The sequence below is a fragment of the Sorghum bicolor genome, chromosome 7 (assembly GCF_000003195.3).
Source record: "Sorghum bicolor cultivar BTx623 chromosome 7, Sorghum_bicolor_NCBIv3, whole genome shotgun sequence".
Classification (NCBI taxonomy): Eukaryota; Viridiplantae; Streptophyta; class Magnoliopsida; order Poales; family Poaceae; genus Sorghum; species Sorghum bicolor.
The window spans coordinates 54,060,447-54,132,015 of record NC_012876.2 but is presented as its reverse complement, the minus strand read 5'-3'; the positions used below and the strand labels follow the sequence as shown (position 1 = coordinate 54,132,015).

The window sequence follows — 71,569 nt, the reverse complement described above, 5'->3', positions numbered from 1 at the left end:
CATGGTTTTTATACAAATTTACCTGTTAGTAAGTAAGCATATCCAAGCAGTCCGCAATCATTCATGAATTTTATCTAATTAATTAACTTTATCTTCCACAGCTCGGGTTTTGTCCAATCATGCAGGACCTTCGTATCCAGACGCTCCAAGAGAACTCGGCCACCATGGTTAAACAAATCAATTACCTTGAAAACAAGGTTCTCACCATGGAAGCGAAGATCGAGAAGCTTGAAAAGGGGGATGCCAAGCCAAAGAAACATCACAAAAAGTGATGTTTTATGGAACAACTCTTTCAAAAATAAAGTTTTAGAGAGCAACATTACTTTGTGTTTCTCTGAATTTTTAGATTTCTTGTGGCACTTAAACATACTATGAATAACGAGACTGCAAGACATGCTTATTGTTCCAAAGTATCAAATAACTTATGAATACCACGTTCTGCTACGACAGCTAATATGCTTCGTGTTCATTTGTCAAAATATGATTGTTTCGATGACATACTCTACAAACGTCGTTTTGAACAAAAACGATGATGTATGGTTGTCACATTCATCTATTATGCTGTTGATAATTGTGCAACTCAATTGTGAAATTCCATTGCAGCAAAAAAAGAGATCAAGTCAAAGTTAAATGTGAACCATATTTGGCAAAATCTGAATGGTGATATTCATTGATGCCACATAAATGTATCTCATAGGTTCACATGGTCATATTCTAGTGCCATACACAATCTCCAAAACATGAGTGGAAGTAAAAGTTATACAACACTGCTCAGCGCTCACTGCTTTGAACCAACAAATATACAACCCACAGGGTGTGGCCTCTCTAAATCCAGTTCTAGCGCACTTGTGCAGTGCGATATCCTGCCAATGGGGATGCTGCTGTTGCTCCAAGTGAGCGTCGTGGTAAAGGTTGAACTCATTGGCGTATTTGGGGCGACATCTGAATGGTGAACCATATTTGGCATCTTCTAGCTGTTTCAGCTCTTTCAACACCTGCGACATAGACACCACGACGTAGAAAATAAAATAATTAGTCTTTAGCTAACACAGAGCTAGGACCAATTATTGACATATCCCATTAAAAGGTGCCATCCATCAGGCAATCAAGCCCTTTCACCATCTAAACAGAAGCTGGTTTTACACTAATGCAATTACGGTCCTACACTTAGTTTAAGCTACTAAATGCATTTTTGAGTTAAACATCTCAGCATTTCAGGAACCCAAAGGTAGCATCCATCAGGCAATCAACTAATGGAGACACAACAAAAGGACCTAATTAGCTGCTATCCTATGACTACCGTGCTGCCCAAGCTGGTTTGATGGTTTGGCCAATAATGATCTCTTCCCCAACAACAGTACTAGATAGCAGCTAAAACTCAGATCATGTCACTATAGCAAAGTGATGCAAACTAAAACTCAGATCAAACTACTTGAGCATCAATTCATGATGACAAGGGAGGGAGGGCGGTGCAGAGTAACCATAGCTCAAGCACAATGTCAGACCAATTGAAAACAAATACTTTGTTACCAAATTGAGCATTCAGCTCAGACTTTAACAAAACTAAATGGCCATTTTGTAGATTCAATCCAATGTGAGATTCAGTGTTGTCTTAGTTTTCAGACACAGTTACCAGTCAGATAATCCAATGTGAGATTCAATATGAGATTCAATGTGACATTCAATCCAATGTGAGATTCAATCCAATGTGTTACCAGTCAGATAATAGTACAGTTCTAGCATTTTGTCTTAAGGAAAAAGAAGCTAGTAACATGTTTAGCATCAGCTAACCGGAGGAGGGAAGGAAGGAATCGGTGAATGGAGTGGAGCTCACCTCCACCATGTTCCTCCGGAAGAAGGCGAGGAGGAGGTCGTCCACGAAGGAGGGCCGGTACTCGCCGCGGCCTCCATGTGCCCGGTTGGGGAGCTGATGGTTGGTCAGGAGGGGTCAGGCCTAGATCTCGCCGGAGACGATGCAGGACCGACGCAGTGCGTCGAGGTCCTCCCGACGACAGACAACGGTGCCGGAGACGATCCATGAACGGTGGTGGGGCGACGGCTTGGGTGCGGGCGAGACCTCCGCCGCCGTCGGCTTCTTCACGTACATCGCGTCTTCGGATCCAACTCTCCCTCCTTGCCCGCAGCTCGCCGGCCTTGACAACGACGTCCTGGATGTCCTCGCGCGAGGTCGGGAGCGCCGGCGGGACCTAGGCAGCGGCAGAGGAGGATGCAGCGGTCTGGATGTCATCGGGAGAAGAGGATTAGGTGGCCTCATGGACCCTAGAAATAAAATGTTATTCTATTTAGAATCTCATCAAACTATATTACTTCAATTATACATATACAACTATACTACACATTTTACAATTATGCATTTACCTTTTTACCCTTTGTTAAAATACAAAACTACAAAAAAAGGAATTACCACTCCTCTAATTAGAGCCCTAATCCTCTCAATTTCGGAGGCGATGGGAGGCGACGGGACGCTTATGGCCCACGGACCATAGACACACCAATCGCCTCTCATCGCCTAACTCTCATCGCCTCACATCGCTTTTCATGCTCTGGGTCCACCGGTCATAGACACACCAATTGCTTCTCATCGCCTCTCCAACCATTGTAAAAATATTCTTTGTTTAACAGGTTTCTTATTTTTGTCGAATCTAAAAATTGCATATTATGTCTACACAAATTGCAACGAACTAAATATGTAATTTAACATAAAATATATGCAATAAGTGTGGCCTAAATAAATTTTAGCAAGTCCCGGCTACCGCTGGATATTTTGAGTTGAGACCACCAAAATCACTTTGCAGTTTACACAGTACAGTTGTCTATTTACGATGGAAAGCTAGCTAGCTTCCCAGTTCGTGGCAGGAGCACGAACAGAGTTTTCAAGGTTGCCCTGAAATGCTCGCCACCCCTGGCCCTGGCTGGTACTTAGCAACATAGTACTCGAGTAGCTAGGAGTATACTACTCCTTCCATATCAAATTATAAGTCATTCTAAAAATCTTATAGAGTCAATGTATTTCAAATTTGACCAAATTTATATGATAAAATAATAACAATTATGATGCAATTAAGTATTATTAGTTTCTTTATTAATTATATTTTCATAGTATACATATTTGAAATCATTAATCTTTCTAATTGTAGCTATAACTTTGGTCAAATTTGATATGTTTTGACTTTTTAAGATTTTTGAAGTGACTTATAATTTAAGATGGAGGGAGTATCTCATTCATTGCCACAAGAATACTAGCTAGTAGCGGGATATCCAACAATGGCAAACTGAACCACTGTATCAGTGTATTGGAGCCGCAGCAAAAGACCCTGACAAGAGAGGAGGTGACGGAACGGCCGCCTTCCTCAGAGCGTCCGACCGGAGACGCTCCGCCACTGCATCCATTGACGAAAGCATAGCCTTGTGAGGAAATGATGGACGAGCGACGGAGACCGCACCCTCGACGGTCGCGCTCCTCGTCGGTCTCTCTTTGTAGATCAACCGATCGACTAGCGTGACAAATGTAAGTATTGTTAAAATTCGTAACACATCGCTTCATAGATCGGAAACATTTCTTTACATTTAATCAATAATAATATGTACATCAACATGCCCTAAATAAGATCTACCGTAAAAACAAAACGGAAACGGTAAATAGACTAGACCGTCGCTTGGAGCCGGAGCCGCCGTAGATCCGCTGGCGTTAGCAGTGGCGCCGTTCGCTGGTGAAGCCATCGGATCTGCGTTGGGGACGTTTCTCGGTGACGGCGCGGACGTCGAGGTGGTGTTGCCGGCGTCGGTGGTGCTTCCCGTCGCTGGCAGCGCCCCTCTCGGATCGGATTAGGGTTTAGGATATCGGTGGGGAGTTTGGCTACACGGTGAACCTCGTACCTCGAGCTCCAGCCCCCCACCTTCCTTTATAGCGCTGTGCGACGGGGCCCACTAACCATGTAGGGTTGGGCGCCCCCGATCAGGGCGCGAGAACAAGGCCCAGAAGACCTTTGGGCCCATCTGGAAAGAAGATCAACTAACATTCTCCCCCTTGATCTCTCATTATTTCTTCGTTTTTCATTTTCGTATTCAAACCTTTAATTCATATTTTTCTTGTTTCTTTCCTATTCCATTATAGATTAGCGCATAGAACTGTTTCATCGTCACATCAATTAATGTCGTTAGACTAGCAGCTACAATACACCTTTCTGTATGGAACGAATTCTCCTTGGGCCCTTCGTATGTTCGGGACTCATAGGCTTTCCCTTAAACCCATGTCGGCTACGTGTTCTCTGAACACATTGGGTGGTAAGCCCTTTGTGAGCGGATCCGCGAGCATTCTTTCTGTACTTACGTGCTCAAGATTTATGATATGATCCCGAACTTTATCTTTCACAACATAGTACTTTATGTCAATGTGTTTGGCAGCACCACTTGACCTATTGTTGTGAGCATACTGTATCGCTGGGTTGTTATCACAATACAACCTCATAGGTTCATTTATGCTATCAATTACTTTCAATCCGGGTATAAATTTCTTTAGCCAGTTCACCTGCCCTGTTGCCTCATAACATGCTACAAACTCGGCATACACAGTTTGTTTGGAGCTTTTCCACGATATCGCTCCTCCAGCGAGAGTAAATATATATCCTAACGTGGATTTTCTTTCATCTCCCGCATAATCGGAATCTGAATACCCCTCTATCTGCAGGCAATCAGATCTTCTATATGTCAACATGAGGCCTTTCGTACCCTGCAAATAACGCAGGACTTTCTTTACCAATTTCCAATGTTCAAATCCTGGATTCTTTTGATATCTGCCAAGTAACCCGGTAACATAAGCTAAGTCAGGGCGTTTACACACTTGAGCATATTGTAAACTTCCAACTGCTGAAGCATACAGTACCACTTTCATTTGGTTAATTTCATATTCATTCTTGGGACACTGATGTTCCCCAAATCTATCGTCCTTGACTATAGGAGCAGGTGAGGGACTGCACGCATGCATACTAAATTTCTTTAGAACCTTTTCTATGTATGCCTTTTGCGATAATCCTAGAACCCCTTTTCTTCTATCTCGGTGAATCTCTATTCCCAAAACGAACGAGGCCTCACCGAGATCTTTCATATCAAAATTTGAGGACAAAAATTTCTTTGTTTCCATCAATAGGTTCATATCACTACTAGCAAGTAGAATATCGTCCACATACAAAATCAAGAATATATACTTTCCATTCTTAAATTTTGCAAAAACGCAGTTGTCCTCAACATTTTCTTTAAACCCAAATCGTCTTATCATTTCATCAAACTTCAAGTACCACTGTCTTGAAGCTTGTTTCAATCCATAGATTGATTTCTTTAGGTGGCATCCCATATTTTCTTTTCCTTCTATGACAAAACCTTTCGGTTGTGCCATATAAACATTTTCCTCCAAATCCCCATTAAGGAATGCCGTCTTTACATCCATTTGATGTAATTCTAAATCATAGTAAGCTACAAGTGCCATTATAATTCTGAAGGAATCTTTACATGAGACTGGAGAAAAGGTCTCATTGTAATCAATCCCTTCTCTTTGCGTAAAGCCTTTCGCCACGAGTCGCGCTTTAAATCTTTCAACTTTCCCTTGGGAGTCATATTTCGTCTTGTAGACCCATTTGCAGCCTACTGTTTTGGCTCCTTTAGGAATTTCTTCTAAGTCCCAAACTTTATTGGCACTCATTGATTTCATTTCATCTTCCATGGCCTTAAGCCACTTTGATGAGTGATCGCTTCTCATGGCTTCTTCAAATGAGGTGGGATCATTCCCCATGTGAAATTCTTTTGTTTCATAAATTTCATAGTCATCAGAAATAGGTGACCTTCTTATTCTTTGTGGCCTTCTAGGGGCCTCTGGCACTTGTTCCACAATGGGCTGTGGTTGTTCTTCCTCATGAACGACAATTGGTTCTATAGGTTCCTGAATTACAGGTTCCTCAGGTTCATTTATTGTCGCCACAGGAGAACTAACGACAGGTGTTGGCACAACAGTGGTTTGCACTGTCGATGCAACAACAGCAGCAACAGGTAGTGTAAAAAATGGTTCTTCATCTATTGGGGTGGGCATGAATACCCGCTTCTCCTCTAGACTGATTTCTCTTGCTACCTTGCTCCCCCTGATCATGTCATCCTCCAAGAAGACAGCATGTCTAGTTTCTACAATCTTCGTATGTCTGTTAGGGGAATAGAAGCGATATCCTTTCGACCTTTCTGGATAGCCAATAAAATGGCAGCTGACTGTCTTGGGATCTAGTTTTCCTATGTTTGGGTTAAACACTTTTGCCTCAGCTGGACAGCCCCACACACGCAATTGGTTAAGTGAGGGTTCTCTTCCTGTCCACAATTCATATGGTGTTTTAGGCACCGATTTACTTGGTTCGATTAAGTATATAAATGGCAGTTTTCAATGCCTCCATCCATAAACTAATCGGTAGTGTGGAGTAACTTATCATGCTTCTCACCATATCCATTAAGGTACGGTTACGTCTTTCAGCCACTCCATTCTGCTGAGGCTCCCCCGGTGTGGAGTACTGAGCGACTATGCCATTTTCCTGTAGAAACCTTGCAAAAGGTCCAGGAACTTGGCCATAAGAGCAACTCCAACCATTATGCAAATGGACTTGGCATTTATCAAAATGCATAAAACTCAAAAAAAAACCCCTCCAATCGTTATGCATTTGGACTTTGCATTTTACATAGCTATGCATTTGGAGGGGGAAACTTGGCATATATGCCAAAGGAGTCCGGCTATGCAAATAGAGATGACGGGATTCTCGGGTCGCCTGCAGATCAGCTGACTCCGTCTCCACCTCGCGGGCTTTTTTCTTCCGTTCGCGCGGTTTCCCTTCGCGTCGCCACCACTTCGCGCGATAGGAGAAGCATCGCGCGTCCTCCTTCGCCAGCTTCGCGCGCGCGTTTGGACGAAGCAGCGCAGAATAGGACGACGCAGCGCGCGATAGGACGAATCTACGATGCCTTCCTCATCAACGCCGACCAGGTACGCCTTATTCATCAACGACGACGGGCTGTTTGGTGCGGGATCGATTGGCCGCGCGGGAAGGAGTGCCGTGAAACAAAATTTTCGGGAAAAAAAGATGGTGGACTTGGCATTTTGCATAACGGTTGGAGATCACCCGATTTTAGCCTTGCCATTTTCATTTGGGGGTTTGCGATTTGCCTAAAATGCATAACTTCAAATGCATAATGGTTGGAGATGCTCTAAGGGGTATGTCGCCCATAGTACTCTCCACCTCGGTCGGATCGTACTTTCTTAATTTTCTTGACATACTTTCCTTTAATGCAATCAACACATTGTTCTAAATCGGAAAATTCTAAATGCGGAAGAATTGATTCTTTTACTAATCGTTCTATTCTCTCCCTCGAAATATGGCCTAAGCGACAATGCCATAATTTCGAAGAGGTATTTTCAGCTCTCTTCCGCTTCTTGTTTACATTTGTAGACAGGGAATCATTCATATTCTCATCACATACATCATTCACATTATCAACAAGAGATAATAAATAAAGTTTGTCTTGTCGGAAGGCAAGACCAACACATTCATCATTAACAAGTATCTTACATTTGCCATCACCAAAATGGCAATCAATTCGATCATCGTCAAGTTTCGAGACACTTATTAAATTTCGACGCAAAGAGGGAACATAAAGTACTTCTTTAAGTTTAAGTACAAAACCATTATGCAATTCTAAAAATAAATCTCCAATGGCTTCAACATTGGCTTGAACTCCATTTGCAACTTTAATTGTTCTTTCTCCTCTTTGCAAGGTTCTCGTCCCACTTAATCCCTGTAAAGAATTTGCAACATGAGTAGTTGCTCCTGAATCAACCCACCAAGTGGATTTTGCATAACATAAATACAGGGATTCATCTACAAAAGTAATAATTTCCTCACCTCTTTTCATCATAGACTTCAGGAAGTCTGGACAATCCCTCTTGTAGTGGCCTCGCTTGAAACAGTACTTGCACTGATCCATTTCAGCTGAGCCATAGGGGTTGTGTGGTTGGTTCTGCTGGTTCTGTTGGTTCTCTGGGTTCTGGGGTTTCTTTCCCTGTTGTTTGGAGGGGGAAGACTGATTCCACTGAGGTTTCCCTTGTGGTTTCTTGCCATTGAAGTTCTTTCTTTTGTTGTCTCTCACAAAATGAGCAGAGTCACCTTGTGAGGACTTCAATCTTTCCTCCTCCTGAGCGCACATAGCCATGAGCGTTTCTAAATTCCACTTTTCAGGCTGAATGTTGTAGTTCACAATAAATGCCTCATATTCTTTTGGCACAGAAGCAAAAATCAAATGAATTAGGAATTCATCCTCCTTCAAGTTCATTTCCTTAAGCTTAGATGCCGTGGCATTCATTTTCAGGATGTGCTCTCTTATGCCACTGCCAGTGTATTTTTCAGTGACTAGTTGCTTGATCAGCGAACTAGCTTTGGTCTTGGTAGACCCAGTAAACTGATTCTTCACATGTTCAAGGTATTCTTTGGCGGTCACACATTCAGGGATCGAGCCCCTTATTGATTCTTCTATAGTGGCTCTTGCCACCAGCAGACACTTGCGGTTGGACTGAACCCAACGCCTATGATCAATATCATATTTCATTCGTATATCTGCATGATCACGCTTTCGAGCAGCGAAATCAGCATCAGATTCATTTTCATGCCTCACCGGTTCCTCTGGAACAATGGGACACGGTGAGGTAATGGCATAGTCAATCTCATTCAACGCAAGCTCCAATTCATATTTCTCCCGCCACACACGATGGTTGGTGCCATTGAGGAGCGGGATGTTCGCAATGTTCACATTGCTTTTGACTCCTGAAATTACATCACAGTGGGTGAGAAAATATTATTTGAATTAAAATGTACATATATTCATTAATGCAATAATTTTACATCACCGTTGGGCAGAAATAAAATTAAAGCATAATTCTGTAATGTTGCTATTATCAACTTTGGTCAGAAAATAACAATATTACAATATCATCAAAATTTATCAAAATTAAATTCTCCCGTTGGTTCGAATTTAATAATGAAAAATAACATGAAGTACGCAGCGGAAAAATTCATAAAATAAATTCTATTTCCTTTTCCAGAAACTCTTTTCTTTATTCTCTAAATAAATTATCTCGTTGGTTCAAATTTGCGTAGAGATAAATTCAAAATTTACTAAAATTCATCAAGCTTCTGAAAAAGGAAAATAAAAAATTGAATTCTGGTTCTTTAATATCAACTGGACGGACGCAGCCTAGCTCGCGTGCGTTGCCCAGTGGGTTTCGGCCTCCCTTTTCATTGTTGTTTCTTGTTGTTTTCTTTGGGCAGGTCAGCTCTCGGCGGCCTATCTGCATGCTTCGCATGCACGAGCAGGCCACACCCATGTCCAGGCCAGCGGCAGCGTGGTGGGTGGGGCGGCCTTCACCGTCCCTTTTTTTTGTTTATTTCATTTCGGCCGGTTCTGGCCCATTCGCGGATAACGGCCCAAAGCCGAGCCGACTAAAGCTCTTCCCGCGAACCAGGCCGCAACCTGGGCCTGGGCCAGGATTTGCCCGCGCGCCTGCCTCCCACCTGGGCCAAAAGACAGCCCGGTTGATCCTGGCCATCCATTTCAATCCAACGGACAGTCGGCTCCATGCAGGGAGTGGTGCCGCCGCTGGTCTCCTCGCCGGCGCGCGAGCTCGCTTCCAGGTCGAGCTCGCCGCCGTCGAGTGGACTGTGCGCTGGTGCCCGTGATGTTTTTTTTTATCTTTCTGTTCTCTTTCTTTCCACCGCACACAGAAAACCTTCCATGGCTGCGGACAGAGGAACTAGGAAGCGGCGCCGCTGCCGGGCCCTTGGCCGGTGCGCGCGTTCACCCGAGGGTTGGGCGTGCCGCCGTCTAGCGGTCCCGTGACGGTGCCCGGCCGGTACGCGAGTTGGATTCTTTGTTTCTTCTTCTTTGGGTTAGGGTTTTGTTCTTGATTCGTTTTCCTCGATTAAGATCGAGTTTTCTTTCGTTTCTTTTCTTTCCGATCTAGATCTATTTCGCAACCAGGCTCTGGCACCATTGTTAAAATTCGTAACGCATCGCAGTTCATAGATCGGGAACATTTCTTTACATTTAATCAATAATAATATGTACATCAACATGCCCTAAATAAGATCTACTGTAAAAACAAAACGGAAACGGTAAATAGACTAGACCGTCGCTTGGAGCCGGAGCCGCCGTAGATCCGCTGGCGTTAGCAGTGGCGTCGTTGGCTGGTGAAGCCATCGGATCCGCGTTGGGGACGTTTCTCGTTGACGACGCGGACGTCGAGGTGGTGTTGCTGCCATCGGTGGTGCTTCCCGTTGCTGGCAGCGCTCCTCTCGGATCAGATTAGGGTTTAGGATGTCGGTGGGGAGTTTGGCTACGCGGTGAACCTCGTACCTCGAGCTCCAGCCCCCACATTCCTTTATAGCGCTGTGCGACGGGGGCCCACCAACCATGTAGGGTTGGGCGCCCCCGATCAGGGCGCGAGAACAAGGCCATCTGGGCGCGAGAACAAGGCCCAGATGGCCTTTGGGCCCATCTGGAAAGGAGATCAACTAACAAGTATTGTTCGCAATGGAAGAAGAAACTGAGGCGGAGGATGAGAACGACGAATGGAAGTTCGTCAGTGGTTGTAGTCGTTGGATATATCCGATCCTGCAATGAACCTCGGTCCCTTGGGAACAAGATCAAAGTTCTCAGACGATGATGACTCCGATGAGGAGGTCACGTCCCATTCACCATTAAAGCCGGACCTAGTTTGCCATGTTGCGGTCCATGGCTTTTGCTATAGGAAACCGAAACTTTGTCGAGTGTCATATGCTTTGCCGAGGTAAAGAGCCTCTTTGCCAAGTGCCGCACTCGACAAAGCACGACACTCGGCAAAGAGCCTCTTTGTCGAGTGTTTGGCACTCGGCACAGGTTGACACTCGGCAATGGGTAACGGTGGTACACCGTCAGCCTTGCGAGTGCCACGGGTCGACACTCGGCAAAGAGGCTCTTTGCCGAGTGCGAAATTTGACACTCGGCAAAGATTTTTTTACCCTCCAAACTTTTCTTTGTCAAGGGCTCCCGGAGACACTCGGCAAAGTCATTTACAAAATCGCCGTCACGGTAACTTTTCTTTGCCGAAGGCTCCGGAGACACTCGGCAAAAAGCCTGATAAAAGGCACGTGACAAAGAACCCTTTACCGATGAAAAATTTACCGAGGGTCCTTTGCCGAGTACAGCACTCGGTAAAGGCTTTGTGTAGGGGTATAAACCCCTATTTCTCGTAGTGTTTTCTAGGGCATATTTGTATGAAGCCAAGATGGACTTGTCGGTTTGTCGCCGATTAGGAGGAACATCCCACACCGGGTTCCATGGACACAAAGGCTGTAATGGTTCAGAAAATCTTGAAAGCGTTGACGGATAGGTGGCGCACGACGGTGAAGCCATGGACTAGGAAGCAATCGCGACCAAGGGTATCGCCGACGATGACACTTGGGGATTGTGCGGTTATGGCTGGCCGTAGCCGTCATCCGAGGCGCTCTCTTGCAGACCCTGCAGCAGCTTCCCTCGCTGGGTTAATTGGAGAGTTCGTTTCTCGCTGGGTCACCGACGTAGGCGTTGGGCACTGTCAGATCTCAGGTTCAAATTCAAACTGTGTGCAATCCGATTCCACAGCACGGCAACAAGAGACGACGTCCCAGTCCGGCGACCTCGCAGAGTCGGATGGGCCTCGTGCTTGGCCACCGTGGCTCCATCTCTTTTTCTGATAGCTTTGCGTTGATGTATTTTTCTTTGCAGGTTTTGTTTAGGTCCGAGGACCTCTCCCTTTCACCTTTCTTTCTGTAATTTGTGGTCTAAGTTCCTAACCACTCCCTTTGTGGTTTTTTAACCAGTGCTATAGGGCTTTCCCATAGTCACTACCAAAATGGTGGGGTTCTCTTAGTGTTTTTAGTTTGTAATAAAACCCTACCACTAGTCAAACACTAGAGAATCCTCACTAGAAGACATTTACTAAGGAAAGTTTATACTAAATTTTAAATACTAAAACACTAGAAGAACCCCACATTATTAGGAGAAATTGAAAATTCTGGTTGTGAGTTGCGTTGTGTCTGCCGTTCGGTACCTCTCCCTTCTTAATAAAATATGCATGAAGTCGTATTCTAGAAAAAAAAGAAGGCAAGAATTGTGCAGGGGCATCACACCACACGAAAATGATGCCGTTGCAGGTGCAACACTAAAAAAGGACTTCTAGAGGTGGTCAAAATCCATTTTCATAGATGAGTAGTACAACCACTTCTAGCGAGCTTCTCAAAATTTATTTCCAGAGGCGGGCAATGCGGCCGTTCCCACCAAATGGTCACTGTCAAATCGTTTAACAAACACTAGTAGAAAAGAGTACAACACCGACGTCCTCTTTTTATACTACAGGCGGTTGTAGTTATCACGCGCCTGTGGTGTAAAAAGGGCGATGTCAGAACTATGAACCGTCTATGAAGATGCATTTAACTGAACCGCCTGTAGAAATCATGCATTTCTACAGGCGGTTGTCCTAAGGAACCGCCACTAAAAATCATATTTCTACAGCCGGTTTCTTAAAAAAGCCGCCTGTAGAAATAATTTGAAATTAAATTTTTTGAGTTTTTCAAATGACCTTGTTTGAAAAAACTGTCAAAATGAAAGTTGTAGATCTCGAAAAGTTATGAAACTTTGTAGTTGATAATTTTTTCATTTGACATCATCTTGTCGTCGAAAACTACGTTTGAATTTCTTAAATTTAAAATTCAAATTTTGTAAATGATCTCGGATGGAAAAACTTCCAATATAAAAGTTGTAGATGTTAAAAAGTTATGAAACTTTGTAGTTGACAACTTTTCCATTGGAATAGGTTTAGGGCCTCAAATAATTAATATATACTCAGTTTGAGATAATATGTGGGGAACTAAACTCTAATATAGACACAAGTGAGTGATAGGTGGAGTGGTAGAGGAGGCTATGTGCAAGGGTAAGGTCTCAGGTTCGAATCCCACCGGCCATGAAGCACGTGATTTTACGCGAAAAAAAGCGCGACTTGCCAATTGGCCTTTCTTATAATTAAAATCTTTTTTTTTCTATTTTTAAAAGTCGATTTTGTATTTTCTGTAAAAACATTTCTACAGGCGGTCCACATAACTGAACCGCCTATCATTTCTACAGGCGGTTCTTAGTTACCGCCTGTAGAATTGGCCCATTTCTATTGGCCTCCACAGGCGGTGCTGAAAACGCCAGTAGAAATAGGTTTGCAGCCTCTGTACCAGTGAAAGGGGGACACGTTTAGATGCCCGCCATGCTCATCTCTGTTCAAGCCAAGACCTTCGAAACATACAGCAATGGATTAAAAACACATTATTCATTATATAGAATATGCATCTTTTGTATCAATATTTTATAATCTTAAAATGAATATTATCCCTAAAGATTTGAAATGAAAAAGTTTTACGCACACATGAAAGAGATAGTGTTTGGAGGTAAAAGGTAAAGATAAATTGATAAAAGGTCGATCATATATTGGACACCTCAATCAGCCATGATCTTTTAATATATATATATAGAGAGTAGGTTGTCTTATCCTAATAGAAAATCTTTCCAAGATGCAAATTTAAGTTTTCCATAAGATCTTATTAGAGCAACTCCAGCGTAAGTCCCTAAAGTAAGCCCTTAAACTTTTATTTACGGGCTATAATAAAAAATGTAGGAGCTCAAATTAAGACCCAACTCTAATGAAAAAAGAGACTAAGTCCTTATCTCACATGAGACCCACCTGTCATTGACAAATCCTACATCAACTCCACCATTTGTAATTTTTGTCTTAATTTATAGGTGGGGACAGGGCCGTCCCTGGACATATGCGGGATGATCGACCGTACAGGGCCTCCAATTCTCAGGGGCCTCCAAATATAGAGTATATATACTATATATGTATTCTAGACAAGCATGTACTGCTTCGGCCTTTGGCCCTTTAGCAAAGCGGTGTGCACAACAATAGCCCAATAAAAAATATCTTGTTGGCCGACCGCTAGACTAGACGTAATTCATTTTCAGTTGGCAATCGTCGACAACACAAATACTCAGATATATAATAACAGTGAGGACTTAATCCTTCTTCGAATGCTGGTATTTTTTTTCAGTCTAATATATTTGATCCAAGATATTATAGGCCTCATTTTTTTAGTTTCGTACAAGGCCTCCAGTTTCGCTGGGACGGCCCTGGTGGGGAGAGGAAGATGGGTGGGACCCACTAGATAGGGGGGTTTTGGATGTGAGGAGCTGAAACTATAATTTGGGAGGGCATGGAAAATAGGAGCCCAAGTAGGAGGTGGGTTGAAGTTGATCTTTTTAGATCAAATCTTTAGATTTAGAATAGAGACTTCTTTAAAAGGTGGGCTGAAGTTGCTCTTAGAAGTTCAGATCAGATCTGAAAACAACTAAGGCCTAGTTTAGATTCAAAAAGTTTTTGGATTTTGCTACTGTAGCATTGTCAAAATGACTTACAATTTGGAATGAGAGTAAGAGGTAACATGAGAAATATATTTTTATATTTTCACTAGATAGTGTGCCCGTGCGTTGCTACGGGATGATTAATATTTTTTATTTAAAACACACGTATCGCACAATAAAATAATAATATTATAATAAAACTTAAATACCAATTATAAAGTGACATTTATCTTAAAGAAGCAAAGTTTATGAAATCAAATACTGTTACGGAGAGCACGGCGTTATAGACTCACAAATTCTACTTTGTAGACCTTTCCGTGATACGACCAAGATAATGTTTAGTATCGGCAGGGAAGAAATCTTCGATATTCATTTCTTTTGTGCGCTAGTAAATCCACAAATAAGTTCCGCCGCATCTCCGTATCATCCTGTCATACATTTGAGTATATATATTTAAATTTTATTGTGTGTTGCATGGGTAATACTACGTTTTTGTGAAAAAAACTTTCAAAAAAACTTAGACAAAGTGTTATACTCACAGTATAAATATGTGTGGCTTGTATCCTATTCCATGTAGACATATATTGTAGGATGAAAAATCCACTTAAGTATCCGTATCAAGATTCACGATCAGCAATATATAGAAATATTTAAAACATATGTATACTGTAGCGTGCCCGTGCTTGCTACGGGACAACTAAATTTTTATATTAAAAAACACACGGATCGTATAATAAAATAACAATGCAGTGAAATTAAATATCATGTGTAAAGTGATATTTAATCAAAAAATAAAGTTCATAAAATTAACACGGCCACAAAGAGTATGGCGTCGCAAGCTCACCAACTCTAGTGTATAGACCTTTCTGTGCATTGTAATGGGAACAAATAATACTTGACCCTTAATTTGTGCTAGTGGCTTTGTATGTGGTGTGCCACTTGGGGCGTTGTTTCGGGTTTAGACCACCCAATGCATTTCTCGATTTGCATCCCTATTTCATTTGTATTGTTTGGTTTCCTGAATGCAACGTTCATCTCATTTTTGCACTGCAAATTTTTGTGCATGTTACAAGAAGAACTAAAATTTTGATGTTTTTATTATTGGTCAACAGTCCATAACAATAATGATGATTGTCACCTCATAGTCTTTTCTAACATCACAAAGCAACCTTCTGTACCTACCAAAACACCTGCTCTCGATGATAGTTAAGTTCTAGTCTCAACGCCATGACAAGGCTGAACGCATACTATTTACAGTGCCGCTCAACCTGTGGCACCTCCTATCCCTTCATCAAAGCGCCACTGCTTCTACATGCTTTCCACCCAATCAACCATCCGGCGTCCTCTACATTTGTTGCCAGACTATACAACAACTCAAGTTTACATTGAGTTCTGTACCACAACTCAAGTTTTTGTTGAGTTCTGAAATAGTTTGATGCAACAAAAGCTTCATCCAGGAGCGTTGTTTGCAACCCAATGCTACATTGCAAATAGGAGGTGATCTTCAATATCCTTTGTTTTCAGCTGATGCATAAAAGCTAATTTAAATTATTTATGGATTTAATATGTAGGAAAAACATTTGATGTATCTCTAAAAATCAAAGTTGATGCTGGGGACCAAATGAATCCGCAACTTGTAAAGGCAAACTTAGCAGTTAATGTGATGAAGAAATGCTTATAGATAAATTGAAGACATGTCTTGTGCATCTTATTAATTGCTCAAAAGTAAAATGCATCATATTATTAGCACAAAATCCTTAAGCTATATGAACTCCCAGTCGCATGATCCCAGGACCTCACTACATGTGCCTTCCATTTGCAGTCTGAAAGGCAATAGTTTCAGAGATCAAATACTTGTGACCCGTGCTAACGCTACGACAACATCTACAATGCAAATCAAACAACCAACAAATATCTTTTAGTAATTAAACATAGATTGAGATAATATTTATAATTCATGCAAAAAGCAATTTAAATAATTTTCAACATCAAACATCAGCAAGCCTTGCTTGCACCCGGTCACACAGACCAGCTCTGCAATCCAACACTGAGAAGGCTCAAAGAAGATATTGCAAGTCCTAGCAACAATTTTACTACTAAACACAATTAACTACTTTAGTAAAAACCACTCTAGTGTTGCGCCCAGCAATAGAAAAGTGACCCCAAAACAAAACTACTCCAGTACTACACCTTCAACAATAATCCAGTAGCCAGAAAGATATGCATAGAGAAATACATCTCCAGAGAGGAGCACATGCCTAGGCAGCAAGAAGGCTTCAGGTTTTCAAGCTTGACTATCTCTCAGATGGTGGCCTTAGAGCTTCTAATTAGTTGGTGCTTTATCTGGATGTCTAGTGGACTTCAGGTTTTCAAGCTCTACCATCTTCAGATGGTGGCCTTAGAGCTTCCAATTAGCTCATGCTTTTTCTAGATGTCTAGTGGACTTGAGATGCACCAGTTAGCAAGATCCTCTCTACCATTGGTATTAGAGATTCAAACATCAAGTACAATATTCTCTACTGTTGCAGATATCTGATATGGAATAGTTGCTCCCAGTTCTTGATTTTGGACAGCATGGGCCGCTGAGGCTAAAGAAAACCTTGCAACATGTCAATGGCTTTTAAAGTTACCGAATATGTTTTTTTCCCATAAATCCAAAACTTTTCTATGGACTAAAAAATATCTTTGTTTATGCCACCCAAACAAATAATTTAATAGTCTCCTAAAATACAGAAATGCTGGAGAGAAATAAAAAACTACTTCTTGAAATCTAACAATTTAACAATACTAAAACAAGTTCGATGCAAAACAGGATATGCCACACTTACTTCTTGTATATCTCTATTGTGTGACAGGCTTCTTTTAATTATTCTGCAGTGTGATATTTATCCTCACACCAGAAGTCCATGTCCTTTTGAAAATCAATAGTTCCAACCATCTCAACCATGCCATAGAAGTGCCCACTATCATTGACCTGATAAACATAAAAAAAGTTAATTTTGAACTTTGAAGACAATATATTTTATGATGTTCAAATAAAGCAGTACATCATTGTTGAACTTTGAAGGTAATGCCCCTTATAAGTTACTGAAAATTAACTTCTAAATTTTTAGATCGCATTTTAAGAATCAGATGTATTACAGTGGGCTATAACCGGATATGCAATAGCGCCTGGTAAGACTAAATCGAGAACACAAAATGGAAGAGTTTGCCAATATTGCCTGAAACAAGTGAAAAATCCACTATAGAAGTATAATTTAGCAACCCTAACGATATAGCACAACCCAATATGATATGGGTTTTACTAAATCTATAATTTTCTTCAATACTGACTATTGAGCAAACCATGGGGATGCAAACAAGATTCAACCTTTGCAAGCAAGCAACCAGATAAAACAAATCTATAATTCAAGTCAGGGATGGTAGTAAAATTAGTTGGCTAAAAAATCACCTCCTCGATGTTTTGTGAAGTTTTAGCAGATGCCTCAATAAAGACAAGACCATGCTCCCTGTTCTCATTCCTCATAGCTGACAACACCTCTATGAGAAAGATCACATTTAATTTGTTTCCAATCAGCATCACTATCAAGTTACAATTTGCATGCTGGCTGGAATCTTCTAGCCTAGAACCAAAATCCCAAATGTATAGGTAACATTTATGTAAATACAATAGCTGTTAGATTTATTATGGGTTAGACCCATTTAGATTTAATAAATCAATAAACTCTATGGTGTGTAATTATGGACAATATATACATTGTACCAAATAGGAGCAAGTCCAAGGGTTGGAGTGGCTGATGGTACGGGAGTTTCAACTCAATTATGTGGGAGTTTCAACTCATTATCTGCGGGTGTTTCGATAATTAATTGAGGGAGTTTCAACTCCGCGTGAAAACCCTTCAAATGCCCGTCTCCTCAGCCGCCAGGAGGGGAGTCCCTTCCCCTCCTCTCCTCTCCAGCCACAAGGATAAATAGGAGACTCATCTCCTTGGTACAAAAAGAGAGAACACACAGATCACAGTTCCGTTGCAAAGTAGGAATCTCCATCTCGTAACTTCGCGCGCACGGAGGAGCGAGAGGGCAGGTGCCTCCGGATCCCTTGCCGTTCGAGACCTTGCACGGGGGATCGGCAATTAGGTTTTTGGGAAGCGTCTATGCGACTGCGCAACTCCATTGCTGCTGTTCATCTTCTTCCCGGAGGTCTCTTGGTGTTGTCGGTCGCCGTCTTCTCCTTCCCGGTGATTGGTTCGTCGTCTTCACCTTCGTCTCTACTCCATGACGATCGAGGAAGGACAAAGCTCTGGAAATCTGAATGCGCGAGTCTTAGGGTATGATCTGTTCGTCCTCCCTCAGTTTTACGTCGCTCTGTCTCTGTTTGTTTCAGTAGCTCTGTCGTGCAGGTTCAGTAGTTGTGTCATATCTGTTTCAGTAGGTTTGTTTCATCATTTCACAAAATATCTGTTGTCTGTTCCTGCTATGTTTAAGTTCTGCGTGTATGCCTCTGTTCTACAGTTCCATTGTTTCGCTAGTATCTGCTTGTCTGTTTCAGTACATCTGTTTATCTGTTTCGATAGCTATATTATGTTTGGTACTGTTACAGAAAGTTATATACCATGCCATGTTTTGATGTTTGATATGCTTTATGGATCATATTTACATGTCGTAATTATGATTCATGCCATGTTTATATTTATCAATAATATCATATATGTCATCATCATACTGTTAATTTATGGAATTAAAATGACATGGAAATTGCCTAATATCCTAACAAGCCAAAAACCTAATTATAGGCATTTTTCTGTCAGAGGTTTTGCTGCCGTGTTGAAACCTGATACTTTTGATGGTAAAACTTCTTGATCTGGAAAGCTAAGATGGAATTGTGGCTAACTGCTATGTCATGTTATCATGCCGCTGAGGGCAAGCCTGCTAACTTGTCTCCTGAGGATGAGGCTAAGTTTAAGGCTGATGACAACCTCTTTCGAGGTGTAGTGATTAGCGCACTTGATCCAAAATTCCAGAAAAGCTACATAATTCTTCCTAGCGGGAAAGAGTTATGGGATGCTCTTGTGGCTAAGTTTGGAGTTACTGACGCTGGTACTGAGCTATATCTTATGGAGCAGTTGTATGACTACAAGATGGTTGAGAACCGTTCTGTAGTGGAACAAGCTCATGAGATTCAAGCACTGGCTAAAGAACTTGAACTTTTCCCTTGTCCCCTCCCTGACAAGTTTGTGGCTGGCGGTATTATCGCCAAAGTACCATCTTCTTGGAAGAAATTTGCTACTTCTCTCAAACACAAGAGGCAAGAGTTCAATGTTGAGGAACTCATTGGTACTCTTGATGTTGAGGAGAGGGCGAGAGCAAAGGATAATGGGAAAGGTGTTGAGCCTTCTACTGCCAATGTGGTGCAGAAAAACTTCCACAAGTTTAACAAAAAGAAAAACCAGGAAAAGAAAGAGAACAACCATAAGCCCAATCAGTCCACTCAATTCAAGAAAACTACCAACAATAACAAGAAGAAGGGAGGCTGCTTTGTTTGTGGTAGTGAGGAACACTGGGCAAGTGAGTGCCCAGATCGCAAGTTCTTCCAAGGGAAGAAATCAGCTAATGTTGTAACCACTGAGACTGTAGGAATATCTGGGTATGGTAATTCTTTGTCATATGTTCTTTCAGTTTGTAATTCACCTGAGTGGTGGATGGATAGTGTTGCAAATATACATGTGTGTGCTGATGTTTCCTTGTTTGCCACTTACCAGGTCGGGAGGTCTGGCGCCTTGTTGATGGGAAATGGGTCGCGTGCTCATGTTCTTGGTGTTGGTACGGTCATTCTGAAGTTTACTTCGGGGATGACGGTGCCATTGAAGAGCGTGCAGCATGTGCCCTCTATCAAGAAAAATCTTGTTAGTGCTTCTATGCTATGTCGAGATGGTTATAGAGTTGTCCTTGAATCGAACAAATGTGTTGTGTCGAAACATGGATCCTTTGTTGGTAAAGGATATGATTGCGGAGGTTTGTTCCGCTTATCTCTACATGATGTGTGTAATAAACTAGTGAATTCTGTTGATATTTCTGATGAGTCGGATTTATGGCATTCACGGTTTTGTCATGCAAGTTATGGTTGTCTTATGCGGTTAGCAAATCTGAATTTAATTCCTAAATTTAACTTGGTCAATAAATCTAAGTGTCATGTATGCGTTGAATCAAAACAACCCCGCAAGCCTCATAAGGCTGCTGAGGCGAGGAACTTGGCACCTCTAGAACTTATTCATTTCAATTTGTGCGAAATGAATGGTATTTTGACTAAAGACGGTAAAAGATATTTTATCACATTTATAGATGACTCCACTAGATTTTGCTATGTGTATCTCTTAAAAACAAAGGATGAAGCGCTCCATTATTTTAAGACCTATAAAGCTGAAGTTGAAAACCAACTAGAGAGGAAAATAAAACATTTAAGGTCTGATAGAGGTGGAGAATATTTCTCAAATGATTTTGATGAATTTTGTGTGGAAGACGGTATTATTCATGAGAGGACATTGCCATTTTCACCACAATCCAATGGGATTGCTGAAAGGAAAAACCGCACTTTAACAGAGTTGGTGAATGCCATGTTAAATACAGCGGGATTATCCAAGGAATGGTGGGGTGAGGCAATTTTGACCGCGTGTCATGTCCTAAACAGGGTTCCTACTAAAAACAAAGAGATCACTCCATTCGAGGAATGGGAAAAGAAGAGAATAAATCTTTCATATTTACGCACTTGGGGTTGTTTGGCAAAGGTGAATGTGCCAATCAACAAGAAGCGTAAATTAGGACCTAAAACTGTTGATTGCATTTTCCTTGGTTATGCTTTCCACAGCGTTGGATATAGGTTCTTAATTATAAAATCTGATGTGCCTGATATGTATGTTGATACTATCATGGAATCGAGAGACACTACATTTTTTGAGAATGAGTTTCCCATGAAAAATACACCTAGTAAAATAAGTCATGAGACTATAATACCCCATGAGCAAGAATTGTCTATTCCTATAGATCATGCTGAGGAGACTCACATGCACATCCCTGAGGAGGATGACACTATAGTCACTCGAAAGAGCAAGAGACAGAGGATTGCAAAATCCTTTGGTGATGACTTTATAGTGTACCTTGTGGAAGACACGCCAACTACTATTGTTGAGGCATATTCCTCTCCTGATACCGACTTATGGAAGGAGGTAGTAAGGAGTGAGATGGAATCTATTATGTCCAACGGAACATGGGAGGTCGTTGACCGTCCCTATGGCTGTCAACCTATAGGCTGCAAATGGATCTTTAAGAAAAAGCTTAGGCCTGATGGTACAATTGAGAGGTACAAGGCAAGGCTAGTGGCCAAAGGATATACCCAGAAAGAGGGGGAAGATTTCTTTGACACCTATTCACCAGTCGCTCGATTGACTACAATTCGCACTTTGATTGCCGTGGCAACTTCATACGGTCTTATCATTCATCAGATGGATGTTAAGACGGCTTTCCTTAATGGAGAGTTAGATGAGGAGATCTATATGGATCAGCCAGAAGGGTTCATTGCGGATGGTCAAGAAAGCAAGGTGTGTAGGCTGTTAAAGTCATTATATGGCCTAAAGCAAGCACCTAAGCAATGGCATGAAAAGTTTGATAGTACACTTATAGCTGCTGGCTTTGTTGTGAATGAAGCTGACACTTGTGTGTATTATCGATATGGTGGGGGTGAGGCTGTTATGCTATGCCTTTATGTTGATGACATTTTGATCTTTGGATCTAATCTCAATGTGATTGAGGAAGTAAAGAAACTTCTATCGAGTAATTTTGATATGAAAGATTTGGGAGAAGCTGATGTCATTCTTAACATCAAGCTTATCAGAGAAGGTGATGGTGGGGTAACTTTGTTACAATCCCATTATGTGGAAAAGGTATTAAGTCGCTTTGGGTTTAGTGACTATGATCCTGCTCCCACGCCTTATGACCCTAGTGTGCTATTGAGGAAAAATCGAAGAATAGCAAGGGATCAATTAACATACTCCCAGATCATTGGCTCACTTATGTACCTTGCAAGTGCAACGAGACCTGATATTTCATATGCAGTGAGCAAGCTGAGTCGGTTTGTGTCAAAACCGGGCGATGATCACTGGCGTGCTCTTGAGAGAGTGTTGCGCTACCTGAAAGGGACTATGTCCTACGGTATTCACTATACCGGAAACCCTAGAGTGTTGGAAGGCTATTGTGATGCCAACTGGATCTCTGATGCTGATGAGCTTTATGCCACGAGCGGATATGTGTTCCTGCTTGGAGGTGGTGCTGTTTCCTAGAAGTCTTGCAAGCAGACTATCTTAACGAAGTCTACAATGGAAGCAGAACTCATAGCGTTAGACACTGCTGGGGCTGAGGCCGAGTGGCTTCATGAACTCCTGATGGATTTACCGGTAGTTGGAAAACCGATACCGGCTATATCCATAAACTGTGACAACCAAACAGTGATTACTAAAGTCAACAGTTCCAGGAATAACATGAAGTCTACAAGGCATGTTAAGAGATGATTAAAATCTGTCAGAAAGTTGAAAACCTCCGGAGTTATAACGGTGGGCTATGTCCATACGTCGAATAATCTGGCAGATCAATTCACTAAGGGACTGTCACGTAATGTGATAGAAAGTGCATCGAGAGAGATGGGTATGAGACCCACAAGTTAATCTACTGTAGTGGTAACCTGCTCTATGTGATCGGAGATCCCGTGAAGTAGAGTGGTGAAACAAGCTATGAGTAGATTGAGAGGAAAGTTCCCTTTTGAACCTATCTCTGATGTACAACTTTTCTTCTGTAAGGCAGGTTGGTATTTACCTTAATGTATTCCAAGAGTCTTATACAGATGAGATGTTGGCCTACAGAACATCTTTTGAGGAAAACACCTATATGAGTCAGACTGTTGGTCACTGTCTATGGGACTTGGGTAATCCCTAAATAATCATGAAAGGCACTGAAGTGTGACTTATATGCTTCAAACAGCGGGGATGCCTTGTGCAGCCAAGTATCAGCAAAGGGCTTGAGTGGACCTCATCTCGCACAAAACTGTCAATTCAAGGCATAGTCCATTGTTCAGTTGTGAGTGGGTAAAACTCTTGTTCTAGATGGATGTTCAACTTAACAGTCTCCATCGAAACACTGATATATCAAAGAACCGTGGTTCTGATGCTTCATCATTACAAACCTTAGAGTTTGGTGGGGATTGTTAGATTTATTATGGGTTAGACCCATTTAGATTTAATAAATCAATAAACTCTATGGTGTGTAATTATGGACAATATATACATTGTACCAAATAGGAGCAAGTCCAAGGGTTGGAGTGGCTGGCTGATGGTACGGGAGTTTCAACTCAATTATGTGGGAGTTTCAACTCATTATCTGCGGGTGTTTCGATAATTAATTGAGGGAGTTTCAACTCCGCATGAAAACCCTTCATCTAGGCGGTGCGGTGGCAGATCCAGGCCACCACACCATCCCTCGCCCGCTACTTCGCTTCCGATGGCACTTGCATTGGCATCGGTGGCAGGGACGTATGAAGGGGCACGCGCGGACGGTAACTAACGAGGACGACTCTGTCGCGGAGGGCGCTCAAGGACGGAGCTGTCGCGGTCGGAGATCGAGGACGGCGCTCTCGAGGATGGTCTTGCGGCGGACGACGCTCTCGCTGAGGCATGGATCGACTGTGCTTGGGGCTCACGGCGGATGACGACCAGCGCTCTCGCCTCACGGCGGACGGCGCTAGGCGGCCGGTCTCGAGGCGGACGGCGGACAGTCGGCCACCGAGGCGTGTGGAGGGACAGCGGACGGCGCGTGCGCTCAACGGGCGAGGCGAGGCAAGGCGCGTGCGCTCGTAGGCAAGTGGCGATGCGCGTGCATTTGCAGGACGCCCGTGCGGACAAGATAGGAAAGGTGGAGGGGATCGAGGAGGGGATGTGTTTGTTTCCAAGTATGCACGGTGGAGGAATGTGGACGCACTGCGGAGACCGGAGAGGCAAACGGAGGAAAACAGATGTCGCACGAAAATAATGTACCTCTTCTAGTCTTTTTAGTTGTAGGAGATAAATAAGAAAATTTTCACTTACAAACTAATGTGAGATTATAATAAATGTGACAAAATATCTTGTTATTTATTTCTTTATTAACTAAATTAAGGGCTACGCCTTTTTGTTTTCATGCTTGTTATGCCCTTTAGTTTGATGGTTTTCCAAACAACAATCGTAGCCTTTTTGTTTTGATGAAGGCTTTGTTTTAATAGACCGATTTGAGTCTAACAACGGTCAGGTGATCTAACAACGGCTCATTTGCTGATTTAGAATTACTATTTTCAATGGCCGAATATTGGATGTATTAGGAACTAGATCTATACTATCCTTTTTACCAATTATCTTTATCTGATGATTTAAACATAGTATATCGACGAGATTGGATAAAGGACCGCATAGAGTATCTGAAGATTGCATCTCCCTTTACATGTCAATTCAGCTAGGTTTCTACCACTCCTTTACATCAACGACGCCTTGCTCAATTTCATGAAAACAGGACAGATATAATCTCTAGGTTGCTTGCAGAAATTCTTGCATGTACTCTAGTTTTTTCAGGTGATTTTTTCATGGGACAGTATATTGTTTGAGATGATTTTGGCCATCGAAACTAAAACACTTTTGTCCCCCGCAGAGTCACCAATAGGTATTTTAGCGCAAAAAAAAATGACCACCCACCGCAATGCTAGAACGCGTGTGTAACACCTCATGTTCAAACCTGCTTATATGGTATAACTCCTCACATAGAACGGGCCTCACCTCCTAAACTTCGAAAGTAACTATTATAGGCATCTAATGGACAGGGGTGTTACACATTCACACCACCCCCTCCCCCCATTAATAGCTGATGCCCTCGGTAGCTCACCACATATGTAACAAATGCCCAGTACATGTAGCAAGGGTTGATTAATGGGAACAGGGATACCGTTCTTCTATCAGGGAATGATACTTATCGTTTTGGTGGAGCACGACACTGCTCTAGCTTCAGATCCAAAGACTCAACCCCGCAATCTTAGCATCATGACTCCTCTAGTTATCAACTATGGTTGACCTCGTCAAGAAGACTAATCCCTCTACATACAAAATAGAGAACACAAGCAAGAACTCGAAACTATGCAGCTCAACAATTTGGGACAAAATGTAGATGTATGATCAAGCACACAAGTTGGGGTTTCACAAACCAAAAGACGGCAAATGTCAAGGACAAAATCTTCTAAGAAAAACCCAAAACCTAATAATAGCGGCGACGATTGGTTATAAAGGTCTTAAGGTCGTCACTACCCTTGGACGTGCCCCCTAATGGGCTCAACAACAATACACGGCCCAACGCACAAAAAGTGGTGGCGTGGCACTTGATAGGTTCTAGATGCTGACTTACTTCGACGATTCCCAGCAACTCTGGAGGAATTTGGCCCTCAAACCAAAGTCATTGGTTAGCTAATGAAATTATCTATCATCTATATGTGGATCATCGAAAATAGAGTCTAGGTGCATCTTGTGCATCTATTTTAATGCAGACTGCTCCTGAAGGCTGAGGCGAACACAAAGTCGAGCCTTCCGCTTGTGTTGGACGTCCTTGCTAGTCTCCTACACGTCCACAACTGAAAGGTCGTCCTAATATGGCTAGATGGGGGTGAATAGCCTATTTAAAAGTTCTACAAACTCACTAGAGCAAGGAGTTAGTAAATAACAAAGCAAAGCTTTTTTTTCTCTAACTCTAATTGAGGGTTTGCAAGCCACCTATCCCAATAATTCTAGTTAGTAAAGTCACTAAGCACACAAGAGCTATGTCACTACAAGCTACACTAGTGAACTAAGTTATACAAGGCAAAGCTAGCTACTAAAGATAATTACACTACTTTGTGAGAATGTAAATAGAGAAAATGTGATCTCTTTATACCGCCCGTAGGGGATGAACCAATCACCAAAATATGAACAATCAATCACCGGAAGAATGACAATCAATTACAATTGAGACACCATTTTTTCTCTCGAGATCATCACGTGTTTTTTGGCACGCTAGTCCCCATTGTGTCGACCAACACTTTGTGGTTCAGCGGCTAAGAGGTGTAGCATGAACCTTGTCCTCATTAGGACACTGCAAGAACCTACCCACAAGTAAGGTAGCTCAATGACATGCACAATCCTCTAGAGTTGCCTTTGGCTCTCCACCAAGAAAGACACAACACCTCTCACAATCACCGAGAGATGGCCATAAGGAATCACGAACTCATGCCAATGATCCTCCACCGAACCGTTTAGGTGGAAGCAACCACCAAGAGTAACAAGAAATCTGTAGCCACAATGATCCCCAAGTGCCACTAGATGCAATCACTTATGCAAATGCACTTGGAATCACTCCTAATCTCACTATAATGATGACTCAATGATGAAGATGAGTAGGAGGTGTTTGCTTAGGCTTATAAGGATGTCAAGTATATCAAAGTGCCAAGAGAGTGAGACCTAAGCCAGCCAAACACTATTTATAGAGGTCCCAACAAATAGAGTCATTACCCTGTGGAAATAGCCACTGTCAGGAGCATCAGACGCTACCCCAGCGTCCAAAAGTGCCCTAACAGCGCTGTTGGATCGCTGCCATGTGTCCTTAGTTAAATGTGATCCATTGATCGCCAACGGCCACCTAAATGTTTAAAGTACTCAGTCAATGAGCGTCGGACGCATCAGGTGCTATGCACCGGACGCGCCACCCTGCCACCAGATGCTACTCCGTAAGGTTCAGAAACCATCGGGGACGCATCGGACGCGTTCAATGGTGCAGCATTGGACGCACCTTAGCGTCTGACGCACACATCCTGAAACAATGCTTGCGACAGTGCTGACGTCACCTACATCGGACGCTCAAACAGTGTTCTGACCGCATCCAGTGCCTGAGCTCGGACATGCCAGTGCACCACTGTTCTTTAAGGCAAAACACTAGCACCCGTCAGACACTGGCCCAACATCCAATGCTCCCGGGGCCAGCGTTCGTCACCAACTTCTTTGACCTTCCAGCACTAAGCAGGCATCAGCCTCCATACATGGTCTTACGACTTTGCGAAGACCTGTGTTTTTGGTAAACAGTCACTTGGGCCTGGTCACTATGACCTTCTTTTGCGAGGAGGCATCCTTTCTCCCAAACTTACGAGGCTATTTTGCTGAGTTCCATAGAGAGAGTTGTCTTGTGCCACAAGGTATTCTCTACCTACCCACCTATATTGGTTCCAAATACAAGTACTCTTTTGTTAAAGGTTGTTCGAGCTTTTCCTAGGAGTATGGCATCCAAATATTCCACCAGCGCAATAAAAAATATGCATTTCATTTTCCTGGGAGAGAGGAACCCAAACCCCTCTCCACCTCTTTGACCCTTTGTCAAAAGTGCTAACCACCAAGTGTACCACCTTATGCACATGTGTTAGCATATTTTCACAGAAATTTTTAAGGGTTAAACCAGCACACTAGGTTCTAAATGCAAGCACATGATTAACAACAACTAGTGACACCCAATAGACCACTTAGTCAAAGAATTTCCCTCTTTATAGTACGGCTTTCTATCCTAAACGTGGCCCTCTATGATGTCTTGATCACCAAAACCAAAACCCTAAGCAATACCTTTGCCTTGATCTTCATAGGGTTTTGTTTTTCCTCTTTCTTCTTTTCTAAGTTGAGCACTTGATCATCTTGTTATCATCACCACCATCATCATGATCCTCTCTTGCTCCATCACTTGGCATATACCAACCTTATCTAATTCACACACTTAACAGGAAGGTTAGTACTTGGGTTTCATCAATAATCCAAAACCAAACTTGGGCTTTCAATCTCCCCCTTTTTGGTAATTGATGACAACCCATTTACAAAAAATTTCAATAAAATTTTCTTGGATTCATATTGCTTGCCCAAGCATTTTTACCATGTGTAAAGGATATGGACAAGTTTCATAAACTCAAACTGGTAGCAACTGCTCCTCCTACATATGTGCTAAGAGTTTGGATTTTGAAAGCTTGCACATATGCTTGAATAGAGAAGATAGGAGTCAATTTCTATCAAATGATGCTAAGGTGTAAAGAATGGACCTTTGAAGCGTGATACCAATTGGAGTTGCCAATATACACCATCCTTAGTACCATCAGTAACTAGACATTTACAAAACCAAAACACCCCGCGAGATCAACATTATAAACAAGGCACTAGTACCGCTTGTGAAAATACAAAAGTCTAGTTACCCTTCCAATGCATGCTAGTTCTTCATTTTATCAATCAAACCTACAACTAACATACACCACACAAGCAAGGTATCCAAGAAATAACTTTAAAACTAATTCAAATGCAAGCAAACATATGTAATGCACATTCAAATGCAACATACAAGTTTATGAGCTTGCTCCCCCTACTTGTGTGCTTCAAAATTTAAATTGATACCTTTCCTTTATCATGTCACTCCTCTATCTTTGTAGTTCTCTCCCTTTAGCAAATCTTTGGGAAATTTCTCTCCCCCTTTGTCATTAATGACCAAAAAGGTGAGCTCAAATATTTAGATAGGTTAGTGTGAAACCATGTGAAGTGAGATCATTTTCCTAAATTGGTTCAATCTAGATTACTTTCCTAAGATATTTAACTCGGTTTGATCCAAGGACAAGCTTTTTCATACCTCAAATAAGGGTTATCTTGTACCATGTTGAGTTAAACACTTTTAGCTCATTTTATAGATCAAACACTAGGATTGTAAACCCACAAACATATCATATGCTACCACTAGATTAATTCAAGCATTGAAACAATAGTGGTACCATACAAGCATTAAATTCATTTGATTTTCATGAATGAGCCTAATACATGTTTTAGTGAGATGTTCCATGATGTTTTTCATTATATGTGATTAACAAATATGTGATTCATTAGTGAAACTCCATGATTTAAATTGAAAACATACTAAATGAGACCCCCAACTTCTATCTGTCACATGAGACTGTGACATAGAGATAAGTTGGTACATGTGTTGGCTGGATGATCACGTTTCATGGGTCATAGTGATATTGGGTATTGCACCAACAATGTAGATATGTGTTGGGAACACAATGTCGGATCGATCCACTATGAGACAACCGCAATATGTGCTATCGATTTATCTCACAAATGACACACATACTTACATCCTCTAACCTAAGATCGATGTAGAGTCCCAGATTGTGTAAGTCATACTTGGGGCTTCCAAACACTACTCCATAATTGGGTAGTCATAAAAGTAGCTTTTGGGTATGCTCTAAAGCAAGTCACAGGGTGCATGGAGTCAAGATGGGATCTGCCCCTCCTGTGTCAAGGAGAGACTCCTTTGGACCCTCTTGATGTCTAGGAACTGAAAGTGCATGGCCATGCCTCGACTAATGGTTGGTCGATAAATTATGTTCTGCATGGAGCGAGAAATGGTCAAGAATCAAGGGTAGCAATTCACTCGTCTTGTACTTGGCTAGGTGTCATGTGATCGAAGGACATAGTAATAGAGAGTATTAAAAGGTTGTGCAAGATATGATCTTCGTGAATCTTCAGGAGTCAATATGCCTTGCAAGAGGCCAATGTTGTCTATTGATCAGAAAGTGTTCCTCCTCATATATAGTTGTTGATTGCATGGACCTACGGGGTCACACACTTAAGGAGGGAGGACTAAAAGGATAAGTGGATCAATTGGATTGAGTTCATGACGCAGCAGTATTTGGCCACACTAATTGTCTTGTACAAGTGGGAGATTGTTAAATAAATGGCCAAGCCAGTGTGGGCCTAACCAGCCCATATATGGCCCGGTTAACAATTCCTATATATGCTGATCATGGGCCAAGGGGTTGATTAACTGAATCATACAAGCCACATACGTTGCCGGCCTTGCTCAAAAAAAAAAAAACATACGTTGCCGGCTCCCTTGTGCAGCACGGACGTCCATGCCGTCCTAAGGTCTTGTTTCTAAAAAATTTCAAGAATCTTGCGGCAAATGAATGAAACATTAAATATAGATAAAAATAAAAATTAATTATATATTTTGTCTATAAATCGCGATATGAATCTTTTAAATTTAGTTAGTCTATGATTGAATAATATTTGTCAAATAAAAATAAAAGTGCTACCGTTTTCAAAAACCCAAAATTTTAGAAACTGAACAAGGCCTTAATTATGTGCGTGCAGGACGAGTGCGTCGCTGGTACCGCTGTTGTTCCTTGAGCGCGGCGTTGAGTGCTAGCACACTCTGTCACGCAGTTCTCCTCTCTGTACACGTGAACGTTTATAGAGGTGCCGCTGCGTTGCTTACTGCGTCACTGATTCCTCTACATTGACTACGCATGATACGACTGATTCCTCAATGTTGACTACACTGACTACGCACGTTCCGCCAAATCTTCCACTGCGCCGCGCGTCGAAAAGGTATAATCTATGATCACCTATATGCCAGTGATCCTATTTTTTACGCGCGGTTATTATTTTGTGCTAGTATGTAGCCATCCGCGTAACCCTACAGTGGAATGTAGAGTCGTGCTTGCGTTACTTTTTTATCTAGATTATTTTAACATGGTTGGCTGTAGAATAAATCATTTTAACGGATAGCATTATGCGTATATTGGATTGCTTTACTCTATTTTTGCTTTCTCGTTACGTGACTGGCTAATCGGTTGTCTTTATGACGGCGCGCGGGCATCGCACGGCTAACCATGAGGTTGTGAATTCGTGTAGTGAAGCGGTTGTATGGCTATTCCAGCTAGAACGTCATGCTTGTTAATTTGTTACAGCATATGAACGATCTGTTCTATCCATCATCAGCTAGCTGGTGGAGCCAATTGCGTGTTTTTATTAAAAAAATATCAATAACTTCATTCGTAGAAACGTCTAACTTGTTTTTGCACAGAATGATACGATGATATAGCCTCAAAAATCATATTCGCGATGATTTGTGTGTAATATTTGGTGTGGCATGTGTGTCGCTATTTATTTCAGCTGGCTTGAGGTTATTCATTTATTGTATTATTGGGCATGTGTCGTTCTGTGGAGTGCTCATGTGATGTAATTTGTATTTCATTTTGCTATTAGCTTGTAATAGGTAAATTAAATTATGTAATTTATCTACATGAGGCAAGGTGACTTGGCGACCACATCGTCCAAAAGGTGTTGAAATTGCCTCGGAGTAGACGTCCTCACTCGTTGCAAACACCATTTGATTTGGTAGTCTCCAAGACAAGAAATCTCAGCTCAGGTGGCCATGGAGTCTTGTACCAATTCTAAACATGGACTTCATTTCAGGTACATCAGGCGGCGTCAACACATATGCAGTCCCACCTTAATGCCATCTTTGCACAGACGACATCTGATGTCCAAAGCGAAACACTCCTACAAGTTCAAGATATATCTGTCAACAACCAAACTACAGGAATCCCCAACCAAGGTGCAGCGTTTTCGGTTGCAGGTGTCCCAAACACACGGCTTCACCAAGCTGATCAACTAAACCCCCACAACCATCTGAATACAAGCAGTGACAATCTGCCCAATGTACCACATCATCAAGGTACAAACAATTTCCATGTAGGAACCAATACAGACACCATACCGGTGTCCAACAATGCCATTTCTATGGTGGATAGGTGCCTAGTCCTACTCCCTTCTCAGATTCTAGGAAATAGATGCTATGTGGATGCTTCCATTCAACCGGACCAATCAGTCTCTGCCCCTAGAGAGGCTGGGATTGGCATCTTCTTGGTCAACACCTAGGTGCACCCCCCCCCCCTCATAGTATTTTTATCAAAGCAGCCATGAGGGATGCCTCTTCCGTCCTTATGGCAGAAGCGGCTGCTCTTGCTCTTGCAGCTGCAGTGATCAAGGCTTTGCAGTTGGATCATACCACTATGCTTTCTGACAATCAGCAGCTTGTCCACTTCCTAAATGGACAAGACCAGGAACACCCACCTGACTGGAGAGTTAAACCTTTTACTCAGTTAATTAAGATCAGCTTGCAGGGCAAAAAGGATCAGGTGTACACAAAACCAAATGGCAGATCGGCTCGCGAGACAAACTCTTAAATGTATTAGGGCCAATCAGATTTTCTTCAATGGTGACTCTTCTTTTCCACCTCATCCTTTATTGACGACATTTCACAATGTGTAATGGTTCTAACAGCAAGTTGCTGTTAAATAATTTATTTGGTTCCTCGTAAAAAAACGTGCTGAACTTGTTTCCTTGCGCTGTTACGGCAGGTTGCGTCTTCTGAAGAAAAAAAAAAGGAAGAGTTGACGGAAAGATATTTTTTCTTTTTTTTAAGAAAAAAAAAAGAAAAAGTCCTCAGTCCTGCCTCAAGGTAAACGACGAGCACGATTTGCTCGTCCGAATATAAAAATGGCGCCAGCTAGCGGCGTCACATCACGAACTAGCCGCACCTACTCCGCACGACTTCTGCAGCCACCACACCTCCCGCGAAGCACAGCGAAGATTCCACTAGCAGAAGCCAGATCGAGACAGGACGGAATCCCACGGAGGCGCAGGGGCGCGAGCCATGGAGATGGAGATCGCCAAGGTCGACCTCCGCGGGGTGGTGCCCGGGGGCGCAGCGTGGGATGCCGCCCGCGCCGCGGTGACCGCGTCCATGGTGGCGCACGGCTGCGTCGTGGTGGCGCACGACGCGCTCGGCGCGGACCTCCGGCGGGCGCTCTTCTCCCGTGCCCTGCCGGAGCTCTTCGCGCTCCCTCTCGAGGTCAAGCAGCGGACGGTGTCGGACAAGGGGCAGTTCAGAGGCTACATCGGCCAGCAGCCCGGCATGAACTGGGAGAGCCTCCGCGTCGGGGAGCCCACCGACGCCGCCAGCGTCCGCGGCTTCGCCGAGATCCTCTGGCCGGAGGGGAACCCGGAGTTCTGGTGAGACATCCTTCTTCCTCGGCCAATGGCCATCTTTAACTTTGATGCTCGATTGCTCTAAGCGACCGACGACGATGTCCGCCCCGCCGGCGGCCACGCGCAGCGAGACGATCCTGTCGTTCGCCAAGAACATGAAGAAGCTGGAGGAGATGGTGGAGACGTTGGTCCTAGAGGGCCTCGGCACCAGGGGGGAGAGCATCGACGCACACTTTGGCTTGCTGGGCCACGGCTTCCGGCTGTCGCACTACGGCGTGCCACCGGACACGGAGAGCAGCATGTCCATGTCGCCGCACTGCGACGACAGCATGGTGACCGCGATCGTGCAGCACGAGGTGGAAGGCCTCGAGGTGCACGTCGGCGACGGGCGCTGGGTCGCCGTCCCTGCCGAGACCGGCACCATCACCTTCGTCGCCGGCGAGCAGCTCAGGGTACGATTCGATTTCTCTGGTGACCATCGTACGTGGAAGGCCGGCGTCGCTTGCCTCAGGCGATTGATTTCTCTCTGGTGATCACGGCACGGCGTCGCGTGTGCAGGTCGTGACCAACGGGCGCGTGCCGGCGTGCCTCCACCGGGTGAGGACGCCGAGCAACCGCGAGCGGTTCTCGGTGCTGTTCGGCCGCCGGCAGAAGGACGGCGTCTTGGTGCGCGCGCTGGAGGACCTCGTCGACGCGGAGCACCCGCTGGTGTACAACCCGCTGCGGCACGAGGAGTACTCCAAGTGGCGTTACTCGGAGGAAGGGCTCAAATTCGACGATCCGCTCAAGGTCTACTGTGGAGTGGACAAGGAGGAGAAGGTCGTCGGAGCCATGGCGTGATGATCCTATTCTATTCCTATCACTATCCCAGGCAGCTACTACCTCAAATAATGTCCAGCGCCAGCGGACCAACCTTTATTTACCAATATAAGTCGCTATCGATCGTTATCTTACCCATACTAGTATCTGGCTACCGATAGATATTTTGAGTTGAGATTACCAAAATCAGTTTGCAGTTTACACAATTACACACAGTTGTCCTTTGCGATGGAAAAGCTAGCTACCCATCCAACCCGTACAGTTGGGTGCAACAAAGAGAAACAATTGTTGTTGCAGCAGATGCTGATTTGGGTCAAGAACAGGAGGAAATATTACAAGAGGGTGGCACCGCGCCACAACACATGACGAGCATGGTGTTAGAGAGCATCTCCAACGTTTGGCAATCAGTTTGCCATTTCTGTTATTTGCCAAAAAGGTAAACATCACTCCTCCAATGGTTTTGCAAACGGGTTTGACATTTTAGTAAACTTGACATTTGAGAGGCTCTCCTTGGCATATTTGCGAGTTGGGTTGTGGCTTGGCAAACGCGTCCGCCCGATATTCCTGCGTCCATCCCGCGCGCGAGCAGGTCTCTTAGTCGTTGTTTCCTTCGTCGCTGGGAGTCCTCGCGCCAAATAGTATCCACGCCGGCAAATCTCCTAGTGTGTTGCTGTTGTCTGCCTATTGCTTGCCGTACTGCTGCAGAGAAACGTGATGGGAGAAGATGGGACAGAGAACAGAGAAATATGGTGCATCAACGATATGCATCACGAAGAAGAGGGCACAACCGGCGGCGACGTACACATACCTGCGAGCGGTGGCGCCTCCATACGCGCGAATGAGAATAGGCGCGAACCAACTCGCGCCTGCGACAGAAAGAAGCGCGAAAGGAGTTGGTCGGGTTCACTTTAGCTAATTGCCAAGTAAAAAATGCCTAACCCTTGGAGATGACTATATTTTTTCTTTTGCATTTATATTTTGGAGTTGGCAAACAACAACAAATGCCAAACCAAAATTACCAAACCATTGGAGATGCTCTTAGATTCAGCGGCGGAGCTTCACAGGAGTGTTAAGCAACTCCAACAGTTTGCTAAAAGTACTTGTCATCCTAGGATTTTTTGCCAAAACCACAAAAAACAGTCTCCAACAAGTTGGCAAAACTACTTGGCAATTTCGTGAGCTTGGCAAAATTCCCTCTTCACTTGGCAAATATGCCAAGTCCTCCATCGCTTGGCATCACGTGTATCCCAATTTGTCAACTAGTTTTGCCAACTTGTTGGAGGCTCAATTTTGTAATTTTGGCAAAAATCCTAGGATGCCAAATTCTTTTGCCAAATCCAAATAGCAAATTGTTGGAGAAGGCTTCTTTTTTCACTTGGCATTTGGTTTTGAGACTTGGCAAAACTATAGATTTGCAAGTGAGTTTTAACAAACTGTTGGAGTTGAAGGGGAGCCATCAGTGGTAAAATAGAGAGGTTAACAATATTTTAAGCAAGATTAAATTATGGGTGGGGTTCACGGAAGAACATCATCCTCCATGTGCCCACTCCTATCATATACCAGGTCCTAAAGGCAACCACCGCTCTGAAATATCAATCATCATTTTGTGGTTTCATTCGGTAGACAATATGACTGGACAAGCCCAAATTACAACATACTTTCCATTTTCCAAGCCCCAAAAAGAATGTCGATCTTAATTGTTGAGAAGTATATATATATATATATATATATATATATATATATATATATACATACATACTATTATTTATATTGTATAATAAAGTGTCAATATATAAATAATAAAACATATTTCCACAATAAACCTATTTAAAGATACAATATCATTTTCTAAAAACTTTGTTAAACACAAGAAAGTTTGACTTACTCCAAACCTAAGACGATATTCTTTTTCGGCCAAAGATAGTTCTGCAATTTTCCTAGAGGCACTTAATGTACAATGTACTTCAAATAAGTACAAGGTAATATTGAGAGAACAAGGTTTATCACTCCATATATTAGATAGACCTTGTTACGGACTGATTTATGAAGTGGTTTTCAAGAAGTAAATGAAGATCCTCTCCCTATGGGCCAGGACGCGATATTCTCACACTTTTGATTTATGGATTCAAAATCTGTTGTACCGCTATGCTCTTTCTTCTGTTTTTTTGTTTCTTAACTACTCTTTCTTAAGTGTGGACCTTGTTTTTTAATTCAATAAATCTCCTGTAGGGGCTTTTTGCGCCTCCAGTTCCATCAAAAAGTTTTAAAAAATATGGATAGCTGATACACCTTTGTTTGCCATGTGCTCCCTTCTGAACTTTGCGATGATAAGGAAATGTAAAAGATTATTAGGAAAATGTAAAAGAATATTGAGAAAATGAAGGAAAGCTTAGTTGGAAGGTTGGTTCTAGATATGTTGAGGAAGCAATGGAATAGGTACAAACTTTGGTGGGTACCTTGAACTTACTTGATGTGGAAGATTATGTTTCATGGAGATGGACCAAATACAAATTTTCTCTATTAAATCTATTTATGATTATTTGACCAACTCTGATTCATGCATGTCATTTGATCGTCACTGGAAAGCTAAGATTCCACATAGAATTAATGTTTTCATGTGGTTGATAAAGAACTCTGACAAAAGATAACATGTCAAAACGAATTGGTACTACTCCCTCGGTTCCATTGAAAGTGTTGTTATTTACTTTCAAACTTCTTGTTTGATCATTCATCTTATTCAAATTTTTTGTATAAATATTATTTATTTTGTTATTTTATCAGTAAAATACTTTAACAATGATTAATTTATATTACCATTTGTAAAATAAATAAATAAATAAATAAAATGAACGGTTAAACAAGAAAGTCAAAAATGACACTTTCAATGGGTAGGAGGAAGTAGATCACAACCCCCCCCCCCCCCCCCCCGGCACACGGCAATGTCTTCTAGTATGGTCGTATGGATGAAAAATAGCCATTTCTGTACTTGGTAGTAGGACTATGAATGTAGATTAATACTGGTTGTGGGTCAAACAGTTGAACACTTACACGGTTCAAATGAATATACTATCAAGATATATTCTATGAAACTTAATAAAACTAATTTGATATTATAGATATTGGTATATTTTTTCTATAAACTTGATTAAAGATAAAGATAGTTGACTTAGGACAAAGCTACACTAAAGTTGAAAAGGATGTCACCAGATTTTCCCTTTTATCCTAATTTTTTTTCTTTTCTTGTCGCTATAACAAAATTAAGGGCTACGATTCACTTAACATCTCTTCGTTTTTTCTTCTTATTATTATCTATAACTAAATTAAGGGCTATGATTCATTTGACATCTTATCTTTTATGAAGTAACAGTGCTATCTTTACACATAATTATCTAAGATGAGATCTGTTATACTCCCTCCATTACAAATTATGAGACATTCTAACTTTCTTGGAGAGTAAAAGCATAAGTTTGACTAAAGTTATGAAAAAATTACAAAAAATTATGACCAAAAAATTATGAGTCTTCAAAAAACTTGGAATAATTTATAATTTGGGAAGGTGGGCATAGTTAGTTTGGATCCCAAACTTTTTTCAGGTAGGCAATCCATGCACATACTACTTTTAGTTAGCAATTTAGTTTTCTAGAGGGCCTGTCTTTAGGTTTGCCTTTTCCTTCCTTTTAAATTAAGCTTCGGATGACTAATGACAGTTACAGCCATTCTAATAACTACTATTAACAGTGATAAACATTTATTCTCTCCGTTCTGAAATACAGTGCATTGTGGCTAATCTCATAAAAATAAGAGAGAGGACAATAGATGCATGTACTCCTCACTTAACTTTTAAATTTTATTGAAATCTAATACTATTTTGCATGATTAATGAGTGGAATCTGCGTTTCTTTATAGAAAATATGGTAAGCATTGAATTACTTTTATTATTTAAATAGAAAAGAGAATAAATAAAAAAAAGAAGCAACAGATCATATATTTTTATTTAAGTAAATATTTTTTGTTCTTCTAATACATTATATTTGGGAACATCTCTCAAGTACTAGAATGCACTCTATTTCAAGATGGAGGGATTATGATTTATCAAAAGCAAAACAGTGACAAGTTATGTCTAAAGCGTCACGTGCTCATACTTGTCTGACTTCTGATAACTCATAGCGCGAAGCCAGATGCAACATAAAACCAAAGCGGATTCAGCAAAGCTGCGGAAGTCCATGGAGATCCCTAAGATCGACCTCCGCGGGCTGGAGCCCGGCGGGCCAGGGTGGGAGGAAGCCCGGGCCGCGGTGACCGCGTCCATGGTGGCGCACGGCTGCGTCGTGGTCGCGCACGACGCGCTCGGCCCGGAGCTCCGGCGGGCGCTGTTCTGCCGCGCCATGCCGGAGGTCTTCGCGCTGCCGCTGGAGGCCAAGCAGCGGAACGACTCCCGCTGGGGCCCGTTCAACGGCTACATCAGTGGCGTTCCCGGCATGGCCATGGCAGAGAGCATCCGCGTCGCGGAGGCCGCCGACGCCGGCAGCGTCCGCGACTTCGCGAGCCTTCTCTGGCCGCAGCAGGGCAACCAGGAATTCTGGTAAACCACCAATATGATTCCTGCCCATTCCATATCATCTTCCAGGGTTCTCAAACGCATCTTGTTGTTTAATTTGTCACGGCAATTCGGTCCAGTGACACGATCGTCTCGTTTTGCCAAGAACATGCTGAAGGTGGAGCGGATGGTGGAGAAGATGACGCTGGAGGGCCTCGGCGTCCGGGACGAGAAGAGCGTCGGCGACCACCTCGAGTCGCTCACCCACGGCGTGCGGCTGTCGCGCTACGGCGCGCCCCTGGACAAGGAGACCGGCGTGTCCATGAAAGAGCACCGCGACGACACCATGGTCACGGGGATCGTGCAGCACGAGGTGGAAGGCCTCGAGCTGCAGGCCAAGGACGGGGGCTGGACCGCCGTCCCTCCCGAGCCCGACACAGTCACCTTCGTTGCCGGCGAGCAGTTCAGGATCGCGCGCTAATCCGGCGATCCGCTGATGGATTGGAGAAAGATGAACCCGTCATGGAATGATATCTGGCCACAAAAAAAGTATTCCTTACTGCAGCTATGGAAGAATCCAATTTTCACAACCCTTCTCAATAGCCATCGAAATTGTCTGGTTGCTAAAAAAATATAATAAAATGTAAAGAATCATTGTATGCGAATAAAGTGGCATAAACTTCCATCTGTCCGAACATGCCGTTAGGAAAGCAGCAGCACAAACATGCCACCAGAACGTTTACATTGCTGCAGCAATGTTTGATTACAAATTTACAATCATGGGACTCATTTGCATACAGGTATTACAATCATGGAACTCCCAGCGATGTTTGATTACAAAAATTAATCAGCTACTAGCTATTGCGTACACTTGACTACTTGAGTAAGATCGTAAGGGGTGACAAAAATGTATGTAGCTTAAATCTGGCCGATCCTTCCGTGGAAAAGCGGAGTTGCCCATAGATCATCATATACTCTCGGACCAAAAATGTGAATGAGGGCGCTTATCAGGAGGTTGGGATTTGCAGTGGAGATGTCAGCAGGAGCAATCTTCTTTGTGATGACAACAGGGATTTCAAAATTAGAGGACTGTTGCAAAGTCTCACTTGAGGAAAGTGCAACCCAAGAACATGAAAACATAGGCCGTCAGCGAAGTAAGGAGCTCAAGGGACCATGTAGGCGGGATGATGAAAGCTGGGATCACTGGAACAAGAAAAGAACCTAAGATCCAGCCACCGACAAATACTCCGAGCCTGGAAAAATAAACAAGTAAAAAGCTGGGGCTTGACTAATAACAACTAAGATAGTATGCAGTGGAAATGCTCCCTAACCCTGTGGTGGACGCCCTGACAAGATTCTTCATCTTCTCATTGAGGAAGTATATGCATGAGACGAGTGATAGTGCAAGCTGCAAAAGCAAACTGTCAATGGCGTGCCTCCAAAATTTGTTACAGCTGAAAACATAAATGCAGTGAGCTTCATCTTATATATGATTCCAGTTTCATAATTCTAATTCTCAAATAAAAAAGGAGAAGATCTCACGACTACTGTGAATACCAGTGATTTTTGGAGAGGCACTAGAGAAAGAGGTAGACAGTACAAAGTCATAACCTTAATGACAATCAAACTTATGAGTCTATGACCTTACATAAATATACAGTTTTGGCCCTTCAGTGAACATGTTAAAACAGCGTTTAAGTAGCTACCCAAATGAATCCAAGCATACCTGAAAGGCAGGCCCAGTCTCAGCAGAAGTTGCAATGCTCCACCCAGCAAAGAATGCAAAAAAAGCTAATCTCCTTGAAGTGATCTCTAGTGATGGCACCTCGAAGTATCCAAGCAGTGCCTTAAGCCATGATGGGGATTCTTCAACTTGCTTTTTTAGCTTGCTTTTCAGATTGATTTTGGATTTCTTACGGTGTGAGTAGCTATTCATTATTATTTTGTCATAAGCACCTTCAATGGCCTCTTCACTTTCTTCATATCCAGCGTATTGTTTTAGAAGAAAATTCCGTGCACTCCGGACCTCTTCTTGAGATGCATCATGATCAACACCAAGAAGCTTGTAGGGATCCCATGCTTGTTGCCTTGGAAATACTGGAGTGTGCTCTGCAGATGCACATAGATAGATCAACTGCAGTGGAGATACAGTAGCTAATACTGATACTAAAACAACCAACAGCACAAAAGCATAAAACTGAAGCCAGAGTTTTCCAGCTTAAAAAAATAATGATGATGAAAAAAACTACAGAAAATTAATTGTTAGCCACACAAAATTAATATTAAGGGCATGCATTAAAGGTTCATTGACCACAAGTCAGGCTAAGCTCAATATCTCCACTACAGGAGATTTGGTAGACAATAAGCTTCAATTGTAAGATTTTCACTTCACTAATCAAAGTGCAAGAACAGGTAAACATAATTCAAAATGTTTGCTCCGAATTCCGACTAAGTGAATGAAACCATTGAAGTTATTATTTCTTTTCCAGCTGGTTCAGCAATACATAGAGGAGCCTGACTGCCTGAGCTGAATAATGATTGATTAACTCAAGATTAACGAACTGTGGCCCTAGGTACTTGTGCAGAGCCTCAACAAACAAAGACAGGTTAAGTCCCAGTCTCACAATAAGAAGAGTAGGTTTTGTACCTAGATTTCATCTCGTTTGATCTTATCAGGACAATGGGTTCAGAGGGAAACAGTTCTTATCAGCTAGTAACCATTTGTCCATTTCCGAGATTCACCAAAAAAGAAAGGGCTAAGTTAGGCAAACTGCGCTGAGACAGAGGTGATTTATGGTTACCCAAGGAGGTAACATTTGTGGATGTCACAGGCCAAATTGTGTCTCAACATTTCTCTTATCTCACAGAACGATGGAGTTGACAAGAAGAGACGATTTGTAACATTTGTGGATGTCATAGGCCAAATTGTATCTCAACATTTCTCTTATCTCACAGAACGATGAGAGTTGACCAGAACAGACGATTTGCAGACTTTGTGCAGGTTTTTACAGTCAACAAAAAGGCAACATGCTCAATTGTTCACATCGATTGCCTTCGGAAAACCACTAAGCTTCTTTTAGGCTGAAAGAAGCTTATTTCGTTAGGAAACTTAGGATCATGTTCGATTGTTTATTTATTCTGAACTGATAAACTATACCATCCTTGTAATGCCTCCCGAGAGTTCAAGGTAGCAGAATAACTGCAGCTACGGCATTAAACGGATCAACGGTTTCTCCGTCCTTACCGCTGCCGTAGCTGCCGACGCCGACGGAGAGGCTCCCGGAGCACCAGGGACGTGTCAGGGGCTTGCCTCTTCTTCCCGCCAAAGCATCCTCCGCCCCAGCTCTACAAAATTCGCCAGAACCACATGAACTAATCAGCACGTGAAGGCGGAAACTAACAAACTGACTAGTCAAGAGGATGGAAATGAGCCGAGCGTACAGGTGGAGGAGGGGCCTCGTGGGGCGATGCAGCGGGCGGGCGGTGAAGGCTGCCCGGTTGAAGGCGGCGGCGGCCTGCATCTCCGCCGCCGCGACGACGCGACGTGGCGTCCTGGCGGGGTTTGGGGTGAAGGGCTGGGCGCGGTGGTGGAGGCGGAGAGACCGGGAGAGGCGTGAGGCGGAGTAATTGGGGATCGGATAGGGTGACGGACAAGGGAGAAAGATGGCCGGCGGCGTGGTAGGTGGGTCCGTGGGTGAGCGTCGTATTTTGGATGGACCGAATTAAGGCCCCCACCCACGAGAATGAGCCCAGATTCGGCCCACTAATGCAGGAATTAAAAATGGTCTACAATTCCTCTACAATTTGAATAATTTGAACATGGGCTACTATGCATACGGGCGGCCAACTTAAAAAACGAACAGATCTTCCAAATAACGTACTCCCTCATTTCAAAAAAAAAAATTAATTTCTAGAATTGTTCTAAATCAAAATTTTTAAATTTTAATCAAATTTTTAGAAAAAAATTATTAGATTTATCATAGAATATATTTTTATACGATGTGTATTTTATATTATAGATATTGTTACTCTTTTTTATAAAGTAGATTAAATTTTACGAATTTTAGAAATTGATTCCTTCATGAACAGGCGGAGTATTATTTTTCTCTGAAATAATATTCATGTGAGAGAAACTAAGAATGTGCAACGAGCACAACTTCAGTGGATTTAACAGCTCCTCATATAGCCTTCAATGGCATGTCGAGAATAAGTGGCCAACACGAGGTGTCATCCACCAACAACGGCCCAATGGCCTTGTGTCATTTAGGTGGTCAGTTTAGGATAATCTTGTAGTTGTAGGGGCATTAAGGGGCTATTTAGTAGGCCCGTCGCATAGGGGGTGTAGGCAGTGCAACGGATGAGGGCTCATAGAGCTGGGGGCCCATAAGTATACCTCTATGTAGTACAGGTACTTAGGCCATACAGTCATACGGGTGTCGGGCATACGACCCTTTGTTTGCCGTGTGTGTTTGTGTGCATACGCTAGATTTCGATCCGAACGAGGCAGAAAACAATGTGTCCTATTCTAGCATGAGCCCTGGTCACGATTCTTTCTTTCGCGATCATGGAACACGTCTTCCTTCGCGGTCGCAGTGACAGCGCGTATGTGCAACGACCGACGTTCCCTATCTTCCTCAACTGAATCATGAATCCTGTTTGTTTTGTTTGTCGTCTCCGTGAGTGTGATCCACTTATCCTTTCGGCCATCGGAACTACGGGTAAGTGTCTACTAGAGTTCATTTATCAGTTATAGTAAATTAGGAATATGGACATAGGGCTTGATTTATTTTTTAATTGTCATATTGAAACATAAGATTGTAGGGCCTTTAGTGTCTTGCTTGCACAAGCGCCCTAGAAATTATTGAGACGACACTGCTATTTAGATGCATCTATCTCTACTAAAATTGCCTAAGTCTAAGCACATGAGCATGGAAATAGCCGTATGGGCATAAAATTGTACCCACGCATGGTTATAGGTTTCTTAGCAGATAAAAAAATCTGATGGATATTTTTTTGAGGGGAATCTGATGGATATAGTATGAGTGGATGATACCAATCTGGTACAAACTCATTGTCGTCCCTAGCAAACAAAATAGGAGAGTGGAGAATTTGAACATGAACTAGGAACAACTTCATTTTTTGCACGGACCGAAATTGACAATTAGACATATAAAGTTAGGTCAATGACACAATTATCCCTCAATACATAACAAAAGTTACCTATCTAGAAAAGTCAAAATATACGCTAGTAACCGCCTCTTTCTACAGGCGGTTTAGCGAACCGCCTGCGCTGGTGGCCTGTAGACATAAATTTTTTTCACAGGCGGGTAATTGAGAACCGCATGTAGAAATACATTTCTATAGGCGGTTCAGTTATGTCAACCGTATGTAGAAATGTATAACCGCATGTAGAAATACATTTCCACACGTGGTTCTCTTAGCCAACTGCCAGTGAAAATCTTTTTCTAAAAATACAAAATCGGCTTTTAAAAATAGGGAAAAAAGGATTTTTAATCCTAGGCAAGGCCCACTAGCTAATCGCCCGCAAGTCGTGCATTATTTTGCGTAAAATCACGCGCTACACGGCCGGTGGGATTCGAACCTGAGAATCACCCTCGCGCAAGGCCTCCTCTACCACTCCACCTATCACTCAGTTGCATCTATATTAAAATTTAGTTCCCCACATACTATCCTAAACCGAGCATACATTGATTATTTGAAGTCCTAAACGGATCCCAATGCAAAAGTTGTGAACTACAAAGTTTCACATTTTTTCAAGATCTACAACCTTTATATTGTTAGTTTCTCCATCTGAGGTCATTTACAAAATTTAAATTTCAAATTTAAGAAATTCAAACGTAGTTTTAGACGACAAGATGATTTCAAATGAAAAAATTATCAACTACAAAGTTTCATAACTTTTCGAGATCTACAACTTCTATTTTGACAGTTTTTTCAAACGAAGTCATTTGAAAAGCTCAAAAATTCAAAATTAAATTATTTCTCGAGACAGTTTCTTAAGAGAACCACCTGTAAAGATTGATTTTCATTGGCGGTTTCTTAGGAGAACCGCCTGTAGAAATACAAAATTGATTTTCACAGGCGGTTAGTCAGACAAGCCGATTTCTTTCCACAGGCGTTCTTTAATTGAAATCGCCGGTAAAAATTATGTTCCACCGCCAGCGTAGTGCTTTTTTGTACTAGTGATATGGAGGAGTATTTTAAGAATTATACGAGCAGATCGGTCTTCAAAATTAGTTCCATAAAAAGCATACATTTGCTTTTGTCTATATATAAACCTATGTTAATTAGAATAAAAAGAACTACCCAAAATTATATTGTGACCATATATGATGCCTAACATTTTAGTTATTGACCGGAACGGAGGGAGCATTATATATTGGGTGAATTCTATGAAGGCAATGTGTTACGTTCCTTGTTCAATTAAGTTCGGTGAAGAGGCTCAGTGCAGGCGTCCACGTTCGAGAGCATGTGCAGAAAAGGGTGCCCGACGATGACATCTTGTGCCAAACGACTGAAGGAGCACTATTGCTTAGGTACAGTACTTGCTAATGATATTTCCATGTGGGTGGGGGTTCTCTCTAAGTTCTGTGTGCTGATAGGCATTAGCCATTAGGTAAGCTAAGCTAAGCTAAGCATGCAAGCATCCAAAAGAGCAGAACGAGTGGAGTCACGAGGCAGAGTGGTTGCAAGTTTGGAAGGTACCACGTCATCTTCGAGAGACAGGTCCAAAACGATTGCCTTTCCTTTCATTTTCCTGATTTCCTCAATGCTGAAGCCGTAACGTACCCTAACCCCTCCATCGCCAATTCACCATCAGATGGTGCATTCGTGCCGCCGAGACGGTCACTTGATGCAGGTCTTATGATATGTTGTAAGTTAAATGATCTTGGAATACTTGCTAGTCAAGGGGTTAAAAATTTGTAATCTATCACAAGTTATAGAAATTATGGATCAAGATTTCCCTGTGGGGTGCTTGATTTGGTTACGTTGTTGAGATTATTGGGTTGGTAGTGCATAAGCTATACTTCACGGAGATGAAGATCAGGATGCCTCTGAAGCGCTACCACATCGAAGTCGACACCAGTAGCAGCGACATCCCATCCTATCAGTTACTTAATCTCGTGTCAGAAATGCCCCCCCCCCCCCCCCAATAGTAGACTCGGGGTAACCACTTCTCACTTTTTCTTTCTTGTGTCTCAAACTAGAAATTAATTCAGTTGTGTTCATTTTGATGTTGAATGTAGTGTGGCCGTCTCTGTGTAGTTTCACTTGATGTTCTACAACCCCAAGCCATCCTCAAGCAGGAGTGTCTTTTGATCATGGATTTTATGTGGCCGCCCTGTGAGGTAAAAATATTGGGGTGCAGTGCCATTGTGTCATGCGAGTACAATGTCAACTTTAGTGATGGTAACCCAACGATTGGGCTCTCCATCACGATGTAATACAATTTAAATAGGTGACTGGGATGGGAAGACACAACCTGGTAAGGTCACCATCACGTTCGAGTGAGTCAGGTCATATCACGTTTTGAGTGAGTCTAGTCATATTGGTATACCGTAGTATAATATTTCTTTTGTTGGACAACGTTCATCAGATGAGCTATTTTGTTGCCCGTAAAGATTAGCATGATCCTTGACCAACTGAAAAATAACAGGAGTACGCTAACATAGGGGGCTTTTGCTCCCCTCCTTCCGTCCTTGATCATGACATACCTATCAGAATTTGACATACCTTTCATAATTGGTTTTCAAAGAAGTAATGACCATGGAATGACAAAGGTCCTACGCTAGTTTGTCCATAACATCTGCACATTATGACGTCCTAGGCTTGTATAATCATTGAACATCCAAAAATAAGAATTTTCATGTCACACATATCTAGCATACAAATAAGGTCTTGTGAAAGAGAATGAAGTGTTGTTACATTACTTGGACACTTGAATGAAGAAGCTTAATGAGTCATGGCATATTGGTAATAATACAAAAACAACTAATACGAGTGTAATAATTAATTAATAATAACAAGAAACTCCTCACAATGTGGATGCATATGCTTAGTTGCTATCTTGGTCCAAGCGTCCTTTAACTTGCTAAAGGTCCTCCACCACCTCTTCCATTGCCGAGTCTCTCCCCACATAATCATTAAGGAATTTGACCGCAAAGTCGCTAATTATTTGGAGGCACTCCATGTGCAATTGAGACTGAGCACTGCCTGCAGCCAAGATGTCCTTGTTGTAGTACATGCCTCTTGTGATGCTGCTCTCCTCATCCTTGTAGGACGTGATGAAGAAGTACACTAAACATAGGGGACTTTTGCCCCCCCCCCTTCCTGTCCCTAGTCCTGACATATCTTCCAGAATTTGGCATACCTTCCAGAATTGGTTTTTAAAGAAGTAATAATGACGCTGAATGATAAACTGCATGCTAGTTTGTCCATGTAACGGAGAACCATATTCCTTTCTTTACATATTATATTTCTCAGCTTATTGTAGGTATTCAATCACCAATATATAACCTCCCATAAAGATTTTTCCTAGGTTCAATGTCCATAATGCGGTCCAATGTCCATGCAGCAGAGCTAATCCGTACCACTTGTCACTCGATGTCATGTGATACGATATGTTACACTTGAAGATAACCAGCTGTCGGTGTTTTTCCCCCGGGGGGGTCACACCAACGAGTAAATTTGTATGCGTGCTCCCCTTTCCGGATGGTGATGCAAGAAAACACAGAGATTTATCCTGGTTCGGGCAAGAGAAGGCCCTACGTCCAGCGGGGGGAGAGAGTTTGTATTATCTTGCACCTAAGTGCTTGTACAGGGGCGAATACAAGCGTGGAATGAAATGTGCCGCTCTACTACGTGTGTGTGTGTGCTTGCGTTGTGATGTCCCCCCCTTCTATTCCTGAGTCCCTCCTTTTATAGCTCCAAGGAGAGACAAAGGGTACATGCATAGATATTAGAGTAGGGATCGATAGCCGCATGGAGCGCTGACCTACTCGAGGCTTCCGTACGTCATGGCCTCGAGCCGTCCCATCTTGATAGCTTGGTGATGATTACGCGTGCTCCTGCGTGCTGCCCTGCCAGCCGCCTTGTGCTGGTTCTGAGATCGCACGCTCGTATGGTATGGTGGCGGATCCGGCGGAGCAGCTGTGGTGTTGTCAGTCGATGCCCAACTTGCCCCCGGGACGGGACCTCGTTCGGTCGAGGGTCGGGCGCCGTGTAGTAGGCTGATATCCGGAGCGCTGACCTTGGGTGTCTCGTGGGGGTCCCGATTAGACGTTCCATCCTCGTTTCCTGCGTCCTGACGCACCCTGGGTCGTTCGGTTGGAAGGCTGCAAAAAGAACGATGGGACAGAAGCTTGCTCCCTATCACGCCTTCCGTGACCCGTGTGTTAGGTGGGAAACGTCAGACGCATTTAATGCTCCCGCCCGCGTGCGCGCGTCAGGCGGCGGACAGTGTCCTAACGCTCGACGTCTCTCGGTTCGCTCGAGCCTGCTTCCGTCTTCGACGGTAGTCGTTGCTCGAGCCCTGACCGATTCGCTCGACGCTATTTCCGTATTCGAGGCTGCGACCATCGTTGGCGACGCGTAAATAAGATTAAAGCGTCGAATTGGGAGTCCCAACCTTCATACGGGCAATCTCATAATGCGCATCGCTGAGGGTACCCCTTACCGATACCCTCGACAGTAGCCCCCGAGCCTTCATTCGAGCGCTAGCGCTCGAATGGAGGTTTTGATTTACGGTCGAATTTTTGTGGGGGCGCGCGAGCGACCCCGCGGGGTAGCCCCCGAGACCTCGGAGGAGTTTTTGACTCCTTCGAGGGTTATGTTGTCTAATTCGCAGAAATGCTTTCGACACCAGTGGTGGAAGATTCTGACTGGCTCGTTTTTGCCCGTGGGTTTCGACGTACTCTCGATAGAGCGAGCGTCTTTCATCCCAAATTGAGTTCCTAGCGGGTAGTCCAAGTGAGAACCTGTGCCCCTTTCGAGGGGGTCAGCTGTAGCCCGGAGGCGTCCTCATAAAGCAGGGTCGACGTGGTCGGGGGATTCTGGTCTCATTCGATAGAGTCCAGTGGCTCGATGCCTCCCTTCGGGGGGATACCTCTCGACTGTCTCGACCCTACCTTGAACATCACCAGCGAGTCCTCGAGGCGGGCCTCGATTTTCGACCGCTCGCTGGGGATCCCTAACTCTAGCGCTCGAGATCGGCTGTCGAACCCTTTCGGCGGGCCAGCCATCGACCTCTCGAGACTTTTGCGGTTATGTCCCTTGGCTTACGAAGGAAGGAAACGGTCGTGGCGGTTCGCATTTCTGCCCGTTGGGCGCGTCTTTTTAGGCGGATGACGTTGCGACACCATATCGGCGAGGAATTCGGAGAGTCCGGCCTGTGGGGAGAGAGAGAGAGAGCTGTCAGGCGGCGTATTTATGGGGGGAGTTACCTTACTTCTCGGATCTGTCCGTTGGCGGACAGCTGCCTATAAATATGTCGTCGCGTCACCGCCGTTCCTCTCCCTTCCGCCTTCTCGCTCTCGTTCTTTCGCTGCCTTTGCTTTCTCGTCATCTCACGCGCACACACCCCCTCGAGCCGTAGCGAACCCACCGTCCCGTTAGCCAAGATGCCTGTAAGACTCGTCGCCGCCGATGACTGGCGCCCGTCGTCGATGACGGAGCGCCGGCTGTTAGAGCTCGAGAAGGAGGGACTGCTGCGCCGCCGCACCTCGCTGTCGTCGCCAGAGTGGATCGCGCCGCCAGCGAGCCACAGGGCGCCTCAGCCACCCGAAGGCTACGTGGTGTCGTTCGCCAAGTTCCACCGCCACGGTCTGGGCGCGCCTCCAAGCCGCTTCATGCGGGCCCTCTGCTCCCATTACGGGGTGGAGCTGCAGCACTTCTCCCCGAACGCCATCACCGTGGCGGCGGTCTTCGCCGCCGTGTGTGAGGGCTTCCTAGGGATGATGCCGCACTGGGAGCTGTGGCTCCACCTCTACAGGGGCGAGCTGTTTCACGCCTCCACCGGAACCACGGGCGTGAGGAAACCCGTGCGAGCGGGTTGCCTCAATCTGGTGCAGAAGACGGGGAAGACGGACCGGCCGCGGGAGTACATCCCGGTAGGGTTGTCGACCAACCATGCCGGTTGGGACTCTCAATGGTTCTACCTGCGGAATGACGACAACCTCCTACCTCCCTACTCGGGCCGTCTGATCTTGGAGCGCCCAGCGGACTGGACGTACGGCGTCGTCCAAGCTCATCAGCCTCGGCTCGACCCTCTCCTCGACGCCCTGAAGAAGCTTCGCCAGGAAGGTTTGACCGCCGCCCTCGTCCTCTCGGCGGTCCATCATCGGAGAGTTCTTCCCCTGATGTCACGACCGCTGAGGATGGATGAGATGGGCCCTGGCGTCTCGTCTCGGGACCTCGAGGCATGTCGGATGTCCAGCGAGCCTCCGACGGACGATGAAGTCGCGGCCCGAGTCAGGGCCGCAATTGCAGGTGATTTTAAGCCGGAGCACGTCAACGGCTTCCCCATGCGACCCGACGCGGGCTCGATCGATCTGGTACGCTTTCTTCTTGCGCGCATCCTCGATTCTAGATTTCCCCCCTCCCCTCTCTTTTTTTCTAAGTCTACCTTAGTTTTGGCAGGGTCGGATTGATGTCCGGTCCTCGAGGCCTCCAGTAAAGGAGGACGAGGTCGATCGCGACAAACGACGCCAATCCGCCGAGAAGTTGAAGTCTGCCAAGGACTCCGCGAAAAAGGGGGAGAAGAAGAAGAATCTCGACCGCCAAGCATTGGAGGTGCGTCGAGCCAAATCCAGGCAGAAGGGGGAGCCTGAGGAAGAATCCCCCAACGATGACGATGACGACGACGAGAGTAGCGACGACTCCGAGGGGATGGCGTCGCGTCTCGATCGGCTCCTCGAGGGCCCCCCTCGAGATGACGTCGACGCCCCCCAGACGGAGGTGCCGGAGGAGGGTCCGAGCGGGTCTCGTCGTCCCCGGCCCGACGCTCCTTCCGCGCTCAAGGCGGGCCAGGACGCACCGCGCCCTCCCCTGGCGCCCAGGGAGAGCGGTCCGGCTAGGTCCCAGGCGTCGGGGCCGCTGACCCGCGGTCGCGCTGCGGCCTCTGAGAAAGGAGACGCCGGCCGTAGGAGCGCGAGTCCCGGCGCCCGCCAAGCGGGACCCGACGTACCTAGGCCAGTTTCTGCCCTCGAGGGGCCTAGCGCCCCGACGCGGGGTGGCTCGAGGCCCGCTGGTCGGGGTGGCGGAAGGCGAGCCGTTCTGCCCGTGGGGTAAGCCTTTTTGTTGTTGCGGTCTTTGTCCCCTCATTCTCTCTCCTTTCCTCACATGCTTACTTTTTCTCAGGCTGAAACGGGCCCTCGAGCAGGCCCAACCATCGATGGCCAAGAGGCTCAGAACGGGTGCCGCCTCCACGGAACCAGGTTCGTAGTTAATTCCTGGGTGTCGCGATATTATTACGTCGGTTATCATGACGTCTGACCCTTACCCTTTGTTTTGCAGGCCCGTCAAGCACCCAACCTTCAGCCGGCGTCGAGGCGGCGTCGCCTCGTCCCGCGCCTACTCCGCCGCCACCAACTCATGATGCGACCCCCCAGACGCGAGTGTCAGAGGGAGCCCCCGAGCCCCCTCGATTGGGGGTCGAGGGGGAACCCATCACCATCAGCGACACGTCTGATGGTAACGAAGCGTCTGGGGGCGTCCGACCCATGGAAGAAGAGGCGTCGACTCCCAACGTCGCAGGACGGACTCCCTGGCCCGCAGGCCTTCGAGCCCTCGAGACGCAAAGGAAGATGGTGGAGGAGGAGGCGCGGGAGCGCGAGGCGGCGCAGCCGTCACTAGAGCAGCAGCAGCAGCAACCCCAGCCGGAGGAGCAACTGCTGCATCAGCAGGACGAGCAGCAGCAGCTGGGGGGCCAAGAGAACGAGCCACTCGAGCCCCCGCCTCGAATTTTGGCCGGATCGGTGCCGCAGGCGTCGCAAGAGCCCGGCGATCAAGAGGGAGATTTGCCGGTGTACGGGCCTCCCACCCCAGCGTGGCTTCTCCCGGGGGCGCCCGCCGCGATCCGGGCAGAGTCGGGTCGAGCGGACGGAGTGGTGGCGCTCGCCTGCATGATGCGCACCCCCACCGACCCCGAGTCCGAGATCAAGAGGACACTCTACGGCATGGACGGGATCGCCCCAGGGTTCCTCCGGGAGCGTCGAGCGTGGGAGGACCGTTTTCCCTCTGAGGAAGACGAGATCGGATCGTCTGGGAGCAAGGACGGTACGTGGAAAACGGTGGATGACGACGGGCGGTTCCCTTGCCTCGCCGACCTGTTCCTGCGCCACGGGGGTTCTCTCGAGACCGTCGAGAACTTTCTCCGCGGCGTCAAGGTGCGGGCCGATCGGGAGATGGAGAACTGGTGTCCCGATCGGATTCGTATCCGAGCTTCCAGCGACCCGTCCGAGCCCAATATCTTCCTCGACGACAAGAAGGAGGTCGAGAAGTGGGAGCACGTCGAGGAGCTCCGCCTTTGGATGAAACATGTGGTGGGGCTCCTATCGGACGTCATCAACAACGGGCTTGGCCCAGCCTATTTTGTAAGCATTTCTCGAGCTCCAATCTTGGTGGTGCTTTTGGGTTTCTATGTTCTAATCCCCCTGACTCCTGATTCGCAGGATATGAAAGAGACCTCTCGCATCAAATCTAGCTTCATTCACGCCACGAGGGGCGGATGGGAGCAGCTTCCCCTCCTCAAGGATCAACTCCTCGAGTCGCAGGAAAAGCTGCTTAAAGCTTACAAAGATCTTATAGCACTCGAGGAGGAGAAGAAAGTGAGGGAGGCTGCTTTGGCCGAGGCCCGAGAGGTCTCGAAGAAGGCGGAGGAGGAGGCGGTGCGGCTACGAGAGCGGACTCTTACAGTCGAGGAGGACGCGTCCAGAGCCCGGGAGGAGGTCCTGTCCCACAAGAGCGTCATCGCGGATCTGGACAAGGAAAAGGGCCTTCTCCAAACCGACCTGGACTCCCTCCGCGATACCTTCCAGAAGATGAAGGTGGCGTGCGTGGAAAATGAGGTCGCCAGAGGTGCCGCCGAGGACGCGAAGAAGAAAGCCCTCGAAGACCTCGAGATAGAGCGAGCTCGATCCCGCAGTCTCTCCGACGACGTCGAGCGTCTGAAGGGAGAACTGCTGGAGAAGAGTGGAGCCGTCGCCCAGGCCGGCAGGGTGATCGAAGATCTCCGCGTCGCCAATACTGAGCTGGCGCGCTCCAACAGAGAGATCGAGCGTGCCAATACCAGATTGGTTGGCGAGAACACGGCTCTAGAGGAGAGCATCAAAGGTATGTTTCCTTTGTCGAATTTCCTTTTCGAGGTGTGCTTGAGTTTTTTCTAAACCTTCTCTGTATTGGCGTTTATAGGGCTCAAGGACGAACTCCTGGCCGCCCAAGCCGAGGCTCGCAACGCCAAGGCTCAACTCGAGGCTGAGGTCGCTTTGAACCGTCGAGTGCGGACGGCGATAAGCGATCTCTCGACCTCTTGGGAGGTCGAGCCTATGGATGAGTCGAGGGAGGACGCTCGAGGCGACGCCCTGATCGACCAGTTGTGCTACATAGGCGCGACGCTGCGAGATCGGGTGCGGGATGCCCTCCACATCGGGGTGAAGCGGGCGATGGCGGTTGTCTGCTCGGGCTTCTCCTACGACATGGAGGTGGTGTCCCATGGCTTCGTCACCGACATCTCCAAGACCGACGCGGAGAACGAGGAGAGGCTCCATGCCTTGATCGACGACGCGGAGGCTCCTGGAGAAAGGTTGGCCAAGCTCTTCGAGCCTGAGGTGCTCCCTCCTGAGGCTAGCTCGGGCGGAGGTGAGGGTGGCGAGGATCGTACCATGGACTGAGGCCTGCGAGCCTGCTCGGGGTGCCTGGGGCCCCTTGTATAAAATTTAGTTAATCCTGTTTCTAAGCGGTACAGTATTTTTGTGGTTGTTTAAATGTTTTGTTTGTCTTTCCACTCGATGTTCTTTTATTTCTTTTGCGCCTACACATGTGTTCCTTGTTCGATTTTTCGTAAAAGACAGCTTCGATCGCCTCGAGGGTGAGGGAATGAGTAGAGTTTCCATAGCCCGGGGGCGTAGGTGTTCTCAGGCTCGCTATCCTTCGGTCCTCGAGGGGCTCGAGGCGCCTCGACTACTCGATCGTTCGAGGTTTACTAAGTAGGAAAGAGAGAAACTTTTTGGCTTTTTCGACGCTTGGGGAGGGGTCGTCCCTCTGGTAGCCCCCGAGGGGGTGCGGACTATGATGGGTCATGGTCGGCATCCCCTTTTAACGTCGGGACTATAATTCGTAACTATTTTTGGTACAGAAAGAAACTGCTCGAGGGAAAGACTTTATTTATTCATGCGTTCATTTACAAAGTCTTCGTACAAAAAGTAGGATCGTAAGTCTAGGACTTCTAGGGGTAGAATCGACGTAGCTGTTCGATGTTCCATGCGTTGGTGAAGACTGCCCCCTTTTCGTCCGCCAATTTGTACGTTCCCGGCTTAAGGACCTCGGCCACCACATACGGGCCTTCCCAAGGTGGGGTTAGCTTGTGGCGTCCTTGGTTGCTTTGCCGGCGTCGTAGGACAAGGTCGCCTATGTTGAGGTCCCTCTTGCGCACGTGTTTGTCGTGGTAGCGTCGGAGTTTCTGCTGATATCTAGCAGAGTTGAGGAGGGCCATGTCTCGAGCCTCCTCGAGTTGGTCGATCGCGTTTTCTTGAGCTTCTTTGTTCGATTGCTCATTGTAAGCCTTGAGTCGAGGTGACCCATACTCGAGGTCTGTGGGGAGGATAGCCTCAGAGCCGTAGACCATGAAGAACGGGGTGTATTTGGTGGCCCTGCTCGGCGTTGTCCTTAAGCTCCATAGGACCGAGGAAAGCTCCTCGACCCATCTCTTGCCGAATTTCTTCAATCGATTGTAGATCCTTGGCTTGAGTCCTTGCAAAATCATGCCGTTGGCACGCTCAACCTGGCCGTTAGTTCGAGGGTGGGCTACTGCGGACCAGTTCACACGGATGTGATGCTGATCGCAGAAATCCAAGAACTTTCTGCCAGTGAACTGGGTGCCGTTGTCGGTGATGATGACATTGGGGATCCCAAATCGGTGGATGATGTCGGAGAAGAAAAGGACGGCCTGCTCGGAGCGGATGTTAGTGATGGGTCGAGCCTCGATCCATTTGGAGAACTTGTCAATAGCCACCAGCAAATGGGTATACCCTCCTTTCGCCTTTTGTAGAGGTCCTACTAAATCGAGCCCCCACACCGCAAACGGCCAGGTGATGGGGATCATCTGAAGAGCGTGGGCGGGCTGGTGCGTCTGTTTGGCGTAGAATTGGCACCCATGACACGAGCGTACTAGCTCGATGGCATCCGCCACGGCCGTTGGCCAGTAAAAACCTTGCCGAAAAGCGTTTCCTACAAGGGTCCGTGGGGCGGCGTGGTGACCACAAGCCCCCGAGTGTAGGTCGTCGAGGAGTTTTCGGCCTTCCTCTATGGTGATGCAACGCTGTAAGATCCCCGTTGGGCTCCGTCGGTATAGCTCGTTGTCTTCACCGTAGATCACGTATGATTTGGCCCGTCGAGCGATACGACGAGCTTCTGTCCTGTCTTCTGGCAACTCACCGCGGATAAGGCAGTCGAGGAACGGTGTGCGCCAATCGAATGGTCGACCCGGTCGTCGTTCTATTTCCATCACCTCTTCCTCCATCAAGGGCGCATCGACAACATTGGTTGGTTGGGCGATGGTGGCGTCGACGCCAGCCCCCGTGCCTAGGTCGACGGATGGCTCGTGTAGATCCTTTGAGAACGCATCAGGCGGCACTGTGCCTCTGGTAGATGCAATCTTGGCGAGTTCATCGGCTGCCTCGTTGTAGCGTCGAGCGACATGAACAAGCTCGAGGCCGTGGAATTTGTCTTCGAGTCGACGCACCTCCTTGCAGTATGCTTCCATTTTTGGGTCATGGCAACTCGAGGCTTTCATTACCTGGTCGATGACGAGTTGGGAGTCGCCTCGGACGTCGAGGCGTCGGACTCCTAACTCGATAGCGATCTTGAGACCGTTGACGAGGGCCTCATACTCTGCGACATTGTTAGATGCGGCGAAGTGAATCCTGATTATGTACCTCATGTGGACGCCCAAGGGTGAGATGAATAGTAGGCCGGCCCCTGCCCCAGTTTTCATGAGTGACCCGTCGAAATACATTGTCCACAGCTCCGCCTGGACCTGAGTTGGGGGAAGCTGGGAGTCCGTCCATTCCGCGACGAAGTCTACCAGGGCTTGCGATTTGATGGCCTTTCGAGGCGCGTAAGTGAGAGTCTCGCTCATGAGCTCGACCGACCACTTCGCTATCCTTCCCGTGGCCTCCTTGCTCTGGATTATCTCGCCCAAAGGGAAAGAAGAGACCACCGTGATAGGATGACCCAGGAAGTAATGCTGTAATTTGCGGCGGGCGAGGATTACGGCGTAGATTAGCTTCTGGATTTGGGGGTATCGCGCCTTGGTCTCCGAGAGCACCTCGCTGACGAAATAGACTGGCCTTTGGACCGGCAGCGCGTGACCCTCCTCTGGCCTTTCGACCACCACCGCCGCGCTGACGACCTGGGCCGTCGACGCGACGTAGAGGAGTAGAGGCTCCGCAGGTTGAGGTGGAACCAGGACTGGTGCCGAGGTCAGCGTCTTCTTTAATTTTTCGAGTGCTTCCTCGGCCTCGGGGGTCCAAGAAAAGCGGTCGACCTTCTTCAGGAGTCGATATAATGGTAATGCCTTTTCTCCTAGTCTCGAGATGAAACGGCTCAGAGCCGCCAGGCACCCCGTGACTCTCTGGACACCCTTGATGTCTCGGATTGGCCCCATTTTCGTGATGGCCGAGACTTTCTCGGGGTTGGCCTCGATACCGCGCTGTGAAACAATGTATCCTAAGAGCATGCCTCGAGGCACGCCGAAAACGCACTTCTCGGGATTAAGCTTGATCCGGCTGGCGCGTAAGCAGCTAAAGGCAACCTCGAGGTCCTGGATCAGGTCTCCTCGTTGCTTCGACTTGACGACAATGTCGTCGACGTAGGCCTCGACCGTTGACCCTATGTGTTTGCCGAAAACGTGGAGCATGCAACGTTGATACGTGGCTCCAGCGTTTCGAAGCCCGAATGGCATGGTCACGTAGCAATACATCCCAAAAGGCGTGATGAAAGAGGTCGCGAGCTGGTCGGACTCCTTCATTTTTATTTGATGGTAACCGGAATAAGCATCAAGGAAAGAAAGGGTCTCACATCCCGCGGTAGAATCGACAATCTGATCAATGCGTGGTAATGGAAAAGGAACTTTCGGACATGCTTTATTCAAACTAGTATAATCGACACACATCCTCATTTTTCCATTCTTTTTCTTAACTAATACAGGGTTCGCTAACCAGTCAGGATGATGAACCTCCTTGATGAATCCGGCCGTCAAAAGCTTGTGGACTTCCTCGCCAATGATCTTGCGCTTTTCCTCGTCGAATCGGCGCAACCGCTGCTTCACTGGCTTGGAACCGGCTCGAATCTCCAAGGAGTGCTCGGCGACTTCCCTTGGTATGCCCGGCATATCCGAGGGACTCCATGCGAACATATCAGCATTCGCACGGAGAAAGTCGACGAGCACGGCTTCCTATTTGGGGTCGAGGTCGGTGCTGATTGTCAGCACCTTGCCGTCGGAGTTGTTGGGGTCGAGCGGGATCTTCTTAGTTCCTTCCGCCGCCTCGAAGCTGCCCGCATGACGTTTAGGTTCTGGAGCCTCAGCGGCCATGGCTTCGAGCTTCGCAACGAGCTCGGTGGAGCTCTCGACCGCCTCCCCGTACTCGACGCACTCGACGTCGCACTCGTACGCGTGCTCGAAGGAAGAACTGATGGTGATGACGCCTTTGGGACCTGGCATCTTCAGCTTCAAGTATGTGTAGTTGGGTATAGCCATGAACTTGGCGTAGCCCGGTCGTCCGATGATGGCGTGGTACGTGCCTCGGAAACCAACCACCTCAAAGGTGAGGGTCTCCTTCCTGAAGTTGGCCGCCGTGCCGAAGCAGACCGGTAGGTCGATTCGACCTATTGGCAGCGCCTTTTTCCCTGGTACGACGCCATGGAAGCCGCCGGCGCTTGGCTGGAGGCGTCCTCTATCGATGCCAAGGAGATCGAGGGTCTCGAGGTAGATGATGTTGAGGCTGCTGCCGCCGTCCATCAGCACTTTCGAGAGTCGGGTGTTGACGATGATGGGGTCGACGACGAGCGGGTAGACGCCTGGGGCGACCACCTTGTCAGGGTGATCTTCTCGGTCGAAGGTGATGGGAGTGCTTGACCAGCTAAGGTACTGGGGCACCGCCATCCTTGCCGCGAAGACTTCGCGACGCTCCCTCTTGCGTTGCCTCGTGGTCAACTGAGTCGAAGGCCCGCCATAGATCATGTAGCAGTCGTGGACGGCGGGGAAGCCATCGTCATCTTTGTTGTCCTCCTTGCCGCCAGCCTTCTCCTTCTTGGAGTCATCACGCGCATCTTTTTTGAGCCCCTGACCGTCGAAATGCTTTCTCAGCATGCGACAATCCTTGAGTTTGTGGTTAGCGCCCCCCTTATGGTAAGGGCACGGCTCCTCCAACATCTTGTCGAAGATGCCTCCCTCCGGAGGGCCTCGCGGCTTCTTTCGATCCACCGTGGCGACGAGGTCGTCATCCGAATCTCCCTGGTGGAATTGCCGTACTTTCTGCTTCTTTTTATTTTTCTTGAGGCCTCGACTGGAAGTCCTTTCTTCATCGACGGGCTGCTTGCCTTTTCTTCCTTCTGAGCTGAAGAAAGCGCCGACTGCCTCCTCCCCTGCCGCGTAGTTTGCTACTACGTCCATCAGCTCGTCGACGGTCTGAGGTCGATTGCGGCCTAATTCCCGCACCAAGTCCCGACTGGTGGTGCCCGAGACAAACGCCAAGATGACGTCGTGGTCAGGAATGTGTGGCAACTCAGTGCGCTGCTTCGAGAAGCGTCGAGCGTACTCCCGAAGAGTCTCTCCTGACTTCTGCTTGCATTTGCTGAGGTCCCACGAGTTCCCTGGCCGTATATAGGTCCCCTTGAAATTACCCTCGAAGACTCTGACCAGGTCAGCCCAGTTATGAATCTGATTGGCTGGGAGCTCCTCGAGCCATCGACGGGCGGTGTCGGAGAGGAAAAGGGGTAGCTGTCTGATGATGGCTCGATCATCCCCCCGAGCGCCACCTAGCTGACAAGCCAACCTGAAATCGGCCAGCCATAGTTCTGGCTTGGTTTCTCCATTGTACTTCGCGATGCTGGTTGGGGGTCGGAATGGACTAGGCAGGGGCGTGCTGCGAATCGCTCTGCTGAACACCCGCGGGCCTGGTGGCTCGGGGGCCACCCTGTCCTCGTCGCTGTCGTACCTCCCACCGCGATGCGCGCTATAACCACGTTCTTCCGCGTCTCCGTGCCGTCGGCGTCTATTTTCTTTGACGTCGTGTCGCGCGTCGTGTCGACGTTGATTGTCGGCAGGGAGGATGAGAGCGGTCTTTCTGCCTCGAGGGGGAGGTTGTTGCTGGACAGACACCTCCTCTTCGATTAGAGGGTGTTCGTCGCGCTTCTCTGTGGCAGCTCCTCGTCGTCGAGATGCCGAACTTTCGGCTTGTTGAACTGCTGCCACCTGGAGCAACGTCTGAACTTCATCTCGAATTCGTCGGGCCTGGGAATTCGATGGTTCTGGCATGTTACGCAGCAGCATCGTCGCTGCTACCACATTCTGGCCTGCTCGAGGGAAACGGCCGACAGGTTGCTCCGCCTCCGTGTCACCGACGATCTGTCGATGTATCTCTCGAGCGCGTCTGCGGACACTTCCGCCTGGCGGGTAGGGCAGGTCTTGTTCGAGGATTTGCTCGAGCAGGACGAGGCGCTCGCGATCTTCGTCGAGCTTCATCTTGAGCTCCCGCAGCTGCGCGAGCTGCGCAGTTCTATCTTCCTGAGGAAGAGGGTCGAACCTTCCGTCGTTCCCAGGCGTCCTGGGGTCTTCTTGTGCCGCGGGGGCTCGTCCACCCGCAACGGCATCCCGTATCTCGTCGGTGGTTTCTGCCGCTCCGTCGAGGTGATAGCATTCCCTCGTAGGGTCGTAGCTGTCTGTCTCGGAGTCGGAGTCTGGTTCGGCAGTGTGGGAACGCTCACGTCCTTCCTCCGACCATCGTTGCTCGAGGGAGGTGATCGAGTATCGCCCGGGGCCTAGACGGCGGAGGCCTCGTACTCGGGAAAGGTCCGGCAGTTCGGTCGTCGGCCGCTGCTCTTCAGAGCTACGTGGGATGACCATTGGTCTTTCCACGTGCGTCTGAGCATTTGGGCGTATCGTCTTGGCGAGCGACGCCGCGGCGTTGTCCAACCCGAACGGCAGTGCCGCCCTTGGAAAGAACAACCCGTGTGGAAGTAGCCTAGCTGCGGTGGGGGTGGGCGCGCGAGACGCGTCTCCCCCTGTCGTCGCGTGGTGCTGAGTCGTTGTGCTTGTTGCTCGGTCACGCGGTGTCGCTGCCTTGTGGCCCACATCCTGCCTTGCGCGAGTTGCTGGTCGCGCTGAAGCAGAGGGGCCGCGGTGGTTGAGCCCGCGCCTCTTCTTAGGCGGAGAGGCGTGGTGGTGAGGGCGTCTTGAGGCCTTCAACCGCGCTGGCGTAACGCGGACTTCTCCTGGTCCTTTGACTGAGAGCAAGATCATGTCGTAGCCGGAGCCCGTAGACATGAACTCGAGACTCCCAAACCAAATCACCGTGGAGCGCGGAAGCGGCGAGGCAGGAGTGGCCATCCGGAAAGTGGTGGGAAATCGGTAAAAAACACGCAGGACCCCTACCTGGCGCGCCAACTGTCGGTGTTTTTCCCCCGGGGGGGTCACACCAACGAGTAAATTTGTATGCGTGCTCCCCTTTCCGGATGGTGATGCAAGAAAACACAGAGATTTATCCTGGTTCGGGCAAGAGAAGGCCCTACGTCCAGCGGGGGGAGAGAGTTTGTATTATCTTGCACCTAAGTGCTTGTACAGGGGCGAATACAAGCGTGGAATGAAATGTGCCGCTCTACTACGTGTGTGTGTGTGTGCTTGCGTTGTGATGTCCCCCCCTTCTATTCCTGAGTCCCTCCTTTTATAGCTCCAAGGAGAGACAAAGGGTACATGCATAGATATTAGAGTAGGGATCGATAGCCGCATGGAGCGCTGACCTACTCGAGGCTTCCGTACGTCATGGCCTCGAGCCGTCCCATCTTGATAGCTTGGTGATGATTACGCGTGCTCCTGCGTGCTGCCCTGCCAGCCGCCTTGTGCTGGTTCTGAGATCGCACGCTCGTATGGTATGGTGGCGGATCCGGCGGAGCAGCTGTGGTGTTGTCAGTCGATGCCCAACTTGCCCCCGGGACGGGACCTCGTTCGGTCGAGGGTCGGGCGCCGTGTAGTAGGCTGATATCCGGAGCGCTGACCTTGGGTGTCTCGTGGGGGTCCCGATTAGACGTTCCATCCTCGTTTCCTGCGTCCTGACGCACCCTGGGTCGTTCGGTTGGAAGGCTGCAAAAAGAACGATGGGACAGAAGCTTGCTCCCTATCACGCCTTCCGTGACCCGTGTGTTAGGTGAGAAACGTCAGACGCATTTAATGCTCCCGCCCGCGTGCGCGCGTCAGGCGGCGGACAGTGTCCTAACGCTCGACGTCTCTCGGTTCGCTCGAGCCTGCTTCCGTCTTCGACGGTAGTCGTTGCTCGAGCCCTGACCGATTCGCTCGACGCTATTTCCGTATTCGAGGCTGCGACCATCGTTGGCGACGCGTAAATAAGATTAAAGCGTCGAATTGGGAGTCCCAACCTTCATACGGGCAATCTCATAATGCGCATCGCTGAGGGTACCCCTTACCGATACCCTCGACACCAGCCAACAGTTTTTGGGGTCACCGAAGTTGAGAAGCAAACTAATATACATAGTGGCACCTCATGGGTTTTCCTCCTATTCTATATGATCACTAATTAATGAACACACGAGTGAGAGAACCAAATTCGCTGCTTGTGTCAAGATAATGTTCCCTTCTAGTTTAATATAAGGTGCATTTATAATTTTTATGACTAAGTCATTTTTGAACCATTGAATTTAGATCGAAACAACCTCTTGACTACTGTGGACCATATGCATATCAACAAATCAGCATATCCCGAGTTGGATGGTACAACTGCTGTCCTATGTTTTGCTGCTAGTCATGTTTCATGGAATAAAATTATTAGTTACCGAGAGTTTCATTTATATATAATAAGCTGCCACATAAGTGTTTATTATGATATGACAACATTTTTAAGAAAGAGAAAGAAAAAGTGCTTATCGTGATTACCAACTCTATATGGCTCATGAAATTAAATATTTATGAAGTTATAGGATAAAAATATGTATTGAGAATGGATGTTCTATATTATTTTATATGATATGGTAGTCTTGGAAATGACATATGAAACTCTCCATGAGAACAACCTACATATTAAAAAGCCATTTTTCCTTTGATGATTTAATGATATTAATTACTACTAAACATGTAGACACATTGTAACAAAATGTACTAGTTGTTGATGGTCATCTAGACGATTTACAACTTATTCAACGGTTGTCATATGTTCCTATATGTCATGGAATTGAACTTCGTGTCATCGCTTGATGTGTCTTCGAATCAGACTCTATACCATGACGGATGCGTATTGTTCTAACTGTGTGAACATGGGTCATGATTTTGTGTTACATATGGTCATATGAGACTCTGAAGGGTCCGAGAACATCATGGGAAGTCAACTTAGGCATTGGGGTTAACCGAAACTGATCAGTTCGGTTCCTTGGTTCTTTATGAAATTCGGTTAGCATAAAATTGAGAACGGACCGATTAGTTAGTGTGGGGGTATAAACCCCTATACCCTTACGGCTAGGCTTGGGCCAGGAGGCTTGGCCCATTACGAGACGAGTTCAAGGCTTGATCCGACAGCCTGGAGTTTCGCGCAAGGAAACAAGATGTGGAGATCAAACAGGATTCTAGTCGGTTAGAATAGGAATTGATATCGAATTATCCATGGCAATTGTAACTGACTAGGATTAGTTTCCAGATCTGTAACCCTGCCCTCCAGACTATATAAGGAGGGGCAAGGGACCCCCTAGGACAGGATTATTCTCTCAACACAAATCAATACAACCAGACGCAGGACGTAGGTATTACGCCAACTCGGCGGCCGAACCTGGATAAAAAGCTTGTCCGTGTCTTGCGTCACCATCGAGTTCGTAGTTTGCGCACCGTCTACCAATAAACTACTACCGTGGGTATACCCCAAGGTAGACTGCCGACTAGCTTTCGTCGACAGTGGCGCGCCAGGTAGGGGGTGTGCGTGCAACTTCCCCGGCGAACAAGATGGTCACGATCCCAGCTTCCGCGACCGTGCCTGAAGGCCTCACGTTCACCGTCGGCCAGATCACGTGGACGACGTGCAGCGGCGGCCTCACGACCACGGTTTCAAAAGAAACTCAGATCCGATCTGAGATCACGACGTCTCCGACCACTCGCGTGGCGGCGCCAAGCGCCCGACCACCGTTCCCGCTCTACAACGGAAAGAAGATCGACTGCTTGGACCTTCTCCAAGCGCTTGATCGCGCTGACTCCAAGCTACTTGAAGTTTCCCAACTAGTAGACGGAATTCTGCGTCAGCCTGACCAAGCTGCTCCAGCGGATTTTTTCAAATCCCACCGGCCAACTCGTGTCGCTACACACGAACGGCTGGAAACGTCTCTGACGATAACCTCAACACCCTCAGGACGATCTGTTAAGCTCAAGAAGGAAGATTATCCCTGCGGCCTGAACAACTCGGCCTCTCTTTACTCACGGCACACCCAATCCGTTTTCAGCAAGGCAGGTTGGTCGCCGAAAAGGAACGGTCGTCACTACGTCAACATGGTGACAATCCGAGAACTACGGGACGGCCAGGGTTCCAGCACCAACTCAAGCACCGGTTCTGTCCCCACCGAAGTTATAAACACCGAAGACGAGGACTACGACCTGGATTTGCCTTCACACCCTCCGGGTTTCCCTCGTTTCCCAGTATTCCCCCCCCCCCCGGCGACGAGATATTGTTTTCAACGTCAGCGCCGACGAACCGGTCGTTGATGGAGAAACGGATGAGCAGAGGCAACTCCGCGAACAGCGCAACGCCGATCGCGCCCGACGACGCGCAGACGAGCAACAACAAATTCCACCGCATAATCTCAACGATGCTTTTGACATGGTCGGGGACCAGCCAGTCTACAAAACGCCAAGCGCCAACGTGGCTGTTGCCATGGCTAATCTAGATCGGCTCCCTGATACCCCCGAGTGCCAGGGAGTCCGGACCAGCATCCGAGCACACCTGATCGCCGCAATGGGACAGACAGCCACTCTGCTCAAGAGAGTCCAGGACATCTCTTATACGGAAGTCACCTCCGACCAGACTAATCGTAGCCGAACCTCACCGCCCCCCCAGCAGGCGTCACTGCAGCCGCTCTCCCGACGACCGTCGAAAAGATTCACGGCGTGACAATGGTGGTCGGGACGCTGACGGTCACCACGAGCAGAACCGCAGACGCGGTCAAGAAGTAAACCAGCACAGGGATCTCCGGCACAACATCCCTCCCAAAGATGCCCGGGACCGCATCAATAGGCGCGCCACAGAGAGGGCAGTCCACGAAAACCTGCGCCGTATCGAGTACGACGCAACGCACGGCCCCCCGGGCCTAAGACAGTTCTCTTCACACCTCCGCCAGGTCATGTGGCCCCGCAATTTTAAGCTCAAAAAACTTAAAAAATACGACGGCAAAGAAAATCCAGAGAACCGGATCACTCTCTATGAAATCGCCGTCCGATCAGCAGCGGGAGATGAGCACGTCATGGCCAACTACTTCCCCGTAGTCCTCGACCAGGCCGGTCATCAGTGGCTTCTTGGCTTGCCCGAGGACTCCTTCGACTCTTGGGAAGAGCTACGCCAGGCTTTCATTGACAACTTCATTGCCACATGCGAGCAGCCTGGAAACAAGTATGACCTTGAAAGGATAAGGGATAGGAAGAACGAACCTCTGCGCGATTACATCCGACGATTCTCGGATATGCGCCTTAAGATCCCGAAGATTTCCCACGACGAGGCCATCTCTGCCTTCATCAAGGGCCTGCGTTTCCACGAAGCGCTGAGGAACAAGCTGTTGCGTAAACGTCCAACAACGGTGGCAGAGCTCCTCGCCACGGCCAAAAATTACGCTGATGCCGACGACGCAGAAAAACTAATCCGAGACGATGCGAGAGGTCCCGACCAGCCTCCCCGGCGAGATGACGGTCGTGGTCGCTACGACAATAGGAACCACCACCGCCTCGACAACCACGATCACAGAGAAGGTTGGGATCGGCGGCGCGACAACCGCGACGATTTCAGAGGAAAGCGCCCTCGCGACTACGACCACGAAGTAAATACGGTCAAGCGTCCCAATGGACGACAGGACTACCAAGAAGACTACAACAAAACGTTGAAGGGACCGTGCCAACTACATCCAAAGTCTAATCATACCATGGAAGAGTGCCGCGTCCTCAAAAGCATCTATACACGGCGGGCCGCCCAAGATGACTCCGCCAAGAAAAACAACAAGTGAGACGGGCACGACCACGAAGATGAGGATGAGGACCAAGATAGAGACCCCCGACACCAATACGTCAGGCCCACTGACGTGGTCCACTCCATCTTTGGGGGCAAGGTCTCCATCGAATCTAAGCGAGAAAGAAAGCTGTTAAAGAGAGCCTGCCTCAACATAGACAGCACGAATGGGCTGATTGCAGACCCAAAATTTCCCCCGTGGTCGCACAGGGAGATCTCATTCAGCAGGAAGGACCAGTGGGCCGCTATCCCAGAGCCAGGTCGTTTCCCTCTGATTCTGGACCCTTGCATCAACAGCATCAGATTCGAGCGCGTGCTCGTGGACGGGGGAAGCTCCATTGACATCCTCTTCCGCAACAGCCTGCCCGCTCTCAAGATATCTCCTGCGCAACTAAAACCTTACGATGCCCAATTCTGGGGGGTTTTGCCACGACAGAGTTCAGTGCCCCTCGGATAGATAACATTGCCTGTCCAATTCGGCACACCCGACCACTTTCGGACGGAGTTCATCAACTTCGTGGTCGCGGACTTCGACGGGACCTATCACGCTATACTGGGCCGACCATCGTTGACAAAGTTCATGGCAGTCCCGCACTACTCATACCTGGTCCTTAAGATGCCTACGGAGAAGGGTGTCCTAACCATCAGAGGCAATGTCTATACTGCGTATACCTGCGAAGAGGAGAGCTTCAAGATCACCGAAGCAATCGACCTCTCAATCCGCATGGCAGAAACAGCAACTCAGGCCGCACAGCTGCCTCCCGACCAGCTACGATTACCTGAGCAGGAGACAGCCAGGAAGAATTCAAAATCCAAGGAGTACAAAGAAGTACAACTGGTCGACGGCAGCCCCGAGAAGACGGCCCTCATCGGGGCCAATCTGGATCCAAAATAGGAAGACGCGCTCGTTAGGTTTCTAAGGGACAACGTGAGCGTTTTCGCATGGAAACCCGCAGACATGCCCGGTGTCCCACGAAACCTGATCGAGCACTCCTTAAATGTCTCGAAGACCGCAAGACCAATCAAGCAAAAGCTGCGACGGTTCGCTCGTGACAAAAAGGAGGCTATTAGGACAGAAATAACACGGCTTCTAGCAGCCGGATTCATAAAAGAAGTGTATCACCCCGATTGGCTCGCCAATCCGGTTCTTGTACGCAAAAAGAATAATGAATGGAGAATGTGCGTTGATTACACTGATCTCAATAAACATTGTCCTAAAGATCCTTTTGGTCTCCCTAGCATCGACGAGGTGGTCGACTCAACGGCCGGATGCGAACTCCTCTCTTTTCTAGACTGCTACTCTGGTTATCACCAGATTTCGCTAAAAGAAGAAGATCAGATCAAAACATCTTTCATTACTCCTTTCGGCGCATACTGCTACACGACCATGTCATTCGGACTCAAAAACGCCGGAGCCACTTATCAACGGGCCATCCAGCAATGCCTCCACGACGAGATTCGTGATGACCTCGTCGAGGCTTATGTAGACGACGTGGTCGTAAAAACAAGGGACGCGAGCACCCTAATCGACAACTTAGACCGAACTTTCAAGGCTCTTAATAGGTATAAGTGGAAGCTCAACCCCAAGAAGTGCATTTTCGGCGTCCCTTCCGGTCTACTGCTCGGCAATGTTGTCAGTCGTGACGGCATACGACCAAACCCTTCAAAAGTAAAAGCAGTACTCGACATGCGACCACCGAAGAACGTCAAGGATATTCAGAAGCCTACCAGATGTATGGCCGCCCTCAGTCGCTTCATCTCAAGGCTAGGAGAAAAAGGTCTCCCTTTCTTCAAACTATTGAAAGCGTCGGAAAAATTTTCTTGGACAGAGGAAGCTGACGCCGCATTCAATCAGCTTAAGACCTTCCTCACTTCACCACCTGTCCTTACAGCGCCCCAGCCCAATGAAGACCTACTTCTTTACATTGCTGCAACCGACAGGGTTGTTTCTACAGCAATAGTGGTCGAGCGAGATGAACCAGGTCATGCCTATAAGGTCCAGAGACCCGTTTACTTCATAAGTGAGGTCTTAAATGAGTCCAAGGCCAGGTACCCACAAATACAGAAGCTTATATACGCCATTCTAATAACATCAAGAAAGCTGAAGCACTACTTCGACGGCCATCGAGTCTTGGTAACAACCAGTTTCCCTCTCGGGGACATTCTGCGCAATAAAGACGCCAACGGCAGAATCGTGAAATGGGCGATGGAATTATGCCCATTTTCCCTGGAGTTCCAGAGTCGCACCACAGTCAAGTCTCAGGCCCTGGTCGATTTCATTGCTGAATGGACGGATCTCAACGAGCCTCCCGTTCCCGATGTCTCCGACCACTAGTCAATGTTCTTTGACGGGTCCTTGAACATCAACGGTGCCGGCGCTGGGATACTGTTCGTGTCACCCAACAAGGACAAACTGCGTTACGTCCTTAGGATCCTTTTTCCGGCGTCAAACAATGTCGCCGAATACGAAGCATGCCTGCATGGCATAAGACTAGCCGTTGAGCTGGGAGTCAAGCGCCTCTATGTCTATGGCGTCTCCGCTTTGGTTATCAACCAGCTCAACAAGGAGTGGGACGCAACCCACGAGAAGATGGATCTCTACTGCAAAGAAATTCGCAAATGGGAAACCAACTTCTACGGCATAGAGTACATCCACGTGGTCCGGGATAAGAACCAAGCAGCAGATGCGTTGTCGAAGTTAGGGTCATCTCGGGGCCAGATCCCGCGGGGTATTTTCGTCCAGGACATTCACAAGCCAAGCGTAGGCTCCACCCTGGTCGACAAGCAACCCACCGAGGCAATGCTCATAGACGATGCCACTCCGACAACCGGTAGTCGTGACTGGCGTACCCCGTTCATCAAGTATATATCGGACGGGACAGGCCTTCAGGACAAAACAGAGAATGAGCGCCTCATTCGACGGTCAAAGAACTACATCCTGGTCGACGGTAAACTCATGAGAAAAAACGCAAGCTCTGAACTACTGCTCAAGTGCATACCCCAAGATGATGGTATCAAGCTCCTAGAAGACATACATGCTGGATCTTGCGGCAATCACGCTGCATCCAGAACGCTGGTCGGAAAAGCCTTCCGGGCAGGTTTTTATTGGCCAACCGCGGTCAACGACGCAGAAAAATTGGTTCGACACTGCGAAGGATGTCAGTTTTTCGCTAAGAGGACCCACGTACCTGCTCACGAAATTCAAACCATCCCGTCGTCCTGGCCCTTTGCTTGCTGGGGGCTTGACATGATCGGGCCATTTAAACCAGCCCCGGGTAACTTCAAGTTTGTTTTCGTGTTAATCGACAAGTTCTCCAAGTGGATCGAATACATGCCTCTGGTCAAAGCAACCTCCGAGAAGGCTGTGGAGTTCCTCAATCAAATCATACACAGATTCGGCATCCCGAACAGCATAATCACCGACCTGGGTACTCAGTTTACTGGCACCACATTTTGGGACTTCTGCGACGACAGGGGCATAGTCATAAAATACGTGTCAGTGGCTCATCCACGGGCCAATGGTCAAGTTGAACGTGCTAACGGAATGATCATTGATGCCCTAAAGAAAAGTCTGTACACCGAGAACGACAGAGCACCCGGTCGATGGATGAAAGAGTTGCCGGCAGTGGTCTGGGGCCTCCGAACTCAGACCAGTCGAAACACAGGAGTGTCCCCCTACTTCATGGTGTACGGCTCCGAGGCAGTCCTGCTGTCTGACATAACCTTCGGATCCCCTAGGATCGAACACTTCGACCAGGCGACGGCCGACAACGCCAGAGAACTCGAAATCAACTGCATGGAGGAAAAGCGTTTGAATTCTTGTCTCCGAACAGCAAAATATCTCGCGGCAGTCAGGCGATACCACAACAGGAACGTCAAGGAACGTTCTTTCATGGTCGGCGATCTGGTACTTAGGTGGAGAACAAGCCAGGAGGGAATGCACAAGCTATCCACCCCTTGGGAAGGACCCTTCGTGGTCACCGAGGTCACACGACCCACGTCCTACAGATTGGCATACCCAGATGGAACACGCGTGCCCAACTCTTGGCACATAGACAAACTGCGATGATTTTATCCATAAAGTTTTCATAACTTTCCTTTGTAAGTATCTTATAATTGTCAATAATAAAATTTTCTATTTTTTGCCTATACTTTGTTGCACGCAGAACTCGGCAAAACTTCTGCAACGGAAGCTCTTAGCGACTACAAAGTCGAATACGGTGACACGTCACTCAGATAATTATACAGCGCTCAAAACGACAGTCATGACAAAAAGCAAACTTTATTACAAACTTTACATACAAAGTTTACAATAAATACCCTGACGGGCAGACACTAGTCTATTCCTACAGACTACTCTATTGGCCTAGCTGCTCGGGCTGATCACTCGCCTGGCCCTGCTGCCCGGACGAAGGGGTCGGGGCCACCGACGCCTGGCTGGTCGAGACCGCAGGCGTCGACCGCCCATCTCCCGCAATGGACGCGCCCGACAGCTCCCTGGCCGACCTATCTGAACCCGGCTGGTCTGGGGGAGTGGCCGTTCCGCACAGATTGATGTCGCCGATCACCGTCGACGACAAATCTAGCAGACCACCCCGAAGCTCGTCCGCCTCCTGCGGGCCGACCTCCTTGGGGTACCCCTTCTCCAGCCTGGTCAAGTCGACCAGGGGATAATGGGCGCGCACCATGCTAAGGACATGCACGCCAGCAAACTCCCCGGCATCCTTCACGAACTGCTGGAGCCAGTCCCACGCCCGTTGCGCCTTCTCGACTGGGGTCAACTTCGGCGCGCGGGGCTGGCTCTCCGGGAGCTCGGGACTGATCAGGTCCAGGACCAGGGATACTCCTTTCCAGATCTTACAACAGTTGACCTTCCAGGAGTCCCGGTCCTTGACCAACTCATCCAGGTGCTTCTTGGTGTTCACCTTGAGCACTGCAAACGAAACAGGGCGTTATTTTCGGCATATAAAAAACTAAAGGGGCGACAAGCGGCAGACAACGAGGCGGCACCCATTACCAGATAACTCCCGGTCCTTCCGACCCAATTCCTCTCCTGCTCGGCGCCCGGACTCCAGCGCACCGGGGAGCTCTTGGCTGAGCTGCTCCTTCTCTTGTCGGAGGCGCGCCACCTCCTCTTCCAAGTCTACGTGAATCATAACCTGGTCAGTAAAGCAAACTACACAGCTAGACAAAGCTGCTCGGAGCGCGTGACTAACCTTCTCGCTGCCGGTACTGGTCGGCCAAGCGACGAGTGAGCTCGAGACGACGCTCCTCCTGGGCGTTCATCTCGGCCACCTTCTCCCCGACTTCCGACCACAGCCGGTCTACCTCCGCGGCCAGGGCCTTGTTCTCGGCCACGACGCCTTCTATCTGGTCAAAGCACCGTTTCCGGTACTTCACCGTTTTCATTGCGCCCTACAAAACGAAAATATGACGACCAAGCAAGACAGCGCACAGAATGTACAGCAGTACAAAGAATTGCTTACCTTAACTTCGTCGACGAGGCGTTTGGCCGCGCGCTCCACCCTGGCGGCCTCCTCGGTCTCGGCGAGCTCCTCATGACCGATAAAGTGATCCCCGCGTTGACGCCACACATACACGTGTTGGCGGCCGTCACGGGGACGACCCTCAATCTCCTCCACCTCGTCGTCGGAGGTCGCCTGGTTTTCCTCCTCCCGCGCTGTGTTGCCCCCGGTAGTGGTCGCAGGCATTACTGGCCCCCGGACCAGACCCGGGGAGCCTGCAGTCGAAGCGGCTCCTGCTCGGGGCGGCGTGAGGACTTCACTCTCCCCGACGGGAGGGGGGGTCGGGGCTCTGCCCTCCCCTTCCGCGGCACTAGCTGGGGGAGGCGTCCCCGTAGCCTCCTCAACCCTGGTCGGGCTGCCTGTCGTAGTCGGTGCCGCGGCCGGGAGCTCCTCGGTGCTCCCAGGCACGGCTGCAGCCGTAGGCTGCTTTGCGGTCTGCGGGGCCGCGTCTTCAGCAGTGCTGACTGGCTCACTCGTCCCCTGGCTAGCGGCATGGCCGGGGCTGACATCCGACGCCGCGCTAAA

At 47.1% G+C, this 71,569-nt stretch overlaps 3 protein-coding genes, 1 long non-coding RNA gene and 1 pseudogene across 4 annotated transcripts; 3 read left to right on the top strand and 2 right to left on the bottom strand.

The window, feature by feature from the left end:
- Positions 627-2,119, bottom strand: LOC110437155. Its single transcript, XR_002455294.1, has 2 exons — positions 1,835-2,119; positions 627-995 (listed from the first exon to the last, which is right to left on the bottom strand). It is a non-coding gene; the product is annotated as an uncharacterized LOC110437155 (long non-coding RNA).
- Positions 19,389-20,422, top strand: LOC110437282. Its single transcript, XM_021465673.1, has 2 exons — positions 19,389-20,163; positions 20,274-20,422. The coding sequence occupies exons 1-2, from the start codon at positions 19,389-19,391 to the stop codon at positions 20,420-20,422; spliced, it is 924 nt and encodes a 307-aa protein (XP_021321348.1).
- On the top strand, positions 32,942-34,423 carry LOC8075611 (probable 2-oxoglutarate-dependent dioxygenase AOP1). The gene is made up of 3 exons (XM_002445446.2): positions 32,942-33,476; positions 33,580-33,904; positions 34,011-34,423. The coding sequence occupies exons 1-3, from the start codon at positions 33,118-33,120 to the stop codon at positions 34,290-34,292; spliced, it is 966 nt and encodes a 321-aa protein (XP_002445491.1). The 5' UTR covers positions 32,942-33,117; the 3' UTR covers positions 34,293-34,423.
- On the top strand, positions 34,569-39,495 carry LOC8070085 (annotated as a pseudogene).
- LOC110437011 (protein CHAPERONE-LIKE PROTEIN OF POR1, chloroplastic-like) lies at positions 39,479-42,456 on the bottom strand. The gene is made up of 5 exons (XM_021464968.1): positions 42,250-42,456; positions 42,053-42,153; positions 40,535-40,917; positions 40,140-40,216; positions 39,479-40,061 (listed from the first exon to the last, which is right to left on the bottom strand). Exons 1-5 carry the CDS (start codon positions 42,327-42,329, stop codon positions 39,911-39,913), a joined length of 792 nt encoding a protein of 263 aa, XP_021320643.1. The 5' UTR covers positions 42,330-42,456; the 3' UTR covers positions 39,479-39,910.

Coding starts and splice junctions, on each gene's coding strand:
- LOC110437282 (XM_021465673.1), top strand. CDS start 19,389: ATGGAATTGTGGCTAACTGCTATGTCATGTTATCATGCCGCTGAGGGC. Junction 20,164..20,273: donor TGTAGGAATATCTGGGTATG/GTAATTCTTTGT, acceptor GCCACTTACCAG/GTCGGGAGGTCTGGCGCCTT.
- LOC110437011 (XM_021464968.1), bottom strand. CDS start 42,329: ATGCAGGCCGCCGCCGCCTTCAACCGGGCAGCCTTCACCGCCCGCCCG. Junction 42,154..42,249: donor ACGAGGCCCCTCCTCCACCT/GTACGCTCGGCT, acceptor CGAATTTTGTAG/AGCTGGGGCGGAGGATGCTT. Junction 40,062..40,139: donor GTCAGGGCGTCCACCACAGG/GTTAGGGAGCAT, acceptor TTATTTTTCCAG/GCTCGGAGTATTTGTCGGTG.
- LOC8075611 (XM_002445446.2), top strand. CDS start 33,118: ATGGAGATGGAGATCGCCAAGGTCGACCTCCGCGGGGTGGTGCCCGGG. Junction 33,477..33,579: donor GAGGGGAACCCGGAGTTCTG/GTGAGACATCCT, acceptor GGCCACGCGCAG/CGAGACGATCCTGTCGTTCG. Junction 33,905..34,010: donor TCGCCGGCGAGCAGCTCAGG/GTACGATTCGAT, acceptor TCGCGTGTGCAG/GTCGTGACCAACGGGCGCGT.